The sequence below is a fragment of the Sphaerodactylus townsendi genome, linkage group LG03 (genome assembly GCF_021028975.2).
Source record: "Sphaerodactylus townsendi isolate TG3544 linkage group LG03, MPM_Stown_v2.3, whole genome shotgun sequence".
NCBI classification, from domain to species: domain Eukaryota; kingdom Metazoa; phylum Chordata; class Lepidosauria; order Squamata; family Sphaerodactylidae; genus Sphaerodactylus; species Sphaerodactylus townsendi.
In genome coordinates this window covers 120,746,375-120,815,456 of record NC_059427.1, presented here as the reverse complement: position 1 = coordinate 120,815,456, position 69,082 = coordinate 120,746,375, and the positions used below count along the sequence as shown (strand labels likewise).

General features: G+C 57.5%; 2 protein-coding genes across 3 annotated transcripts; one reads left to right on the top strand and one right to left on the bottom strand.

Annotated features, from left to right (window-relative positions):
* Nucleotides 1–17,715: 17,715 nt before the first annotated feature.
* On the bottom strand, nt 17,716–18,825 carry LOC125429461 (basic proline-rich protein-like; the record flags this gene model as incomplete). The annotated part of the gene is made up of 1 exon (XM_048490591.1): nt 17,716–18,825. A coding segment is annotated over one exon (1,110 nt), but the record flags the coding sequence as incomplete, so codon positions are not given.
* A 19,577-nt stretch (nt 18,826–38,402) lies between these two features.
* LLGL2 (LLGL scribble cell polarity complex component 2) lies at nt 38,403–65,456 on the top strand. 2 transcript variants are annotated; one of them, XM_048490590.1, is made up of 20 exons: nt 38,403–38,618; nt 39,459–39,591; nt 40,651–40,705; nt 42,161–42,315; nt 44,839–45,056; nt 47,175–47,242; nt 48,661–48,814; nt 48,938–49,042; nt 50,945–51,237; nt 51,807–51,945; nt 52,473–52,623; nt 53,408–53,524; nt 54,376–54,542; nt 56,472–56,733; nt 58,422–58,575; nt 59,526–59,566; nt 60,514–60,561; nt 61,896–61,938; nt 63,253–63,314; nt 64,752–65,456. In XM_048490590.1, exons 1-20 carry the CDS (start codon nt 38,409–38,411, stop codon nt 64,754–64,756), a joined length of 2,580 nt encoding a protein of 859 aa, XP_048346547.1. In that variant the 5' UTR covers nt 38,403–38,408; the 3' UTR covers nt 64,757–65,456. The 2 variants fall into 2 exon arrangements, with proteins under 2 accessions (XP_048346547.1, XP_048346546.1); XM_048490589.1 differs by having other exon boundaries at nt 64,749–65,456.
* The last annotated feature ends 3,626 nt before the right edge of the window (nt 65,457–69,082 follow it).

Sequence of the window (69,082 nt, the reverse complement as noted above, 5' to 3'; positions counted from 1 at the left end):
AGTTTCAGCTCCAGCTGGTAGACTTTGAAACTTGACTGATTTTGTGATCTAGCAAAACTGGTTTGGATTTTCTGTTGTCTGTTAGGGAAAAAGCCTTGTATGATGACACACCTTTCAACCCAAATTGAAGTAGTAAGTCTTATTGAGTGTACTGGAAATTACTTCTAATAAATGTGTTGAGATTGTAGCCTTACTTTTCTTTAACAGTAAACTGAAGCCATTTTTATTCTCTAGATCACAAATATGCCCCAGTAATATCATCGAGTCTTATTTTAAAATCCACTTCTCAAAAGCTGTACTCTATTAGAAACTTTCCCAATTCCACATATATAATGCATAACTGGGCTATGGTTTTCTTGGGTAGAATCCATGGGGGAGGAAAACTAAAGATGGGAACTCAGAAAGGTAGAATTTTGGGTGGGCTGTTTGGATAAGAGGCAGTAAACATGTAATTGAAATATTTAAGGAGGGCACAGGGGTTTGGAAGAGACTACTATGATAGTATACTGACTTTAGTTCTGGTCTGGTCTGAACTGGGGAGTCTTAAAACATGCAATGTTTAAGTACCTGCTTGATATCAGGGGATATCTGTGATACTATTCAAGATAGCACAAAACACTTCCCAACGGGAAGATCTTGAGTAATTCTCACTGGCAAATATAATATTGGGCAAAAGCTATGTTTAGCATTCTGTTGACTAGCCATTTATTTTATGGAAGAACTATAAAATTTTGATCTGTTAAGGGCAGGCAGTAGCGACTCCGTTCTCTTATCTAGACTTTTTTTTTTGCTGCTGATAGCAATTGGGTTGCTTTCTGTATAGATTGTGTGGGCCACAGGTGCAAGTGTAGGCCATGGCTCACTTGCTTGCCTTGAAAAGCAGCTGCTGAGGCCCTTATAAATTGCAGGAGTGGTGTTGAAAGGGAGGGACGAGTAGGCAACAATAGAGCAATTTTTGATCAGACAAATTACAGACATCAGATTACAGACATGGAGTAAGTAGCCCTTCCCTCTATACTTGCTCCCCAGCAATCTCTTATGTTGATTTTCAGGGAGCTTGGGAAATATGGTGTATACACATCTGTGAACAATATTTTCACTACAGGAAACCATAAAGGCTGGGACTAAATAAGTAGAACATCTTTTGCATTCACCTCATGATGTATTAAAGTATCTCATGTATTGATGAATTTATCTGAGAAAGTGATCTATTAGCAGACTTTAAAAACAGATTTGAAGTGGGGCTATTGTTCATTTCTCAGGAAGTCAAGGCTGGTTCATCCTATCTATTATAGAATTAGAAATCTATTAAATCACCATCGTTGATATTCTGAATCCCTATAATCAAAGTTATCTTCAAGTAACCTGTTAAGAGGTGTTGAAGAAAACACTTGACCATGCTTGTTCAATGATAGTGTAACTCTAGTACACCCATCTGAGTCAGCAATGTGAAATTATACATTTCTCATAATGAGTGGCTACTTCAGCTCTTCACTGGTATCAAGCAAGCACTCAGCATTTATATTGTACTTTAGATGCTCAAAATGTTTTGTACAAAATGTGAAGTTAAATGTTTTGTACAAACTGTGGAGTTTTCCTGTATTCTTCACTGTTCCTGCAGCCCCAGAAAAACCATTCTTATGGATGTGTGACCTGTGAAAAGGAATAACCCCACCTGTTGGGGTTCTGGAGTGAGGAAGGACAAGAAGTTGAAATTGTTGCCTCTTCCTCTTCTCCAAATACAGTACTGCCAAGGACAACGGTCATTTTCATAATCTTGGCCCTCTTCGGCCTACTGACCTGCACAACTCACAACCTCATGGGTCCTGCAATCCCAAGAAAGGGGTAATAGGAAAGAAGAGAAGTGTGGGAAAACTCCATATGCCTTCCATACATGGATTGTAGGAGTCATACCACTGTACAGATTACTACAAAGACATTCCTGTGATTTCTTGCTTTATGGGAGAAACTTGAGAAATGTAAAAATCAACCAGACTAGTGACTTAAAATATGCAGATTGCTAATTGGCATAGCTAGTTAAAAAATACAGCCTAATATAAATTCCAGAAGGTAGTCTGTTGGAGCACAAATAATTGTGACATACATTTTTGTGGGCCAGAGATAATTTTGTCAGATGTTTTATCAAGTGGTGGTTGGTCCATGATAGTATCATTTAGGCAACTTTTGCATTTAAGAACTTCCCATAAAACTGGCATACCTGTTAAAAAGAGGGTGGTGGTTTCCCTTTGTTCAGAGCTCTTTGATATTATGTAAATCTATCACTTGGCTTATGTTCCGCTTCAGGCAATAGGCAAGGATTATCTCATTGGTGTGAATATTCAAAAATATCAGCAGCATCAATTCAACTGCTCTCAATGCAGATTGAAGCAGCAACATCAATACAACTGTTACCAATGCAGATTAAAACTGCTCTAGTATCATATTAGCGTATCTCTAAATAATTGAAACCTTTTTGTTATGCATTCCTGACCTTGGTTCTTAAGAAGAAAAGGATGGCCAAAATATCTTGTGCAGTCCCCCAAAGGCAGGAGTATTGGCTTTCCATCTGTATCCCAGTTGCTTGACCAGCAATACAATGTAAGTTAACCATGACTTCAAATTGCAATTCAAAAGGAAAGCTTTTGACATTTTTCCAACCGATTGGTATTCGCAGTCATGAAGTAATTGTTTACTTGCTCTTCTTTGCTTCATAACAAATTTCAAAAGGTTAGCTAGCTGCCTTTGCAACAAGAACAGCAAAGAGTATGGTGGACTTAAGTTTATTGACATAAACTTCCTTGTCTAATGCATGAAGTGTTACCTACAGTTTGTAAAGACTTCTTTAAAGACTTGTAAAGACTTCTGTAAATAGCAGAACATGAGAAGGAGGATCTTATTGAAAAAATTAGTCCAGGGACCCCGCTAACCAGGTATATGTTGCAGAATTGCAGGGCTCAAATAAAACCAAGGTTCAGGAGAAGGAGACAAAGATCCAGTTGGCATGAGTATAGACTACCTCAAACTGTTAATTTGGGAGAATAAGGCAAATAGTGTAAATAAATGTCTAAAGAGCAGCCATTCACTTTCTATATTAAAAGTAACAAAGCCTTATGGCAGGCACCTAATAAATTAGATGAGCCGAAGCACTACATCAGATTCATGGAGTCTTTGTGTGGTGGACTACCTGCTCCTACATTCTATTGCAAGCACATGATTGTTTGAAATCTGCATGTGAATTTTAAATTTGGAATCCCCTCCTAGATTGGTTTTTTATGTCAGCTTTCAAGTTTGTGGGCTCTCATGGTGGAGTGGGTGGGTGTCGAGATGCTCTCCTGTTAACTGTTTTCATTTTTTAAAATTGTAATGTCTCACTTGTGCCCATTCTTTTGCATAGAAACAGTCTGATTTGTCCATTGTAAAGTGGCAGAAAGTCATTTCATAGCTTCTCATTAGAAGATGTACAAATATTAGCTGTCAACACTGAATACACTTGTGGAATAAATAGGAGGTAGTGAGTCCTTGTTCTTCCTGATGAATTTTGAGGGCTGCCAGGAGAGACACGGATCTCCACGGTGTGATTGGTCAAGGTGTGCTGGTCAAGACTAGCATTTTGAATTGTGCTATGAGACTACAGGAAGTAAAGAAAAGGGTGTATGACATTGGTCTAAACTTTTTTAAAATAATTTTTATACTACAGTGGATTTTTTTTGAAAATTGGTTTAAAATGAAATCTGAGTTGAATGTGAAAGTCTTAAAATTGGCTTATTAAAGAAAAGCAGCTTTTCTTAAGAATCATAGGGAACACATTTTAGTTATCTGGATGATTTTATTATTTAAAAGCTACCTGACCTCACCAATTGTCTTGATACTGTAATTAAGTATTGAACTCTCTCTGGCAAAGAACACGAACATTTAATTTCCATCATCTGGAGAAAAGCAGTCTGCGCAGTAGCTATTGCTAGTCTTAGCTCCTAGTTGAGATTGTAGGAAGGATCACTGTTGGGTAATTACCAGTATGACAATGACAAAAAGGATAGAATAAAACAGAAAGAAATACTGGAAAGATGAAGAAACTGCTAGGGTTGATTCCCACTAACACCCTAATCCCTGTCTATAAAAACCTGTCTAGTTATAAGAGATGCTGTTTGGAATCATGAATGTTAATATTACTGTAAACACTTAACTTACTACACATTTTTTAAAAACGCTAGGAGGTTGAATAATGGCTCTGTTTAAATCAGTGTTTTTATTGTTACAGCTGCATATTATGCTTTTAGAGTGGAAATTCTTTAATATAAAGCAATGGATTTAAATTGACTGCTTTTTTGGTGATCTCAACTATGATTTAAATTACTTTTTAAATTTGATTTGTTTTAAATTCATTCACACTTGTAAAATCAAGTCCATTGTGTCTCTTGAAATCCATATCACTTATGACATTATGAGCATTGCACTGCAGAAAATTGCATGTCATGTCTGGAATGTAGGTGTGTCTTATAAGCCAGGTGGAATTGAAAGAAAAATCAAGAGTAGCCACCTGCATGAGCATCAAGTTTCACAGTGGTTCTCTGTTTCACAAGATCAGTTTGGGGGCTCTTCCTGTGCTGGTTTAGTGGTGTGCTGGTTTTTTAAGCTAAGCACTACAAAGTTATAAATCTCATACTGCATTTAATACTTCCTTTTCTTGATTTTGTTTCTCTTGGAAGGGTTTCTGCGACAGATGCTGGGCACTTTTCCCTTCGCACCTGTTGTTGCTAAAAGAATTCCCTGAGGGCTCCTCACTCCATCAAGCTAATGCACCAAATAGCACCAATTTTTCTCTTTAGAGCGGATAAATTAATAGGAAAAGTCCAATTGTATAGCCAGAGTCTGATCAGTTACTGGTAATGTATCTTCCCCAATTCCAGCAACTGCAGTAAGGATTGCCTTTATGTTAGGCCGAGATCATTTAAGGCTTTAAAGCCTACTTGCTGCTGTATGTGCTAGTTAAGGGAACTTTGATTCTCCAAAGCTTATACCCCGAGATCTTGTTGGTTTCTGAGGTGCTACTGTATTCTTATATCTCTTCTGCATGCTAGTTCTGCTGTTGAAGCCCTTCTCTGTGTACCCCAACTTGAGGCAGGGTGGGTGACTTTTTCTGGTGGCACCTGGATTATTTGGTACCTTCCCTACAACCATTCTCCTGATCATTATGTTTTAGCCATTAGGTCAGAAAGCTTTATTCCTGCTGTGTTTTGCTTTTTTAAAATTGATTTTTAAATATAATAGAAGAAAAGAAAGAAGTGTTCACATTTAAAAAACCCAATACATAACATTCACAAAACACGAAAAGCAACAATGATACCTTATCAATCTTTCCACATAGACAATACATAATAGATCGGTTATTTCAGTATATACTGGTATTGGGATTACCAATGTATATTCATGTGGTGTTTTGATTTATTTTGTTGCACCTGTGTATTCTGTCTCTTCATTCCTTCTCTATTCCCTCGGTTCCTGAATTAATTTTTAAAATCTGGCTCAACTATCTAGTCACTGGTTCCTTTATTTATTTGTATTAGCTGGATTTTTGTTGGCCTCCTCCACTGAGAATGTCTTGCAGAGTCTCATGTGGAATCAGATGAAGTAGCAGGTGAAAAACAGTCATGAAGTGGGACCATACTCTTCCACTAGAACATTTCCAGATGGCTACATTGTTTCCATGAAGTTCTGTGCTTTTTGATGATGATGCATATAGTGAATCATTATTCCTAACAATTGATTGCCCTACTGGGAGTGGACTGAACTTTGTTCTGATGGCAGCGGCTAGCAAAATCAGCAAGGGTGGCACAGTATCAAAGCAGACACTACACTAAGTCTCAGTTCTAGGAGTACTTCCTTTGACGGCCTTCCTGTGTTGATAAACTGGTCACTGAAGGAGCTGCCCCACTGGAGTTCATTGTGTGAATTGTTTATAATGTGTTCCTGGCATTTAATTGGTTAAGTATGCAAGTGGCTATGCTACCTATTCAACTATTCTGTAATATTGGTGGCTAATGTCTCACTTGTGCTTATCGCAGGCTTTTTGTATAAGGAGTATTTAAGGTTTTCAAGCCCAAAGAGATGTGAATGTTGCACTTATTTTTCCATAAGTTAATGGTGTCACCCTCCAGGATTCAAATCTTCTAGAAGCTTCTCCTGAGAGTTGTTGCAACATTCTCACAGCTCCATAGCACTGCCCTTATAAAATAATTATTTGGGCAGATGAGGTGAATTACAGTTCACAGAGGAGAGCAGATTGCTGTTTAATTTGCACTTCAGCTAAATATGTATATACATTTTCATCTGACCTGTCAGCAAAGAAGGTAGAGAATATTGTTGATTCATTGGGTTTTATGAAAAAGCTGTTGGGGATGCTTAACAGGTGAGGGAGTTTCTTCATATAAAATAATATGCTGCTAAATGTAGAGAATTCTCAAGAAGTAAATTTGCTGAGTTAAGGCAAAATAAACACTTGTTTACTTCCACAGGTAACATACATGTTTGCTATATATTTCATTCAGTACCCTGAACTGGCCTGTGTAGAAACCAAGTCAGATGTGGTGTTACTACATGTTTTTGACAGAATACTACTACTAATTGATGATCTATGCCTTTTGTTGGCATAGTCCAAAAAATAGGAGGCATAGTTGTGTTTGCTGTAGGACAAACACTGAGGTAGTTGTAAAATTTTGTAAAAGACATGGGGTTTTTTCACTCTTTATTGGTACGGGGATAAGATCAATCTAGTTAGGTGTTCAACATTCTGACTTTGTCATTTGTGTTCCTTTAATTTGGTTAACTGTTCAGTCTCCTGTGGTGACTTGATAGGCAGTTTTAATAAACCCTCTACAGGAATAGTTTGATTTATGACATGCCATGTGGGTGATGACCTTATTACTGGCTGGAATGCAGAGAGAATGAGCCCACTTGTTTACATTGGCATAAAGTAATAGAACATCTCAGGCTTTTGAGACCCTTGCTGCAGTCCTGAAGTTTCATACCAAAGGGGTGTTTGTGTGGTCTTAAGTAGCTTGCAGGGGGCTTTTTGCTCTTGGGTCCCGTGATACAAAGAAACTGAGAATGCAGTGGTAGTCCATTTTAGGCTTAAACCACTATGGTGACTTTGCTTGCATCTGAACTACGTATCCAATTTGTCAGACTGTGCTCTTCATATTTGGTATAACATGTTTGCAGAGCATAGAAGTGTTTTTATTTGGAATTCTGTGTGTTGCTTGTTCTTATTGCCCATTATCTGAAGTAATCTAGAGACATTTGTTCAAATGTGCCTGTGGTGGTAAACCTGGTAACTTGTGTTCCACTGTAGACAAATCTGCTAACATCTTGTAAAAACCAGGGGCATATCTACAGAAAATGACATCCCAAGCAAGCATTGCAATTGCAGCCCATGCCCAAATCTTACTGGTCTTTCCCATATTGGAAGACCAGGTCTGCCCATTATTTTCAACCATGGATAAACTAGCTGTCCAGAGAACTAGTCCACCCACTGTTGAGAAGAACTGGTAGACCTGGCCTCCCATTGCTTTTTATCAGCAGAAAGACCAGCCTAGCAGGTGGCAGAAATTGGCAGGGCCCAGGGCTCACATCTGGCTTGTCCCACCCTAAATAGTCCAGTGGTAAAAATGCAGCCTTTTTAATGGCAAATCACTGTTTGAAAGATTTCAGCATTTAAATTCACTCCTACTGGATCCAAGTACATCTGTAATGTATACTCCAGCAAAATCAGAGTCATATGATGAGAAGGAACTGGCAACTGTTGACGGGTGGTTTTTGCAAACAAGTAGTCCATCTCCTTGATGTTTGTCCAGAAACTGTTGATTGTGGTCAGTTGCTGCTATCTAACAATGCATATCCATTTTCCCTCTGTCTAATAAAAAAGCACCAGATTTCAGAAGACATTTTAATGTATAGGTTAGATTCTTGGGGTAACTTGAGGACTAACACTTATTGTGACACATATTTTAGACGAGAGCCTGTTTCATTAGAAGCATGAGATGTATCCTCAGCTAGCAAAGGTGTTAAAACAAATTGTAAATAGTCCAAAGACCATACAGTGCAAGAGGCATAGTTTGTGATATTTCTGTGTAAAATTCATATGTTACAAGATATGAAACATAATATAGTAAAATTAGCAGCAAAGCCCATTGTGGGCGAGATGCAATGAGCCCTGGCAAAAGATAGAAGAGGAAGCATCTCCCCTGCAGTGGGCTTTACTGGGACTGTAGCCCCCCCCCTTCCTTACCTGTTTCTGGGTCTGTGGCTTGGGGGTGGGAGAGGTGTGGCTTGGGGTGGGAAGGAAGGTGAGGATAGGGGGAGGGTAGAGAGTAGTGGCTTGGGGTGGGGAGGGTGGCAAGGTGAGAGTTGGGGTGGCAGATTGGGGCAGGTAGGAATGGAGTGGCTTGGGGTGGAAGGAGGTCAGACATATGAGGGTTCTGGTGGGGGAGGGTGGCAAGGTAAGGCTTGGAGTGGGGGAGGGTTGGAAAGTGTGGCTATGGGTGGGGGAGGATTGGAAGGTGAGAATTAAGGTGGGGGAGGTGGCAAGGTGAGGGTGGGGGTGGCAAGATGAGGATTGGTATGGGGAGGTTTAAAAGATGAGGATTGGGATGGGGAAGATTAGAAGGTGCGGTATGGGATGAAGGAGGGGTTGGAAGGTGTGGTTTGGGGTGAAGGAAGGGTTGGAAGGTGTGGCTTAGGGTGGAGAGAGGATGGAATGTAGATGTCTGAGGTGGGTGGGGAAGTGAGAGGGATTTGCAGGGCCCAGCCTGAATGTTTGGAGGGTGGGGGGGATGTGGGAGGGCTTCTGGGGGCCCACAGAGCAGCAGTGCCTTGCTGGCAGGGGGAATCCAATGTCACTTTGTCAGTCCTTCTCCTCCATTGGTGGTGGATTCATCATTGCAACATTGTTTAGGATAGAGCTTCAGAGACTACCAATAACACAGTGCCTCCCCCAGTAGTGGGATACCCATCAGTTACATGGGCTACCCTCTGTAAGTTTTAGTTTGGCACTTTTTCCTGCGGATAGGCTTTAATTTTCTATCACTTGCATTGTGAGCCTTAGCAGCCCTACAAACAAACAGCATACGATTTCTTCATACAAATAGCCAAGAATGTGAGTGGCAAGAATGTGTGCCTGCTTGTCTGCAAGTGACTTTGGGGGGCGGGGGGGCAGCAGTCTCCTTCCCATCTGTGGGCTGGAGCCCCTGAGAGGGTCAGGTGGGAAAGCAGAGACCACCCAACTTACATCCCACAATGCTGCAATGTTGCGTCGGGCTGTGTAGCCAACTTGCAGGTTGTTTAGGATTTTCCTAAAATGGTGACATCAGTTCCAATTATAATGTTAGAAGCGGCACTGCAAGGCCACCTGTTTTTCCTCTTCCGCCTTATCGTAGGGCGGTTGGGGACCGAGAGCAGGGTGCTGCCTGCCAGACTGGACAGTCTGCCTACCCTGCAGCCTATATACGCAGAGCTTGAAGATTTCCTTCATTTCATCTTATTAGTTTTGTATGCTGCCCTCCCCCTTCTGGATCTTAATGTCTTTCCTGTTTCAGTATCACTTTCAGTATCACAAATTGTGCCCATGCTCTTTAGGCTTAGGATTAAAGATTCCTCAAACCTCTTAAACTATTATTCGTTCTGTGTCATAATATTTCCTTAACTTGCTCTGTGAGTGAAATGGCCTGTATTCTAGGCTCAGTATACTAGTGCCCCACATACTATTGTTAGTCCAGTAGATCAAGGCTATTTATTTCTCTGTACAATCTCTTATTGGCTTTTGTGAAAGTGTGAATCACTCAGGGATAGGAAGAGGTGCAAAGAGCCATGTAGGCTGCAGGTCCTTCTGTTTTCAAGAAGGTTGTCACTTTCTCCATGCTATCTGCTTTAAGCAGAGGTGTTCATTCTACAAGTTCTACAGAAAACAGGTTAATCATTAACCCACTCTATATACTAAGGTTGCATCCAACTCCTTAACTGCTTTCTCAGCTTAGAATCCATAAATGCAGCACATGAAGAAGAATCACATGACCCTTAAGAGGAACAAATGGATCGCAGCAGAAACTTTCCTCGTCTTGAGCCCACTTCGTCAGATACTTATGAAACAAAAAAAAGTTCTCTGTACGTTGCAATTGCTGTAGGGGATGCTTGTATAATATGTGGAGCTGCCCAGATTTGCATATAAGCTGTATACTGCCCAGAATAAGTAGATCATTTCATTTCCTGATAACATTTTTTCATTTGCTATTTCAATTCGTTTCAATCCTGTATCTTGCATGCAGCGGTAGGTGACTGCAATGTAATTTAAGTGCCTGAAACTGAGCGAAGTGGTGGTGGTGGGGGAGGGGGAGGAGGGGAAGGAGGAGGGGAAGGAGTTGGATTTATATCCCCTTTTTCTCTCCTGTAAGGAGACTCAAAGGGGCTGACAAACTCCTTTTCCTTCCCCCGCCCACAGCAAACCCCCTGTGTGGTAGGTGGGGCTGAGAGAGTTCACTGTGACTAGCCGAAGGTCACCCAGATGGTTTGTGTGTGTTGGAGTGTACAGGCTAATCTGAATTCCCCAGATAAGCCTCCACAGCTCAGGAGGCAGAGCGGGGAGTCAAACCCGGTTCCTCCAGATTAGAGTATACTTGCTCTTAACCACTATGCCACTGCTGCCAAATCTTGTAGGATATTATAGTTGCTAGATTTTCAAGTTTACTTTGTTGGTTTAGCAAGCAGAGGTTCCAGTGGTCAGTAGGCGTATTCTGTCTCCTGAGCAGAAGCTCGTTTCTTGCTAGGGCCTCATTTCTCTGATGTTGCCCTGATTACCACCTCCTACCTCTTTTTAACCGGCCAAGTTAGCTCTAACATTCTACCAACTGTGACCGTGACGACGACAATGTACTCTGACTTGAATGCGTAAAATAAAAATAAGCAACTTGGCATAGTTTGTATAAATTATTTGGGGGGGGCATTTTCGAATTCATGTAATAGGAATGTTTAGACTGTCGTTATTGGGAGAAAGGCAGGCTTACGAATGTTTTAAATAAATCCATCAGTATAGATGCAGGAGTGATAAAAGGTGGGTGGCTTGATATTCACCTTTCCAATCCTGGTTAGTGGTTTTGTGGAACCAAAGTGAGTCTCTTCAAAACAGAGCAGCAGTCTTGTGCCATCTTTTCCTGTTACACGTTTAGAAGTCCTTCAGATCGTTGAGTCTGTGGGCACTTTTGGAAGTTTGCAAATGGAGAAAGGGCGCCAACTCAAAATGGCCTGGGAGGAGCTGGGGCCAATTGCAAAATGTTGTGTGGCTGAAAGCCAAGCCATTCTCCCTGTGATGGAGGTGATTGTAAGTGACTGGATGCTTTCTTCTGGAGCATCTGTTGCTCCAGTGACATGAGGAAAGCTAGGCAGCTTTGGGGAAGCGGTACCTTGTCAAAGAAGTGTCTTTGGGTGTCATACTGAGGATTGCTATAGAGTTGCTAGATCCCTCTGGCAAGGGATGGGGGCGGAGTAGATCTAGCAGATCCAGGGTAGAAACTGATTAAAGATTTGGGGATGGAGCCTGGAAATCAGGGACCTCAGTGAGGTAGAATTCCAATAGAGTTCACCCTCCACACTGTCAGGTGAACTAATCTGGAGATGAGCTGTAATTCCGGGGAATCCCCCATTTCCACCTAGAGCAGTGGTTCTCAACCTGGGAGTCAGGACCCCTTTGGGGGTCGAACGACCCTTTCTCAGGGGTCGTCTAAGACTCTCTGCATCAGTGTTCTCCATCTGTAAAATGGATAAATGTTAGGATTGGGGTTCACCACAACATGAGGAACTGTATTAAAGGGAAGGCATTAGGAAGGTTGAGAACCTAGATCACTATGTTCTGTTGATGGATACCTGGCTTCTAGTGCACATGCTGCTGTTCATAGGAACGAACCCAAAGTACAAGCTGCAAATCTCCTCTAAATTTTATGTGCGTCTAAAATGCTCTAGGTATGTTGAATAATTGTGATATTGAAATCCACTTTATTATTCATTAGGTTTTGGTGCCAAGTGATTAAAGCAGGAAATGAGAAGGTTTTTGAGACCTGGACATGACCCAGTCAGAGAGAGGCTCAAGCGTGACCTTTTCCAGTTCAACAAGGTATGTGGTCCAAGAAGCAAGCAAAAAATGTTTAAACAGCAGCCTTTGCAGGCAAGCATGGGAAGCGTGGGAAGGAATGGGATTGTTTAACTGTGCAATGGGAGAACTACATTCAGCAGGAATGATTTTACTCTGTTTTTAAATGAGCACAGGCTAGGAAACGAAACAAATATTTGATACGCTAGTGCTGGGTTTACTTGGCCACATCACAGAGTGTTTACATTTGCTTCTCTTAAGCTAGCAGGCTGCTTCCTGACTTCCGGATGGGCACTCAGATCTGATAGCTTCCTTTATTTTTAGCAGCAGAACACCTTTGTGCAACATTGTCACTTTGATGAGGCAAATGAGCTATTTTTGGTTTAGTTATGGTATCTCTGTCAGATAGACTTGAGATGATCATAAACAGCCAATAAGGGACTTACACATTGAAATCCTTATATTCAGACAAAGGACTGAGAGTTTTTTCATTAAAAAAACTTTCTGAGAAGTAAGCTGTTAATTCAGAATGAAAACAGAGACAAGCTGCTATACTCTAGTTGCAGGGCTGAAGGTGTCACTTCCTCTGACCTCAGTGCACAAGCCAACACCTTTGAACAACCGCAATAAGTGTAAATGAATCTTGGAAGCTCCCTTCCTGAATATGCTATTTCTAATTCCATGTTGCATATAGAAGAGCTGGCCACTGGGAAGTAATGAAGTGGCTAGAATATAAATAGATAAAAAGGTAAAGGTGCAAGCACTGGGTCATTATGACCATGAAGTGATGTCTTATCACGACCTTTACTAGGCAGACTATGTTTGCCGGGTGGTTTGCTATTGCCTTCCCCAGTTGTCTACACTTTAACCCCAACAAGCTGGATACTCATTTTATTGACCTCAGAAGGATGGAAGGCTGATTCAACCTTGAGCCGGCTATCTGAAACGGACTTCTGTCAGGATCAGTTGTGAATACACCTTGGATTGCAATACTGCTGCTTACTACTCTACACCATAAATTGCTGTGCATATTGCAATATTGCTGCTTACCACTCTACACCATAAATTGCTATCCATATTGTGCCAGGAAGTGATTGTGTTAGTCTGCTATCGGCAATATGGAAGTCTTGTAGTACCTTAAAAGGTTCATGAGAGCTGGTTTGATGCCTAAGAGTTACAAACACCCCCCTGGTGTTCCAAATCAGTATGGACTGTATGGCAGATTCTGCTCTTTAATTATGCAAGCTGTACTTTATATTGGTATTCATGGAAGTGAAGGTGAACTGAAGATGGGGAAGAGACAAGGGAAGTAAATCTTGGTTGGACATTCTGTTGTGACTATTACAGCTAGAACTTAAAATCTATTTTCTGCCTCTGCTTGAAGAAATAATGGGTGTTTGTAACTTGACGCTTTGAGGCCTACTCAGTTAGCAACCTGATCAGGCCTTCCTCTCATGTTCTGTGTTGCCAAATGTAGTTGAATAGAACCAAGCCTTATTCTTTGTATAGGGAACAAGAACAAAGTGTTATTGGGGGAGGGAAGCTTCTTGACTTCCTAAAAGTTTCTTTGTTACACATAATAAGTTCTGCATGTATCAGAACCAAGATACACATATGTGTGATTTGAGCTGAGTCACGGGTTCCCACCCCAACTCCCAGTCACACGTTCATATGGGATTAAATACCTCTCAGTTGCTCTGTATGACTCCAAACACTGCGTGAGGGGGAAGGAGAGGCTTAATGCTGATCTCTTGCACTACCTTTGTCAGCAAAATGGCCACTGGGCTGTTTACCTTTTCTTTGGGCTCCATGCATCCATCCTAGGGGCATGGGCATCCCAAGAAAGGGGCAACCTTTCTTGCCTCAGGGCCCCTCGTGGTTGTTTCCACAGGCAAAAATTGTGTGGGAAGGAAGCCTTAAACCCCTCTTTCCTTGCAGTCTTTGGAAGTGTGCATGGCAATGGAAAGTTTTTTAAAGGCTAGACCCCGTGTGAACATGCCGCTGAGAATTTGGCTGGGCAGTCATAAGTAAGCTTGCCACACATAACATATGTTTTGGCTTTTAGTTACATTCATTCACAGTATAAACATGGTTTCTAAGCTATGTGATGTCCAAATTGTTGGCTGTTCCATGAGGTATGCTCTATATGAGGACCAGAATCAACACGCAGATAATACTACTGTGTTCCTATCTGAAACTGCAGTACACCTGGTTTTTACCCTTTCATTTCTTGCTGTAGCATGAACCAAAATGTAGGAAATGACTTTGGTAATGTAAAATATTTTAAAAATAAATTTTTGTATTTGGGCATGTAATTCTTAGTTTTAAGAATATTTAGGTTTAGGGAATAGATGTCCTTATCTTTACTGATGCTAATCAGAGATAGCATAATTACAGCATAACAAATAATGATATCAGAGAGCGCAGCAGTGGTGTAGTGGTTGAGAACAGGTGCACTCTGATCTGGAGGAACCTTGTGTGACTCCCCACTCTGCCACCTTAGCTGTGGAGTCTTATCTGGGGAATTCAGATTAGCTTCTGCATTCCAACACACACCAGCTGGGTGACCTTGGGTTAGTCACAACTGTTCGGAGCTCTCTCAGCCCCACCCACCTCACAGGGTGTTTGTTGTGAGGGGGGAAGGGGAAGGAGATTGTAAACCCCTTTGAGTCTCCTACAGGAGAGAAAGGGGGGATATAAATCCAAACTCTTCTTCTTCTAATCAGAACCATGTGCTTGTTGTGGCCCAGATCTTTCTATACAGCGATGCAGAGTCTCTGGGTAGCCAGAGCTTGGTGCTGTTCTCTCTTTAGAAGTGGTTCACAGACATCTCTCTATTCTTCTGTTGACAAGTGGGGTTATTAGAACTTTAATATGAGAAAAATGAGTTAATTTAGCAGGGGGGGTTGTTAGTCAGTGTCGCCTCTCATCTTCCCCTTGGCCCATCTGTGCACAGGAGGTCCAGCTGGCTGATCTCCACCATCATCCCCTGATGCCAGGCAGACCTATCATTTAATTGGGGGTGGGTGGGATTTTTGCTGGGACCAGATACAGTGCCCTACCCTTAATAACCATGGTATCAGGTACAGCCTGGCCTCATAGAACAGAACAAGGGTAAGATGGATGCCAATTTTGAGTCAGGAATTAAACAAGAGTTTGAGATCAAAAGGGTCCGCCTAACACATAGGTGTCAAACTTGCGGCCCTCCAGATGTTATGGACTACAGCTCCCATTATCCCCTGCCAGCATCATACTGGCATAGTATGTTGATGCCAGCATCAACATATTATTATTATTATTATTTTATTAGATTTTTAGACCGCCCCATCCCCGGAGGGCTCTGGGCGGTGTACAACATGTAGGCAATACAGTTGAATAACAATTAAAATAACATATAAAAACAGCAATAAAATCTCCTAGTACATTTATCAAATACAGACCTAAGTCAAAATTAAATTAAAATTCAAGATATAAATTAGTTAGTTGGCGTCCAGCGTCTCGATCAAATAAAATCCCTCCCTCCCTACGATAAAGGGAGGCATGGTGAGTCACAGTGATGGATTTGCGGCCCGGATGTTAGGGGCCGATATCGGGGGCACTATTGGCGGCTGGATCCTCCGAAGGCCCGGCGGAACAGCTCCGTCTTGCAGGCCCCGCGGAACTCTGCAAGGTCCCGCAGGGCCCGGACAGCTGGAGGAAGAGCGTTCCACCAGGCCGGGGCCAGGGCTGTGAAGGACCTGGCCCGTGTGGAGGCCAGCCGCATTGTCGAGGGGCCAGGGACCACCAGTAAATTGGCCTCCGCCGATCGGAGAGGCCGCCTAGGGACATATGGGGTGACGCGGTCTCGAAGATACGATGGCCCCAGGCCGCGAATGGCCTTAAAGGTCAACACCAACACCTTGAAAATGATCCGGAACTCTACTGGAAGCCAATGCAGCTGCCGCAGCACAGGCTGGGGGGGGGGGGGGGCGGGGGGGGGGGGGGGGGGGGGGGGGGGGGGGGGGGGGGGGGGGGGGGGGGGGGGGGGGGGGGGTGGGGGGGGGGGGGGGTGGGGGGGGGGGGGGGTGGGGGGGGGGGGGGGTGGGGGGGGGGGGGGGTGGGGGGGGGGGGGGGTGGGGGGGGGGGGGGGTGGGGGGGGGGGGGGGTGGGGGGGGGGGGGGGTGGGGGGGGGGGGGGGTGGGGGGGGGGGGGGGTGGGGGGGGGGGGGGGTGGGGGGGGGGGGGGGTGGGGGGGGGGGGGGGTGGGGGGGGGGGGGGGTGGGGGGGGGGGGGGGTGGGGGGGGGGGGGGGTGGGGGGGGGGGGGGGTGGGGGGGGGGGGGGGTGGGGGGGGGGGGGGGTGGGGGGGGGGGGGGGTGGGGGGGGGGGGGGGTGGGGGGGGGGGGGGGTGGGGGGGGGGGGGGGTGGGGGGGGGGGGGGGTGGGGGGGGGGGGGGGTGGGGGGGGGGGGGGGTGGGGGGGGGGGGGGGTGGGGGGGGGGGGGGGTGGGGGGGGGGGGGGGTGGGGGGGGGGGGGGGTGGGGGGGGGGGGGGGTGGGGGGGGGGGGGGGTGGGGGGGGGGGGGGGTGGGGGGGGGGGGGGGTGGGGGGGGGGGGGGGTGGGGGGGGGGGGGGGTGGGGGGGGGGGGGGGTGGGGGGGGGGGGGGGTGGGGGGGGGGGGGGGTGGGGGGGGGGGGGGGTGGGGGGGGGGGGGGGTGGGGGGGGGGGGGGGTGGGGGGGGGGGGGGGTGGGGGGGGGGGGGGGTGGGGGGGGGGGGGGGTGGGGGGGGGGGGGGGTGGGGGGGGGGGGGGGTGGGGGGGGGGGGGGGTGGGGGGGGGGGGGGGTGGGGGGGGGGGGGGGTGGGGGGGGGGGGGGGTGGGGGGGGGGGGGGGTGGGGGGGGGGGGGGGTGGGGGGGGGGGGGGGTGGGGGGGGGGGGGGGTGGGGGGGGGGGGGGGTGGGGGGGGGGGGGGGTGGGGGGGGGGGGGGGTGGGGGGGGGGGGGGGTGGGGGGGGGGGGGGGTGGGGGGGGGGGGGGGTGGGGGGGGGGGGGGGTGGGGGGGGGGGGGGGTGGGGGGGGGGGGGGGTGGGGGGGGGGGGGGGTGGGGGGGGGGGGGGGTGGGGGGGGGGGGGGGTGGGGGGGGGGGGGGGTGGGGGGGGGGGGGGGTGGGGGGGGGGGGGGGTGGGGGGGGGGGGGGGTGGGGGGGGGGGGGGGTGGGGGGGGGGGGGGGTGGGGGGGGGGGGGGGTGGGGGGGGGGGGGGGTGGGGGGGGGGGGGGGTGGGGGGGGGGGGGGGTGGGGGGGGGGGGGGGTGGGGGGGGGGGGGGGTGGGGGGGGGGGGGGGTGGGGGGGGGGGGGGGTGGGGGGGGGGGGGGGTGGGGGGGGGGGGGGGTGGGGGGGGGGGGGGGTGGGGGGGGGGGGGGGTGGGGGGGGGGGGGGGTGGGGGGGGGGGGGGGTGGGGGGGGGGGGGGGTGGGGGGGGGGGGGGGTGGGGGGGGGGGGGGGTGGGGGGGGGGGGGGGTGGGGGGGGGGGGGGGTGGGGGGGGGGGGGGGTGGGGGGGGGGGGGGGTGGGGGGGGGGGGGGGTGGGGGGGGGGGGGGGTGGGGGGGGGGGGGGGTGGGGGGGGGGGGGGGTGGGGGGGGGGGGGGGTGGGGGGGGGGGGGGGTGGGGGGGGGGGGGGGTGGGGGGGGGGGGGGGTGGGGGGGGGGGGGGGTGGGGGGGGGGGGGGGTGGGGGGGGGGGGGGGTGGGGGGGGGGGGGGGTGGGGGGGGGGGGGGGTGGGGGGGGGGGGGGGTGGGGGGGGGGGGGGGTGGGGGGGGGGGGGGGTGGGGGGGGGGGGGGGTGGGGGGGGGGGGGGGTGGGGGGGGGGGGGGGTGGGGGGGGGGGGGGGTGGGGGGGGGGGGGGGTGGGGGGGGGGGGGGGTGGGGGGGGGGGGGGGTGGGGGGGGGGGGGGGTGGGGGGGGGGGGGGGTGGGGGGGGGGGGGGGTGGGGGGGGGGGGGGGTGGGGGGGGGGGGGGGTGGGGGGGGGGGGGGGTGGGGGGGGGGGGGGGTGGGGGGGGGGGGGGGTGGGGGGGGGGGGGGGTGGGGGGGGGGGGGGGTGGGGGGGGGGGGGGGTGGGGGGGGGGGGGGGTGGGGGGGGGGGGGGGTGGGGGGGGGGGGGGGTGGGGGGGGGGGGGGGTGGGGGGGGGGGGGGGTGGGGGGGGGGGGGGGTGGGGGGGGGGGGGGGTGGGGGGGGGGGGGGGTGGGGGGGGGGGGGGGTGGGGGGGGGGGGGGGTGGGGGGGGGGGGGGGTGGGGGGGGGGGGGGGTGGGGGGGGGGGGGGGTGGGGGGGGGGGGGGGTGGGGGGGGGGGGGGGTGGGGGGGGGGGGGGGTGGGGGGGGGGGGGGGTGGGGGGGGGGGGGGGTGGGGGGGGGGGGGGGTGGGGGGGGGGGGGGGTGGGGGGGGGGGGGGGTGGGGGGGGGGGGGGGTGGGGGGGGGGGGGGGTGGGGGGGGGGGGGGGTGGGGGGGGGGGGGGGTGGGGGGGGGGGGGGGTGGGGGGGGGGGGGGGTGGGGGGGGGGGGGGGTGGGGGGGGGGGGGGGTGGGGGGGGGGGGGGGTGGGGGGGGGGGGGGGTGGGGGGGGGGGGGGGTGGGGGGGGGGGGGGGTGGGGGGGGGGGGGGGTGGGGGGGGGGGGGGGTGGGGGGGGGGGGGGGTGGGGGGGGGGGGGGGTGGGGGGGGGGGGGGGTGGGGGGGGGGGGGGGTGGGGGGGGGGGGGGGTGGGGGGGGGGGGGGGTGGGGGGGGGGGGGGGTGGGGGGGGGGGGGGGTGGGGGGGGGGGGGGGTGGGGGGGGGGGGGGGTGGGGGGGGGGGGGGGTGGGGGGGGGGGGGGGTGGGGGGGGGGGGGGGTGGGGGGGGGGGGGGGTGGGGGGGGGGGGGGGTGGGGGGGGGGGGGGGTGGGGGGGGGGGGGGGTGGGGGGGGGGGGGGGTGGGGGGGGGGGGGGGTGGGGGGGGGGGGGGGTGGGGGGGGGGGGGGGTGGGGGGGGGGGGGGGTGGGGGGGGGGGGGGGTGGGGGGGGGGGGGGGTGGGGGGGGGGGGGGGTGGGGGGGGGGGGGGGTGGGGGGGGGGGGGGGTGGGGGGGGGGGGGGGTGGGGGGGGGGGGGGGTGGGGGGGGGGGGGGGTGGGGGGGGGGGGGGGTGGGGGGGGGGGGGGGTGGGGGGGGGGGGGGGTGGGGGGGGGGGGGGGTGGGGGGGGGGGGGGGTGGGGGGGGGGGGGGGTGGGGGGGGGGGGGGGTGGGGGGGGGGGGGGGTGGGGGGGGGGGGGGGTGGGGGGGGGGGGGGGTGGGGGGGGGGGGGGGTGGGGGGGGGGGGGGGTGGGGGGGGGGGGGGGTGGGGGGGGGGGGGGGTGGGGGGGGGGGGGGGTGGGGGGGGGGGGGGGTGGGGGGGGGGGGGGGTGGGGGGGGGGGGGGGTGGGGGGGGGGGGGGGTGGGGGGGGGGGGGGGTGGGGGGGGGGGGGGGTGGGGGGGGGGGGGGGTGGGGGGGGGGGGGGGTGGGGGGGGGGGGGGGTGGGGGGGGGGGGGGGTGGGGGGGGGGGGGGGTGGGGGGGGGGGGGGGTGGGGGGGGGGGGGGGTGGGGGGGGGGGGGGGTGGGGGGGGGGGGGGGTGGGGGGGGGGGGGGGTGGGGGGGGGGGGGGGTGGGGGGGGGGGGGGGTGGGGGGGGGGGGGGGTGGGGGGGGGGGGGGGTGGGGGGGGGGGGGGGTGGGGGGGGGGGGGGGTGGGGGGGGGGGGGGGTGGGGGGGGGGGGGGGTGGGGGGGGGGGGGGGTGGGGGGGGGGGGGGGTGGGGGGGGGGGGGGGTGGGGGGGGGGGGGGGTGGGGGGGGGGGGGGGTGGGGGGGGGGGGGGGTGGGGGGGGGGGGGGGTGGGGGGGGGGGGGGGTGGGGGGGGGGGGGGGTGGGGGGGGGGGGGGGTGGGGGGGGGGGGGGGTGGGGGGGGGGGGGGGTGGGGGGGGGGGGGGGTGGGGGGGGGGGGGGGTGGGGGGGGGGGGGGGTGGGGGGGGGGGGGGGTGGGGGGGGGGGGGGGTGGGGGGGGGGGGGGGTGGGGGGGGGGGGGGGTGGGGGGGGGGGGGGGTGGGGGGGGGGGGGGGTGGGGGGGGGGGGGGGTGGGGGGGGGGGGGGGTGGGGGGGGGGGGGGGTGGGGGGGGGGGGGGGTGGGGGGGGGGGGGGGTGGGGGGGGGGGGGGGTGGGGGGGGGGGGGGGTGGGGGGGGGGGGGGGTGGGGGGGGGGGGGGGTGGGGGGGGGGGGGGGTGGGGGGGGGGGGGGGTGGGGGGGGGGGGGGGTGGGGGGGGGGGGGGGTGGGGGGGGGGGGGGGTGGGGGGGGGGGGGGGTGGGGGGGGGGGGGGGTGGGGGGGGGGGGGGGTGGGGGGGGGGGGGGGTGGGGGGGGGGGGGGGTGGGGGGGGGGGGGGGTGGGGGGGGGGGGGGGTGGGGGGGGGGGGGGGTGGGGGGGGGGGGGGGTGGGGGGGGGGGGGGGTGGGGGGGGGGGGGGGTGGGGGGGGGGGGGGGTGGGGGGGGGGGGGGGTGGGGGGGGGGGGGGGTGGGGGGGGGGGGGGGTGGGGGGGGGGGGGGGTGGGGGGGGGGGGGGGTGGGGGGGGGGGGGGGTGGGGGGGGGGGGGGGTGGGGGGGGGGGGGGGTGGGGGGGGGGGGGGGTGGGGGGGGGGGGGGGTGGGGGGGGGGGGGGGTGGGGGGGGGGGGGGGTGGGGGGGGGGGGGGGTGGGGGGGGGGGGGGGTGGGGGGGGGGGGGGGTGGGGGGGGGGGGGGGTGGGGGGGGGGGGGGGTGGGGGGGGGGGGGGGTGGGGGGGGGGGGGGGTGGGGGGGGGGGGGGGTGGGGGGGGGGGGGGGTGGGGGGGGGGGGGGGTGGGGGGGGGGGGGGGTGGGGGGGGGGGGGGGTGGGGGGGGGGGGGGGTGGGGGGGGGGGGGGGTGGGGGGGGGGGGGGGTGGGGGGGGGGGGGGGTGGGGGGGGGGGGGGGTGGGGGGGGGGGGGGGTGGGGGGGGGGGGGGGTGGGGGGGGGGGGGGGTGGGGGGGGGGGGGGGTGGGGGGGGGGGGGGGTGGGGGGGGGGGGGGGTGGGGGGGGGGGGGGGTGGGGGGGGGGGGGGGTGGGGGGGGGGGGGGGTGGGGGGGGGGGGGGGTGGGGGGGGGGGGGGGTGGGGGGGGGGGGGGGTGGGGGGGGGGGGGGGTGGGGGGGGGGGGGGGTGGGGGGGGGGGGGGGTGGGGGGGGGGGGGGGTGGGGGGGGGGGGGGGTGGGGGGGGGGGGGGGTGGGGGGGGGGGGGGGTGGGGGGGGGGGGGGGTGGGGGGGGGGGGGGGTGGGGGGGGGGGGGGGTGGGGGGGGGGGGGGGTGGGGGGGGGGGGGGGTGGGGGGGGGGGGGGGTGGGGGGGGGGGGGGGTGGGGGGGGGGGGGGGTGGGGGGGGGGGGGGGTGGGGGGGGGGGGGGGTGGGGGGGGGGGGGGGTGGGGGGGGGGGGGGGTGGGGGGGGGGGGGGGTGGGGGGGGGGGGGGGTGGGGGGGGGGGGGGGTGGGGGGGGGGGGGGGTGGGGGGGGGGGGGGGTGGGGGGGGGGGGGGGTGGGGGGGGGGGGGGGTGGGGGGGGGGGGGGGTGGGGGGGGGGGGGGGTGGGGGGGGGGGGGGGTGGGGGGGGGGGGGGGTGGGGGGGGGGGGGGGTGGGGGGGGGGGGGGGTGGGGGGGGGGGGGGGTGGGGGGGGGGGGGGGTGGGGGGGGGGGGGGGTGGGGGGGGGGGGGGGTGGGGGGGGGGGGGGGTGGGGGGGGGGGGGGGTGGGGGGGGGGGGGGGTGGGGGGGGGGGGGGGTGGGGGGGGGGGGGGGTGGGGGGGGGGGGGGGTGGGGGGGGGGGGGGGTGGGGGGGGGGGGGGGTGGGGGGGGGGGGGGGTGGGGGGGGGGGGGGGTGGGGGGGGGGGGGGGTGGGGGGGGGGGGGGGTGGGGGGGGGGGGGGGTGGGGGGGGGGGGGGGTGGGGGGGGGGGGGGGTGGGGGGGGGGGGGGGTGGGGGGGGGGGGGGGTGGGGGGGGGGGGGGGTGGGGGGGGGGGGGGGTGGGGGGGGGGGGGGGTGGGGGGGGGGGGGGGTGGGGGGGGGGGGGGGTGGGGGGGGGGGGGGGTGGGGGGGGGGGGGGGTGGGGGGGGGGGGGGGTGGGGGGGGGGGGGGGTGGGGGGGGGGGGGGGTGGGGGGGGGGGGGGGTGGGGGGGGGGGGGGGTGGGGGGGGGGGGGGGTGGGGGGGGGGGGGGGTGGGGGGGGGGGGGGGTGGGGGGGGGGGGGGGTGGGGGGGGGGGGGGGTGGGGGGGGGGGGGGGTGGGGGGGGGGGGGGGTGGGGGGGGGGGGGGGTGGGGGGGGGGGGGGGTGGGGGGGGGGGGGGGTGGGGGGGGGGGGGGGTGGGGGGGGGGGGGGGTGGGGGGGGGGGGGGGTGGGGGGGGGGGGGGGTGGGGGGGGGGGGGGGTGGGGGGGGGGGGGGGTGGGGGGGGGGGGGGGTGGGGGGGGGGGGGGGTGGGGGGGGGGGGGGGTGGGGGGGGGGGGGGGTGGGGGGGGGGGGGGGTGGGGGGGGGGGGGGGTGGGGGGGGGGGGGGGTGGGGGGGGGGGGGGGTGGGGGGGGGGGGGGGTGGGGGGGGGGGGGGGTGGGGGGGGGGGGGGGTGGGGGGGGGGGGGGGTGGGGGGGGGGGGGGGTGGGGGGGGGGGGGGGTGGGGGGGGGGGGGGGTGGGGGGGGGGGGGGGTGGGGGGGGGGGGGGGTGGGGGGGGGGGGGGGTGGGGGGGGGGGGGGGTGGGGGGGGGGGGGGGTGGGGGGGGGGGGGGGTGGGGGGGGGGGGGGGTGGGGGGGGGGGGGGGTGGGGGGGGGGGGGGGTGGGGGGGGGGGGGGGTGGGGGGGGGGGGGGGTGGGGGGGGGGGGGGGTGGGGGGGGGGGGGGGTGGGGGGGGGGGGGGGTGGGGGGGGGGGGGGGTGGGGGGGGGGGGGGGTGGGGGGGGGGGGGGGTGGGGGGGGGGGGGGGTGGGGGGGGGGGGGGGTGGGGGGGGGGGGGGGTGGGGGGGGGGGGGGGTGGGGGGGGGGGGGGGTGGGGGGGGGGGGGGGTGGGGGGGGGGGGGGGTGGGGGGGGGGGGGGGTGGGGGGGGGGGGGGGTGGGGGGGGGGGGGGGTGGGGGGGGGGGGGGGTGGGGGGGGGGGGGGGTGGGGGGGGGGGGGGGTGGGGGGGGGGGGGGGTGGGGGGGGGGGGGGGTGGGGGGGGGGGGGGGTGGGGGGGGGGGGGGGTGGGGGGGGGGGGGGGTGGGGGGGGGGGGGGGTGGGGGGGGGGGGGGGTGGGGGGGGGGGGGGGTGGGGGGGGGGGGGGGTGGGGGGGGGGGGGGGTGGGGGGGGGGGGGGGTGGGGGGGGGGGGGGGTGGGGGGGGGGGGGGGTGGGGGGGGGGGGGGGTGGGGGGGGGGGGGGGTGGGGGGGGGGGGGGGTGGGGGGGGGGGGGGGTGGGGGGGGGGGGGGGTGGGGGGGGGGGGGGGTGGGGGGGGGGGGGGGTGGGGGGGGGGGGGGGTGGGGGGGGGGGGGGGTGGGGGGGGGGGGGGGTGGGGGGGGGGGGGGGTGGGGGGGGGGGGGGGTGGGGGGGGGGGGGGGTGGGGGGGGGGGGGGGTGGGGGGGGGGGGGGGTGGGGGGGGGGGGGGGTGGGGGGGGGGGGGGGTGGGGGGGGGGGGGGGTGGGGGGGGGGGGGGGTGGGGGGGGGGGGGGGTGGGGGGGGGGGGGGGTGGGGGGGGGGGGGGGTGGGGGGGGGGGGGGGTGGGGGGGGGGGGGGGTGGGGGGGGGGGGGGGTGGGGGGGGGGGGGGGTGGGGGGGGGGGGGGGTGGGGGGGGGGGGGGGTGGGGGGGGGGGGGGGTGGGGGGGGGGGGGGGTGGGGGGGGGGGGGGGTGGGGGGGGGGGGGGGTGGGGGGGGGGGGGGGTGGGGGGGGGGGGGGGTGGGGGGGGGGGGGGGTGGGGGGGGGGGGGGGTGGGGGGGGGGGGGGGTGGGGGGGGGGGGGGGTGGGGGGGGGGGGGGGTGGGGGGGGGGGGGGGTGGGGGGGGGGGGGGGTGGGGGGGGGGGGGGGTGGGGGGGGGGGGGGGTGGGGGGGGGGGGGGGTGGGGGGGGGGGGGGGTGGGGGGGGGGGGGGGTGGGGGGGGGGGGGGGTGGGGGGGGGGGGGGGTGGGGGGGGGGGGGGGTGGGGGGGGGGGGGGGTGGGGGGGGGGGGGGGTGGGGGGGGGGGGGGGTGGGGGGGGGGGGGGGTGGGGGGGGGGGGGGGTGGGGGGGGGGGGGGGTGGGGGGGGGGGGGGGTGGGGGGGGGGGGGGGTGGGGGGGGGGGGGGGTGGGGGGGGGGGGGGGTGGGGGGGGGGGGGGGTGGGGGGGGGGGGGGGTGGGGGGGGGGGGGGGTGGGGGGGGGGGGGGGTGGGGGGGGGGGGGGGTGGGGGGGGGGGGGGGTGGGGGGGGGGGGGGGTGGGGGGGGGGGGGGGTGGGGGGGGGGGGGGGTGGGGGGGGGGGGGGGTGGGGGGGGGGGGGGGTGGGGGGGGGGGGGGGTGGGGGGGGGGGGGGGTGGGGGGGGGGGGGGGTGGGGGGGGGGGGGGGTGGGGGGGGGGGGGGGTGGGGGGGGGGGGGGGTGGGGGGGGGGGGGGGTGGGGGGGGGGGGGGGTGGGGGGGGGGGGGGGTGGGGGGGGGGGGGGGTGGGGGGGGGGGGGGGTGGGGGGGGGGGGGGGTGGGGGGGGGGGGGGGTGGGGGGGGGGGGGGGTGGGGGGGGGGGGGGGTGGGGGGGGGGGGGGGTGGGGGGGGGGGGGGGTGGGGGGGGGGGGGGGTGGGGGGGGGGGGGGGTGGGGGGGGGGGGGGGTGGGGGGGGGGGGGGGTGGGGGGGGGGGGGGGTGGGGGGGGGGGGGGGTGGGGGGGGGGGGGGGTGGGGGGGGGGGGGGGTGGGGGGGGGGGGGGGTGGGGGGGGGGGGGGGTGGGGGGGGGGGGGGGTGGGGGGGGGGGGGGGTGGGGGGGGGGGGGGGTGGGGGGGGGGGGGGGTGGGGGGGGGGGGGGGTGGGGGGGGGGGGGGGTGGGGGGGGGGGGGGGTGGGGGGGGGGGGGGGTGGGGGGGGGGGGGGGTGGGGGGGGGGGGGGGTGGGGGGGGGGGGGGGTGGGGGGGGGGGGGGGTGGGGGGGGGGGGGGGTGGGGGGGGGGGGGGGTGGGGGGGGGGGGGGGTGGGGGGGGGGGGGGGTGGGGGGGGGGGGGGGTGGGGGGGGGGGGGGGTGGGGGGGGGGGGGGGTGGGGGGGGGGGGGGGTGGGGGGGGGGGGGGGTGGGGGGGGGGGGGGGTGGGGGGGGGGGGGGGTGGGGGGGGGGGGGGGTGGGGGGGGGGGGGGGTGGGGGGGGGGGGGGGTGGGGGGGGGGGGGGGTGGGGGGGGGGGGGGGTGGGGGGGGGGGGGGGTGGGGGGGGGGGGGGGTGGGGGGGGGGGGGGGTGGGGGGGGGGGGGGGTGGGGGGGGGGGGGGGTGGGGGGGGGGGGGGGTGGGGGGGGGGGGGGGTGGGGGGGGGGGGGGGTGGGGGGGGGGGGGGGTGGGGGGGGGGGGGGGTGGGGGGGGGGGGGGGTGGGGGGGGGGGGGGGTGGGGGGGGGGGGGGGTGGGGGGGGGGGGGGGTGGGGGGGGGGGGGGGTGGGGGGGGGGGGGGGTGGGGGGGGGGGGGGGTGGGGGGGGGGGGGGGTGGGGGGGGGGGGGGGTGGGGGGGGGGGGGGGTGGGGGGGGGGGGGGGTGGGGGGGGGGGGGGGTGGGGGGGGGGGGGGGTGGGGGGGGGGGGGGGTGGGGGGGGGGGGGGGTGGGGGGGGGGGGGGGTGGGGGGGGGGGGGGGTGGGGGGGGGGGGGGGTGGGGGGGGGGGGGGGTGGGGGGGGGGGGGGGTGGGGGGGGGGGGGGGTGGGGGGGGGGGGGGGTGGGGGGGGGGGGGGGTGGGGGGGGGGGGGGGTGGGGGGGGGGGGGGGTGGGGGGGGGGGGGGGTGGGGGGGGGGGGGGGTGGGGGGGGGGGGGGGTGGGGGGGGGGGGGGGTGGGGGGGGGGGGGGGTGGGGGGGGGGGGGGGTGGGGGGGGGGGGGGGTGGGGGGGGGGGGGGGTGGGGGGGGGGGGGGGTGGGGGGGGGGGGGGGTGGGGGGGGGGGGGGGTGGGGGGGGGGGGGGGTGGGGGGGGGGGGGGGTGGGGGGGGGGGGGGGTGGGGGGGGGGGGGGGTGGGGGGGGGGGGGGGTGGGGGGGGGGGGGGGTGGGGGGGGGGGGGGGTGGGGGGGGGGGGGGGTGGGGGGGGGGGGGGGTGGGGGGGGGGGGGGGTGGGGGGGGGGGGGGGTGGGGGGGGGGGGGGGTGGGGGGGGGGGGGGGTGGGGGGGGGGGGGGGTGGGGGGGGGGGGGGGTGGGGGGGGGGGGGGGTGGGGGGGGGGGGGGGTGGGGGGGGGGGGGGGTGGGGGGGGGGGGGGGTGGGGGGGGGGGGGGGTGGGGGGGGGGGGGGGTGGGGGGGGGGGGGGGTGGGGGGGGGGGGGGGTGGGGGGGGGGGGGGGTGGGGGGGGGGGGGGGTGGGGGGGGGGGGGGGTGGGGGGGGGGGGGGGTGGGGGGGGGGGGGGGTGGGGGGGGGGGGGGGTGGGGGGGGGGGGGGGTGGGGGGGGGGGGGGGTGGGGGGGGGGGGGGGTGGGGGGGGGGGGGGGTGGGGGGGGGGGGGGGTGGGGGGGGGGGGGGGTGGGGGGGGGGGGGGGTGGGGGGGGGGGGGGGTGGGGGGGGGGGGGGGTGGGGGGGGGGGGGGGTGGGGGGGGGGGGGGGTGGGGGGGGGGGGGGGTGGGGGGGGGGGGGGGTGGGGGGGGGGGGGGGTGGGGGGGGGGGGGGGTGGGGGGGGGGGGGGGTGGGGGGGGGGGGGGGTGGGGGGGGGGGGGGGTGGGGGGGGGGGGGGGTGGGGGGGGGGGGGGGTGGGGGGGGGGGGGGGTGGGGGGGGGGGGGGGTGGGGGGGGGGGGGGGTGGGGGGGGGGGGGGGTGGGGGGGGGGGGGGGTGGGGGGGGGGGGGGGTGGGGGGGGGGGGGGGTGGGGGGGGGGGGGGGTGGGGGGGGGGGGGGGTGGGGGGGGGGGGGGGTGGGGGGGGGGGGGGGTGGGGGGGGGGGGGGGTGGGGGGGGGGGGGGGTGGGGGGGGGGGGGGGTGGGGGGGGGGGGGGGTGGGGGGGGGGGGGGGTGGGGGGGGGGGGGGGTGGGGGGGGGGGGGGGTGGGGGGGGGGGGGGGTGGGGGGGGGGGGGGGTGGGGGGGGGGGGGGGTGGGGGGGGGGGGGGGTGGGGGGGGGGGGGGGTGGGGGGGGGGGGGGGTGGGGGGGGGGGGGGGTGGGGGGGGGGGGGGGTGGGGGGGGGGGGGGGTGGGGGGGGGGGGGGGTGGGGGGGGGGGGGGGTGGGGGGGGGGGGGGGTGGGGGGGGGGGGGGGTGGGGGGGGGGGGGGGTGGGGGGGGGGGGGGGTGGGGGGGGGGGGGGGTGGGGGGGGGGGGGGGTGGGGGGGGGGGGGGGTGGGGGGGGGGGGGGGTGGGGGGGGGGGGGGGTGGGGGGGGGGGGGGGTGGGGGGGGGGGGGGGTGGGGGGGGGGGGGGGTGGGGGGGGGGGGGGGTGGGGGGGGGGGGGGGTGGGGGGGGGGGGGGGTGGGGGGGGGGGGGGGTGGGGGGGGGGGGGGGTGGGGGGGGGGGGGGGTGGGGGGGGGGGGGGGTGGGGGGGGGGGGGGGTGGGGGGGGGGGGGGGTGGGGGGGGGGGGGGGTGGGGGGGGGGGGGGGTGGGGGGGGGGGGGGGTGGGGGGGGGGGGGGGTGGGGGGGGGGGGGGGTGGGGGGGGGGGGGGGTGGGGGGGGGGGGGGGTGGGGGGGGGGGGGGGTGGGGGGGGGGGGGGGTGGGGGGGGGGGGGGGTGGGGGGGGGGGGGGGTGGGGGGGGGGGGGGGTGGGGGGGGGGGGGGGTGGGGGGGGGGGGGGGTGGGGGGGGGGGGGGGTGGGGGGGGGGGGGGGTGGGGGGGGGGGGGGGTGGGGGGGGGGGGGGGTGGGGGGGGGGGGGGGTGGGGGGGGGGGGGGGTGGGGGGGGGGGGGGGTGGGGGGGGGGGGGGGTGGGGGGGGGGGGGGGTGGGGGGGGGGGGGGGTGGGGGGGGGGGGGGGTGGGGGGGGGGGGGGGTGGGGGGGGGGGGGGGTGGGGGGGGGGGGGGGTGGGGGGGGGGGGGGGTGGGGGGGGGGGGGGGTGGGGGGGGGGGGGGGTGGGGGGGGGGGGGGGTGGGGGGGGGGGGGGGTGGGGGGGGGGGGGGGTGGGGGGGGGGGGGGGTGGGGGGGGGGGGGGGTGGGGGGGGGGGGGGGTGGGGGGGGGGGGGGGTGGGGGGGGGGGGGGGTGGGGGGGGGGGGGGGTGGGGGGGGGGGGGGGTGGGGGGGGGGGGGGGTGGGGGGGGGGGGGGGTGGGGGGGGGGGGGGGTGGGGGGGGGGGGGGGTGGGGGGGGGGGGGGGTGGGGGGGGGGGGGGGTGGGGGGGGGGGGGGGTGGGGGGGGGGGGGGGTGGGGGGGGGGGGGGGTGGGGGGGGGGGGGGGTGGGGGGGGGGGGGGGTGGGGGGGGGGGGGGGTGGGGGGGGGGGGGGGTGGGGGGGGGGGGGGGTGGGGGGGGGGGGGGGTGGGGGGGGGGGGGGGTGGGGGGGGGGGGGGGTGGGGGGGGGGGGGGGTGGGGGGGGGGGGGGGTGGGGGGGGGGGGGGGTGGGGGGGGGGGGGGGTGGGGGGGGGGGGGGGTGGGGGGGGGGGGGGGTGGGGGGGGGGGGGGGTGGGGGGGGGGGGGGGTGGGGGGGGGGGGGGGTGGGGGGGGGGGGGGGTGGGGGGGGGGGGGGGTGGGGGGGGGGGGGGGTGGGGGGGGGGGGGGGTGGGGGGGGGGGGGGGTGGGGGGGGGGGGGGGTGGGGGGGGGGGGGGGTGGGGGGGGGGGGGGGTGGGGGGGGGGGGGGGTGGGGGGGGGGGGGGGTGGGGGGGGGGGGGGGTGGGGGGGGGGGGGGGTGGGGGGGGGGGGGGGTGGGGGGGGGGGGGGGTGGGGGGGGGGGGGGGTGGGGGGGGGGGGGGGTGGGGGGGGGGGGGGGTGGGGGGGGGGGGGGGTGGGGGGGGGGGGGGGTGGGGGGGGGGGGGGGTGGGGGGGGGGGGGGGTGGGGGGGGGGGGGGGTGGGGGGGGGGGGGGGTGGGGGGGGGGGGGGGTGGGGGGGGGGGGGGGTGGGGGGGGGGGGGGGTGGGGGGGGGGGGGGGTGGGGGGGGGGGGGGGTGGGGGGGGGGGGGGGTGGGGGGGGGGGGGGGTGGGGGGGGGGGGGGGTGGGGGGGGGGGGGGGTGGGGGGGGGGGGGGGTGGGGGGGGGGGGGGGTGGGGGGGGGGGGGGGTGGGGGGGGGGGGGGGTGGGGGGGGGGGGGGGTGGGGGGGGGGGGGGGTGGGGGGGGGGGGGGGTGGGGGGGGGGGGGGGTGGGGGGGGGGGGGGGTGGGGGGGGGGGGGGGTGGGGGGGGGGGGGGGTGGGGGGGGGGGGGGGTGGGGGGGGGGGGGGGTGGGGGGGGGGGGGGGTGGGGGGGGGGGGGGGTGGGGGGGGGGGGGGGTGGGGGGGGGGGGGGGTGGGGGGGGGGGGGGGTGGGGGGGGGGGGGGGTGGGGGGGGGGGGGGGTGGGGGGGGGGGGGGGTGGGGGGGGGGGGGGGTGGGGGGGGGGGGGGGTGGGGGGGGGGGGGGGTGGGGGGGGGGGGGGGTGGGGGGGGGGGGGGGTGGGGGGGGGGGGGGGTGGGGGGGGGGGGGGGTGGGGGGGGGGGGGGGTGGGGGGGGGGGGGGGTGGGGGGGGGGGGGGGTGGGGGGGGGGGGGGGTGGGGGGGGGGGGGGGTGGGGGGGGGGGGGGGTGGGGGGGGGGGGGGGTGGGGGGGGGGGGGGGTGGGGGGGGGGGGGGGTGGGGGGGGGGGGGGGTGGGGGGGGGGGGGGGTGGGGGGGGGGGGGGGTGGGGGGGGGGGGGGGTGGGGGGGGGGGGGGGTGGGGGGGGGGGGGGGTGGGGGGGGGGGGGGGTGGGGGGGGGGGGGGGTGGGGGGGGGGGGGGGTGGGGGGGGGGGGGGGTGGGGGGGGGGGGGGGTGGGGGGGGGGGGGGGTGGGGGGGGGGGGGGGTGGGGGGGGGGGGGGGTGGGGGGGGGGGGGGGTGGGGGGGGGGGGGGGTGGGGGGGGGGGGGGGTGGGGGGGGGGGGGGGTGGGGGGGGGGGGGGGTGGGGGGGGGGGGGGGTGGGGGGGGGGGGGGGTGGGGGGGGGGGGGGGTGGGGGGGGGGGGGGGTGGGGGGGGGGGGGGGTGGGGGGGGGGGGGGGTGGGGGGGGGGGGGGGTGGGGGGGGGGGGGGGTGGGGGGGGGGGGGGGTGGGGGGGGGGGGGGGTGGGGGGGGGGGGGGGTGGGGGGGGGGGGGGGTGGGGGGGGGGGGGGGTGGGGGGGGGGGGGGGTGGGGGGGGGGGGGGGTGGGGGGGGGGGGGGGTGGGGGGGGGGGGGGGTGGGGGGGGGGGGGGGTGGGGGGGGGGGGGGGTGGGGGGGGGGGGGGGTGGGGGGGGGGGGGGGTGGGGGGGGGGGGGGGTGGGGGGGGGGGGGGGTGGGGGGGGGGGGGGGTGGGGGGGGGGGGGGGTGGGGGGGGGGGGGGGTGGGGGGGGGGGGGGGTGGGGGGGGGGGGGGGTGGGGGGGGGGGGGGGTGGGGGGGGGGGGGGGTGGGGGGGGGGGGGGGTGGGGGGGGGGGGGGGTGGGGGGGGGGGGGGGTGGGGGGGGGGGGGGGTGGGGGGGGGGGGGGGTGGGGGGGGGGGGGGGTGGGGGGGGGGGGGGGTGGGGGGGGGGGGGGGTGGGGGGGGGGGGGGGTGGGGGGGGGGGGGGGTGGGGGGGGGGGGGGGTGGGGGGGGGGGGGGGTGGGGGGGGGGGGGGGTGGGGGGGGGGGGGGGTGGGGGGGGGGGGGGGTGGGGGGGGGGGGGGGTGGGGGGGGGGGGGGGTGGGGGGGGGGGGGGGTGGGGGGGGGGGGGGGTGGGGGGGGGGGGGGGTGGGGGGGGGGGGGGGTGGGGGGGGGGGGGGGTGGGGGGGGGGGGGGGTGGGGGGGGGGGGGGGTGGGGGGGGGGGGGGGTGGGGGGGGGGGGGGGTGGGGGGGGGGGGGGGTGGGGGGGGGGGGGGGTGGGGGGGGGGGGGGGTGGGGGGGGGGGGGGGTGGGGGGGGGGGGGGGTGGGGGGGGGGGGGGGTGGGGGGGGGGGGGGGTGGGGGGGGGGGGGGGTGGGGGGGGGGGGGGGTGGGGGGGGGGGGGGGTGGGGGGGGGGGGGGGTGGGGGGGGGGGGGGGTGGGGGGGGGGGGGGGTGGGGGGGGGGGGGGGTGGGGGGGGGGGGGGGTGGGGGGGGGGGGGGGTGGGGGGGGGGGGGGGTGGGGGGGGGGGGGGGTGGGGGGGGGGGGGGGTGGGGGGGGGGGGGGGTGGGGGGGGGGGGGGGTGGGGGGGGGGGGGGGTGGGGGGGGGGGGGGGTGGGGGGGGGGGGGGGTGGGGGGGGGGGGGGGTGGGGGGGGGGGGGGGTGGGGGGGGGGGGGGGTGGGGGGGGGGGGGGGTGGGGGGGGGGGGGGGTGGGGGGGGGGGGGGGTGGGGGGGGGGGGGGGTGGGGGGGGGGGGGGGTGGGGGGGGGGGGGGGTGGGGGGGGGGGGGGGTGGGGGGGGGGGGGGGTGGGGGGGGGGGGGGGTGGGGGGGGGGGGGGGTGGGGGGGGGGGGGGGTGGGGGGGGGGGGGGGTGGGGGGGGGGGGGGGTGGGGGGGGGGGGGGGTGGGGGGGGGGGGGGGTGGGGGGGGGGGGGGGTGGGGGGGGGGGGGGGTGGGGGGGGGGGGGGGTGGGGGGGGGGGGGGGTGGGGGGGGGGGGGGGTGGGGGGGGGGGGGGGTGGGGGGGGGGGGGGGTGGGGGGGGGGGGGGGTGGGGGGGGGGGGGGGTGGGGGGGGGGGGGGGTGGGGGGGGGGGGGGGTGGGGGGGGGGGGGGGTGGGGGGGGGGGGGGGTGGGGGGGGGGGGGGGTGGGGGGGGGGGGGGGTGGGGGGGGGGGGGGGTGGGGGGGGGGGGGGGTGGGGGGGGGGGGGGGTGGGGGGGGGGGGGGGTGGGGGGGGGGGGGGGTGGGGGGGGGGGGGGGTGGGGGGGGGGGGGGGTGGGGGGGGGGGGGGGTGGGGGGGGGGGGGGGTGGGGGGGGGGGGGGGTGGGGGGGGGGGGGGGTGGGGGGGGGGGGGGGTGGGGGGGGGGGGGGGTGGGGGGGGGGGGGGGTGGGGGGGGGGGGGGGTGGGGGGGGGGGGGGGTGGGGGGGGGGGGGGGTGGGGGGGGGGGGGGGTGGGGGGGGGGGGGGGTGGGGGGGGGGGGGGGTGGGGGGGGGGGGGGGTGGGGGGGGGGGGGGGTGGGGGGGGGGGGGGGTGGGGGGGGGGGGGGGTGGGGGGGGGGGGGGGTGGGGGGGGGGGGGGGTGGGGGGGGGGGGGGGTGGGGGGGGGGGGGGGTGGGGGGGGGGGGGGGTGGGGGGGGGGGGGGGTGGGGGGGGGGGGGGGTGGGGGGGGGGGGGGGTGGGGGGGGGGGGGGGTGGGGGGGGGGGGGGGTGGGGGGGGGGGGGGGTGGGGGGGGGGGGGGGTGGGGGGGGGGGGGGGTGGGGGGGGGGGGGGGTGGGGGGGGGGGGGGGTGGGGGGGGGGGGGGGTGGGGGGGGGGGGGGGTGGGGGGGGGGGGGGGTGGGGGGGGGGGGGGGTGGGGGGGGGGGGGGGTGGGGGGGGGGGGGGGTGGGGGGGGGGGGGGGTGGGGGGGGGGGGGGGTGGGGGGGGGGGGGGGTGGGGGGGGGGGGGGGTGGGGGGGGGGGGGGGTGGGGGGGGGGGGGGGTGGGGGGGGGGGGGGGTGGGGGGGGGGGGGGGTGGGGGGGGGGGGGGGTGGGGGGGGGGGGGGGTGGGGGGGGGGGGGGGTGGGGGGGGGGGGGGGTGGGGGGGGGGGGGGGTGGGGGGGGGGGGGGGTGGGGGGGGGGGGGGGTGGGGGGGGGGGGGGGTGGGGGGGGGGGGGGGTGGGGGGGGGGGGGGGTGGGGGGGGGGGGGGGTGGGGGGGGGGGGGGGTGGGGGGGGGGGGGGGTGGGGGGGGGGGGGGGTGGGGGGGGGGGGGGGTGGGGGGGGGGGGGGGTGGGGGGGGGGGGGGGTGGGGGGGGGGGGGGGTGGGGGGGGGGGGGGGTGGGGGGGGGGGGGGGTGGGGGGGGGGGGGGGTGGGGGGGGGGGGGGGTGGGGGGGGGGGGGGGTGGGGGGGGGGGGGGGTGGGGGGGGGGGGGGGTGGGGGGGGGGGGGGGTGGGGGGGGGGGGGGGTGGGGGGGGGGGGGGGTGGGGGGGGGGGGGGGTGGGGGGGGGGGGGGGTGGGGGGGGGGGGGGGTGGGGGGGGGGGGGGGTGGGGGGGGGGGGGGGTGGGGGGGGGGGGGGGTGGGGGGGGGGGGGGGTGGGGGGGGGGGGGGGTGGGGGGGGGGGGGGGTGGGGGGGGGGGGGGGTGGGGGGGGGGGGGGGTGGGGGGGGGGGGGGGTGGGGGGGGGGGGGGGTGGGGGGGGGGGGGGGTGGGGGGGGGGGGGGGTGGGGGGGGGGGGGGGTGGGGGGGGGGGGGGGTGGGGGGGGGGGGGGGTGGGGGGGGGGGGGGGTGGGGGGGGGGGGGGGTGGGGGGGGGGGGGGGTGGGGGGGGGGGGGGGTGGGGGGGGGGGGGGGTGGGGGGGGGGGGGGGTGGGGGGGGGGGGGGGTGGGGGGGGGGGGGGGTGGGGGGGGGGGGGGGTGGGGGGGGGGGGGGGTGGGGGGGGGGGGGGGTGGGGGGGGGGGGGGGTGGGGGGGGGGGGGGGTGGGGGGGGGGGGGGGTGGGGGGGGGGGGGGGTGGGGGGGGGGGGGGGTGGGGGGGGGGGGGGGTGGGGGGGGGGGGGGGTGGGGGGGGGGGGGGGTGGGGGGGGGGGGGGGTGGGGGGGGGGGGGGGTGGGGGGGGGGGGGGGTGGGGGGGGGGGGGGGTGGGGGGGGGGGGGGGTGGGGGGGGGGGGGGGTGGGGGGGGGGGGGGGTGGGGGGGGGGGGGGGTGGGGGGGGGGGGGGGTGGGGGGGGGGGGGGGTGGGGGGGGGGGGGGGTGGGGGGGGGGGGGGGTGGGGGGGGGGGGGGGTGGGGGGGGGGGGGGGTGGGGGGGGGGGGGGGTGGGGGGGGGGGGGGGTGGGGGGGGGGGGGGGTGGGGGGGGGGGGGGGTGGGGGGGGGGGGGGGTGGGGGGGGGGGGGGGTGGGGGGGGGGGGGGGTGGGGGGGGGGGGGGGTGGGGGGGGGGGGGGGTGGGGGGGGGGGGGGGTGGGGGGGGGGGGGGGTGGGGGGGGGGGGGGGTGGGGGGGGGGGGGGGTGGGGGGGGGGGGGGGTGGGGGGGGGGGGGGGTGGGGGGGGGGGGGGGTGGGGGGGGGGGGGGGTGGGGGGGGGGGGGGGTGGGGGGGGGGGGGGGTGGGGGGGGGGGGGGGTGGGGGGGGGGGGGGGTGGGGGGGGGGGGGGGTGGGGGGGGGGGGGGGTGGGGGGGGGGGGGGGTGGGGGGGGGGGGGGGTGGGGGGGGGGGGGGGTGGGGGGGGGGGGGGGTGGGGGGGGGGGGGGGTGGGGGGGGGGGGGGGTGGGGGGGGGGGGGGGTGGGGGGGGGGGGGGGTGGGGGGGGGGGGGGGTGGGGGGGGGGGGGGGTGGGGGGGGGGGGGGGTGGGGGGGGGGGGGGGTGGGGGGGGGGGGGGGTGGGGGGGGGGGGGGGTGGGGGGGGGGGGGGGTGGGGGGGGGGGGGGGTGGGGGGGGGGGGGGGTGGGGGGGGGGGGGGGTGGGGGGGGGGGGGGGTGGGGGGGGGGGGGGGTGGGGGGGGGGGGGGGTGGGGGGGGGGGGGGGTGGGGGGGGGGGGGGGTGGGGGGGGGGGGGGGTGGGGGGGGGGGGGGGTGGGGGGGGGGGGGGGTGGGGGGGGGGGGGGGTGGGGGGGGGGGGGGGTGGGGGGGGGGGGGGGTGGGGGGGGGGGGGGGTGGGGGGGGGGGGGGGTGGGGGGGGGGGGGGGTGGGGGGGGGGGGGGGTGGGGGGGGGGGGGGGTGGGGGGGGGGGGGGGTGGGGGGGGGGGGGGGTGGGGGGGGGGGGGGGTGGGGGGGGGGGGGGGTGGGGGGGGGGGGGGGTGGGGGGGGGGGGGGGTGGGGGGGGGGGGGGGTGGGGGGGGGGGGGGGTGGGGGGGGGGGGGGGTGGGGGGGGGGGGGGGTGGGGGGGGGGGGGGGTGGGGGGGGGGGGGGGTGGGGGGGGGGGGGGGTGGGGGGGGGGGGGGGTGGGGGGGGGGGGGGGTGGGGGGGGGGGGGGGTGGGGGGGGGGGGGGGTGGGGGGGGGGGGGGGTGGGGGGGGGGGGGGGTGGGGGGGGGGGGGGGTGGGGGGGGGGGGGGGTGGGGGGGGGGGGGGGTGGGGGGGGGGGGGGGTGGGGGGGGGGGGGGGTGGGGGGGGGGGGGGGTGGGGGGGGGGGGGGGTGGGGGGGGGGGGGGGTGGGGGGGGGGGGGGGTGGGGGGGGGGGGGGGTGGGGGGGGGGGGGGGTGGGGGGGGGGGGGGGTGGGGGGGGGGGGGGGTGGGGGGGGGGGGGGGTGGGGGGGGGGGGGGGTGGGGGGGGGGGGGGGTGGGGGGGGGGGGGGGTGGGGGGGGGGGGGGGTGGGGGGGGGGGGGGGTGGGGGGGGGGGGGGGTGGGGGGGGGGGGGGGTGGGGGGGGGGGGGGGTGGGGGGGGGGGGGGGTGGGGGGGGGGGGGGGTGGGGGGGGGGGGGGGTGGGGGGGGGGGGGGGTGGGGGGGGGGGGGGGTGGGGGGGGGGGGGGGGGGGGTGGGGGGGGGTGGGGGGGGGGGGGGGGGGGGGGGGGGGGGGGGGGGGGGGGGGGGGGGGGGGGGGGGGGGGGGAGGGGGGGGGGGGGGTGGGGGGGGGGGGGGGGGGGGGGGGGAGGGGGGGGGGGGGGGGGGGGGGGGGGGGGGGGGGGGGGGGGGGGGGGTGGGGGGGGGGGGGGGAAGTGCTCATATCGATATATTGATATCTTGATACGATAACAGAACAGTCTTTTCCAAGGCACAGTACAAGCAGCACCTCTTTTTGACTCTACCTCCCCTGTTCTAATTTCGCCCTCCCCGATGATTAGGAGGGCTTTTTAAAACTTTATTTCACACAAGCCTCTATTCTAAACGCAGCTACTCCCTATGACACAGAGAGAGAGAGTGTAGGGGTAGGGGTGGGGGAAGAGGGAGAGGGAGAGGGAGAGAACATGGTCCCCCTTCTCGGCAGCATGTGGTTCAAGGAATTGCTTGGCCTCTTTTATTTGGGTGGGTTGAATTATTTTGGGGGAGGGCTACAATATTGCTATAATTTGCTTTAACAAAGACAGCAATCTTGATCTGTGCCTTTAAGGCTAACTTGGTAGGTGGAGTTAAGAGAGCCAGGGAAAGGAGAGGCCCAGCAGACTTTAGCAAGCAGCTGTGGGACAGGCACTGGGCTGCTGCCTTGTGTGTAAACAGAGAAACACGAGGAGACCACGCTGTATCCCCACTGCACAGTTAAGAGCCCCAAGGTAAGCATTCCATGTATTTTGACCCATGCCACCATGGGGTGGCATCGTATCACATAGTTTATTAGGCAGACTTTGTTTGAGGGGTAGTTTGCCATTGCCTTCCCCAGTCATCTACACTTTACCCTCAGAAAGCCAGATATTGGGATAGACATTCAGTAAACCTGAACCAGAGAAAAACCTGTTGGTGTTTGTTGTGTTTTTTTCCACTCCTTCCTCCCCAAAAAAGAGATATCAGAAATGAGCAAACAAATTGGATCCCAAATAATGCTGATTTTTTTGGGCATTTCTTGGGCCCATTCAGCCTGCTGTGTTAAAAAAAGAAGAAAAAGAAAATCCCTCTCCCCTCCCTCCCCCAAATCCTTCACTTACCTGTAGCCTGGCCAAGCCCAGCATTCAACTGCAGGTTTCACCTCTGAAGTTCATGTAGACTTCAGAGGTGGCTTGCACAATTGAATGCTGGACCCAGTCAAGCCAAGTTCGCAGTTCATTGGACCCTGAGAGGTGAAACCCACAGTAGAAAGCTGGACCCTGCCGAGCTGAGCCCGTAGCTGAACTCTGGGCTCTGACTGGCCAGGTCGAGCTTTAAACTGCAGGCTTTGGAGGCAGAGTCAGCAGTATAAAACTGCAGTAGAACACTGGACTTGGCCTGGCCAGGTCCAGCATTCAATTCTGCACCTGACTCTGAAGGCAGCAGGCAGCTGGTGGGGGTGTTGAAAATTTCTGGCCTTGCAGGGATGGGAGGCTGAGTCAACCTTGAGCCAGCTACCTGGAACAGACTTCTGCCAGGATTGAACTCAAGTAGTGAGCAGAGCTTTGCACTGCAGCTTACCACTTTGCACCCCAGGACTGCTCAAGCATTTTACTCATTTAGAACAGAAAATATTTCATCGGAGTTTCATTTTATGACTCTCTCAAAATTTTAATTTTATTTTATGACTCCCTCAAAATTTTCAATGTTTTCATTGGAGAATTTGGAAAAACATATTTCCCCAGTTTTTCTGTCTGTTTCCCACTGTGGGTGGGGGGTGGGAGGTTTTATGTCTGTAGGAAGCCAAAACCCAGAGGCGTAGGAAGGGGAACCAGAGCCCTGGGCAAAATGGCACCCAGGCCTGCCTGCAGCACCCCCTGCAAGGCAGTGCCCCTACGAGGCCACGCCCCCCTGCCTGGCCGAGCCTGGCACGAGTGCCTCAGAAGGCCAGGCTACACAGAGCCACACTCTGTGACCAGCAGTTAACAACTAACAATTTGCATATTTACCAAAGGCTCATGGGTATGCTGTTAAAAAAAAATTACCGGTAATTCATTTTTAGTTTTAGTTTTATACCCTGACAATCCCAGAAGGACTCAGGGCGGCAACAACATGTTAAACCTACATTATAGTTAAAATCATTATTTAAAAAATGCTCGCCATAACTTAAAAGATAGCCCAAAGGCAGGACCATGCCTGCTAAAAAAACAATCTTTGTCAACGTGCAGAGCCAGTGTGGCTCTGTGTAGCCTGGTCTTCTGAGGCACTCGTGCTTGGCCTGGTGTGGGGTGTGGCCTTGTGGGTGGCCATTTTGCGCCCCCACGTGACCTACAATGATGGCACCTGGGGCAAATGTCCCCAGTGTAGCTACGTCACTGCCAAAAGCTGAGCACATTGGTGGCTTAGGAGCATCTTTTTGGGGAGAGGGTTACAGGAAAGATTTAAATCACCGCCCAGAGCCCCTAGAGGATGGGGCGGTATAAAAGTTTAATAAAAAAAAAAAAAGGTTTAAGAGTCTGATTTTCTAATGTAATGGGTAGCATGACATTGATGTTTAGTTACCCTCCACTTTCTCACAGGGTGCCAGAAGATTATCGAACTAGACGGTCACTTGAATTGGTAGAATCCTTAAAGGAACATCCCCAGAATCCCAACCAGATCTTGATTGGATACAATAGAGGCCTGATTGTTCTCTGGGACTTGAAAAGCAACAAAGCAATGCACCATTTTCTTGGAAATCAGGTATGCATGTGTTCTAAGGAGCAGGGTTTAGAAAATAACCTGTTAGAATGTTTTGAGTATGGTTTGCTATGGTGGAAATGAAGGTAAGTTTTGAGTTAGTGAAGGCAAGGAAACAAGATCCTTGCAAGAAAAGGGGACAAATTGTTTTGCAGGGTACTGAAAATCTTGTCAATCTTTTGTTGGGCACAGCACAAGCATCTTCTTCACAGCCATAATGGCTAGAAACCAACTGAGGTTTCTCAAACCATTCTTGGCATACCAGATTCTATGACTGATAGATCCACAGAGTTCTTGGTAAGATATAAGTGAACTAGGAGTATAGCTAGGAGTGTACTACATAGGAGTCTATAGTAAAGATTACAGCAGGCTCTAGACAGGGTGGGGCATGTGAGGGCAGGCGGGGAACTGGGCAGGCAGGAAAAGTGGCAGGAGGTGGCAGAGGTGGTGGCAGGTAGGCAAGCTGCTTGGGGGGCACGCGGTGAAGGAGGACAGGTAGGTCCCCCCGATTGGTTTTGAGGGAGGGAGGGAGGGAGGGAGGGAGAAAGAGCAGGGGACTGGCCCAGCTTGGCCTTTGGGGGGTGGGAGAAGGTAGGTGGGTGGGTGGGCGGGCGGGCGGACGGACGGACGGATGGACGGACGGACGGATGGATGGATGGGGGAAGGCAGTTGGAATGTGAGGGACTCACTTCCATCCAATGGACACGCAGGACTCACTTCATGAGTTGTGTGCCCATTAGTTGAAAGTGAGTCATCAACTCATTCCAGCTCTTAGGCAATTATGTAAAATGCTTCTGTGGCCACTTTGGACTTTGATGTTTTTTTTCCCCTCCTTATCTTTAGCAACTGGAAAACCTCTTTTGGCAGAAGAACGGCCATCAAATCGTCAGCTGCCATTCTGATGGGAGTTATATTCAGTGGCCAGTTTCAAGTGATGATAGGCAGCCTGAGCCACTGGAAAGTAAAATGCCTTATGGTTAGTATGTTTACAGCCGGGCATGCATTTCTTTTGTGACATGCTTGATTTGGTGTGTATTTATGAAGGCTTGAGCAACTTGTAACATGCAAAGCAGAAGGTAACTTGTCAGCATCCAGCAGAAGGATAGTATCTCTTCTTACTCCCTGCCTGAGAGTGCAAAGACAGGGAAGTTATCAGGCTGGTCACAATATGTAAGTGGTAGGCTGCTCCTGGCTTGGTGCTTCTAAAGTCATATAGGTTATGGTAAGTCTTGACACTTGTGATGGGAAATGTTTTGTGAATGAGATGGTAACTCCTGCAGCTCTGAGGACTTGAAAACTGTAAAGGAGGAATCTAGGCAGTATTCTGTTGGAAATCTTAGGGAGAGCTTAAGTGTAGGTTTACATGTACCAATAAACCATGGCTTCCCACTATATAAATGGACTAGGGTGGTGGTGGTGAGGTTCCTTTGGGTACCATGCACTCTCTGTTACACCGCCCTGTACAGCAATCTACTTTCTGCTTTCGTGGCAAATGGGTTTGCCATTTTATCTAAACAAACTACGGTCTGTGTTTTCCTTACAAACCAATATTGCAAATGGACGGTTTTATAGTTGAAGCACAAAATGTGATTTCATTGGATTAAATGGCAAATGGTGGGTTTGTTGCAAAAATGCTCATTTCTAATTATGAACTTGTGCGCGGGGAGGAGGAAACACTCAAGTCGAAGGACCCACTGCTCTCATTCACTTAGCAATAAACCATGATTGCCATTGTCGCTGAACCAGGCCTGAGTATTCCTGCCTTATCCTGCAGGTCCCAGTATCTTCTAGAGAAGGTAACCTCCATTACATGTATTTTGACGGTGCTTCTGATTGCAGTGTCTGTGTGGTTTGTGTGGTGGAGTTGTCTAGATATATAAATTATGATTCTATTCTCCCATGCATCAGGAAGTCAAGCTTTTTGTATTAGTGTAACAACATGAAACCGGATGTATTCCAGCCATTTCTCATAGTTGTGTGAACTTTCAACTACAGTGTATTTAAAGCAGATAATCTTATAAATTTGTCCTTCTAGGTCCTTTTCCTTGCAAGGCCATCACCAAGATCTACTGGCAAATAGCAAAAAATGGGTAGGTACTTTGGGGATGACTGTTTTTTCCTGCCATTGCCCATAAGTGCCAGAGTAACCTTTAGTAATCAGAGATGCCGCTGGCTAGACAGCTGCAGCCAGCTGAACATCCCTAAAATACCCTGTGTGTCAATAGTGTGACCCGAATAAAACCTCAATCTGGATAGCCCAGGCTAGCTCAAGCTTGTCAGAAGCTAAAAAGAGTCAGACCTGGCTAGCGTTTGGATGAAAAACCTTTAAGGAATACCTGGGCTGGGTTGTGGAGCCAACAGCAAACCACCTCCAAATGTTTCTTGCCTTGAAAAACCTATCGGGTCACCATACGTCAGCTGTAACTTGATGGCCCTTTCCACCACCACCTATAAAACACCCGAGTGCTTAAAATGTTCTTTTAAGCAGCAGTGGCATAGTGGTTAAGAGCAGGTGTACTCTGATCTGGAGGAACCAGGTTTGATTCCCCACTCTGCTGCTTGAGCTGTGGAAGCTTATCTGGGGAATTCAGATTAGCCTGTACGCTCCAACACATGCCAGCTGGGTGACCTTGGGCTAGTCACAGTTCTTTAAAGCTCTCTCAGCCCCACCTACCTCACAGGGTGTTTGTTGTGAGTGGGGAAGGGAAAGGAGTTTGTAGCCCCTTTGAGTCTCCTTGCAGGAGAGAAAGGGGGGATATAAATCCAACTCTTCTTCTTAAACTTCTGGTTTGTGATTCATTCTGAAGTCTGCTTATTCTGATGGTTTGATTGTGTTTAAAGATGATGTTATAGAAGTTCAGGAGTTGCACTATAGCTGTTTTCAGAAGGAAGAACAAGTAGATTTGAGTCCTGTGGCATCTTAGAGACCAACAAGAGTTTTGGAGTGTGAGCTTTTGAGCTCACTTTATCAGATACCCCTGACAAAGATGTCACAAAAGGAAGAAGATGCTCTTGTCACTAGAACGGCTTACCTCACTCCTGGTTAAAAACAAATGAACAAATAATTGGTGTAGTGGGGGAAAAAATCAAGCACAATCAAAGATAGACTTGCTCCACCTCAGCTACAAAATATGATGCTTATAAATCCCAAACGTGCATATTTGATATTAAATATGCATGTTTTGGATTTACCGTGTTTCCCCAAAAATAAAACAGGGTCTTATATTAATTTTTGCACCAAAAGATGCATTAGGGCTTATTTTCGGGGGATGTTTTATATTCGGGGAAATATGGTACCTTCACAATTCATTAAGGCAGGCTCTGGCAGCCCCGTTTCTTCCCCGTCACGTGTGATGCAAGCTGCATCCTCATTGGCAGGGAGCACCCTGCTGGATCACACCATCCTGATCTGTAACTACCAGTAGGGCTTATTTTTGGAGTAGGGCTTATATTTCAAGCATCCTCCAAAAATCCTGAAAAATCAGGGAAACACTTCTGACCATGAAGTACCGTAATTCACATGTGCCTAAACCTCATTCCCCCAGGCTTCCTTACATTATATTTCAAGGAGGGATGCCACGAGCAAGTTTCGGTGATCGACACAGCATTTCTGTTATTCACGGCAATCAGCAAATAGCCTTTGACTTCACATCACGAGTGATAGACTTCTTTGTCATTGCCAGTCCTGATCCACTTGCAGGTATGTGGAAGACAGTCGGCTTTTAACTTCTGAAGAATAAAATTCAGTTAGATCAACTTTGGGAGTACTGAAATGCCAGATGTGCAGATTATCGACCACTTTCAGATCAGTGTGGAATACTAGCTAAGTCTGATCAATTCTTGTGATGGAACAGAGACATATTTGAAGAATCTTATGTGGTGGACTGAAAGTATAAGATTATAAAAGTTGGGAGAGGCTAAATAGCTATTGTTTTAAGATGTGAAAAATGCTGAAACAACACTGTGTTCATAATGATAGAGCCTCGTTTTATAACTTCTATCAGCAATATGGTCCTTAATTACTGTTTGGATTTTCACTGACACTGAGCCTGAACCATTAGTATTTACATTAGTATTGTAAACAAGCGGCTGTGTTGGCAAGACAGAAGTCAGACTGTTCTGCTGGTATACAATTGTTGTCTCTTATTCTGGCAAAATAGATCAAAAGATTAAAAGAGCAAGAGTGTACACTCTGCAGTTATGAGAAATCTTGTAGCTTTGCAACTACAGACTTATGTTTTTTGAGAACTAGTGTAGTGTACTGAATAGAACATCCAGCCTGCCCTAAATCTGATAGGTCTGTCATCATCCTTCAGCCTGTACACAGCATTTGTGTCAGGATAAAATAGGCATGGATGCTGCCATGAGATGAAGAGTGGGATAAATGTAATGCCTGTGAATCTAAAGGATAAGGCAGTTTCATACAAAGCCCTTGACCCTTCTTCCATTTTTACCCCCATCTTTAATTACCCAATGTTGATGTCAGCATATGCTGAGATAGTGCAACTACCAGGCCTTCTGGCAGGACCCACTAACACAGACCCTTTGACTGCATGCCTGCCCAACCGTCCACCAGTGTGCGCTTCCCCCCAGCTTTATTTAGCACTCCACCAGACCTGCTTCCTGCCACGTGCACCACCATTGGGGAAGATTGTCACAGAGAGGAAGCACATTTGGTGGCAACAGCAGTTGCAATCCCAGCCACACCCTGCCAGGTGCCAATGGAGGGAGGACATGCATACAGGTGTGGAAAAGGAGGTGCAAGTATGGGGACCTCACGGAGGGCAGAGGAGATGAGAGGGTCCTGGGTGCACTCTGATCTGCCATCTAAACCTGTGAGGATCACCAGACAAGAGGCAGTAAATAATACAATCACATTCTTGTGTGTGGAGGAAAATGATGTGTCTCCCACTGGGTGGGTCTGTTATCAAGTTACAGGCGGCATCCCACTGTATCCTTTAGTGGAAGCCACAACTGTGGATGACACAAGTGGAATTCCTGCAAGTCTCTTTCTGTGGCTGACGTTCTCAATTTTCCAGCTGTTAACAGTGCCCTTCTTACAGTACACACATGAATGCATGAACTGATGGAGGAAGTTGTAGCTGTTCCATGGTTAATTCAGGAAGCTGTTCAGTCATTTGAGGTTTCTGTGGCTGGCCAGCTTCCCTGTAACCAGTTGCCTAAGCCTAGTGGGAATCTGCCTTGGTTCACCTCATATGCTCCTTAGAGACACTTCTCAGCTGGCTGAAGGAGTAGGTCACTCTGTATACCAAATCCACTTATGTTAATGTGCAGTGCTTATGCAATTGCACTTGTATTGTTAGGAAGCCTTTATTAAACTTTCATGGTCTGGACAGGACGTTTCCAGTACCAGTTATTTGGATTTGCATCTTACAGTATACAGTGTATCTAGACACATTACAAACAACTTCTAGCCATCTGCGATCTACATAACGCCCTGCCAAGAGTACAGTTTGGGTACAGTAACATTCTTTTATATAATGCAGTGTTCAACATGCCAAGTTGTTTTAATTTGATATCCAGAGGGGACAGATTTGTTTGCATGTCTTCTCTGTCAGCTGTTCCGTGATACTTCAGGTATTGCAGTAGTTTGAATTCTGGATTGCTGCATTGCCTTCAGAGTAGGTTGGGATTCCAGCCACAAGTAAAATGTTTCTGCAAACACAGTGGGGAATGGTGCTGGTATCATTTGCACTTCTCTTCTAGGTACAGGAAGAATCTAACTGCGATCCATTCAGGTTGAAATTCCAGTATGCATGAGCAATGCCACAAGGTTGTTAATGGCACTGGAGGCAGTCCATAGATTTGGGGGTGAGGGTGGGGGTGGGGGGTGCTTGCTTACATAAACTTCTTTGACATTTGAGAAACTGGTTGGCCAGAGAAACTGGTTGGCCACTGTGTGAGCTAGGATGCTGGCCTAAATGGACTAATGCTCTGATCCAGCAGGTGTTCTTATGTTCCATGTGGGTGCTTTCTCATTTTTCTACTACTGAGAGGACCTCACAAAGGGTCCTGTAAAGCAGTCCTTAATACAAGAACTGACTCTGTTTTTGCCGTGCCCGCAGCTGAGAGTACCATGAGGTTCCCTAATGCACTTGATGGAATCTGACACATATTTAAATCACTGGCCTTCTCCTAATATTTATTACTGAATGCACTCTTGCTTTCCTGCATGAAGTCTTTGAGTATCTTCTTCCTGCAGAGTTTGATGACCCATCTGCAATGTTGGTGCTAGCAGAGGAAGAGCTGGTGGTAATAGACCTCAAGTCTCCAGGATGGCCTTCCGTCCCACCCCCGTATCTTGCATCCCTTCACTGCTCAGCTATTACCTGTTCCCATCATGTCTCCAATATTCCACTGAAGCTGTGGGAAAGGATAATCAGCGCAGGGAACAAACAGAACTCTCACTTCTCCAACATGGTATGACAGGCACTTGTTTGGTAGAGCTGGAATTAATTTAAAATCAACATATTGTCGGAGGCTTTCATGGCCGGATTCAACAAATGGTTGTTGTGGGTTTTCCGTACTGTGTGGCCATGGTCTGGAAGGTCTTGTTCCTAATGTTTTGCCTGCATCTGTGACTGGCATCTTCAGCGGTGTATCACAGAGAGAAGACTAGACACAGTGTGTAACAGACTTCTCTCTGTGATACACCCAGTGGTGGGATTCAGCAGGTTCGCATCACTTTGGCAGAACTGGTTGTTAAAATGGTGCTTGTATACAACCAATTGTTAAATAATTTGAATCCCACCACTGGATACATCTCTGAAGATGCCAGCCACAGATGTAAGCAAAACGTTAGGAACAAGAGCTACCAGACCACACACAGCCTGGAAAACCCACAACAACCAGTTAAAATCTACAGTTGCTGTGAATTTTTCAAATTAACCATCTTAGATTGTATCTCGGTTTTTAAAAAACATTTTTGCTTTTTAATGGAGGAAGGAATCTGTAACATTTAAATCTTAAATTCAGTCTCAAACACGTGTAGGTAATTCATTCCCAGTCCATAATCCAATTAACTGTTAACACTGCTGGGAAAATTTGGAATACCTTCTGTAACACAGAATGAAGTACCTGCCCAAAAACCTGTGTAAATCTTGATTTATAGAGTAATTGTTGCTACTGCTTGATTGAGTGAAAGGGAAAGAAACCTTATGGGGAAGTTTTAGATCCACAAATAGTCAAGGAGGATGTGCACTCTTAAAGTAGTAGTTTGGATGGGAGTATAGATCAGAAAGTTAAATCGGAAGCTTGCTCAACAACAAGGTTTTGCCCCCATGGGGTTACAGAAATATGAATAATACCCAATGCAGATTAAAACCTCAGAAAAACATTGCCCTGCAGTCCTTGGAACTGTAACAAATCTTGGTATAATGCAAAGAATGTCAGGTTGCTCACTGGATGTTCTGTGCATTGGGATTCAGTCAGATGAACACTCTGAAAGAGGTGGAAGAGTCTGATTCAGTGACCAGTCTGAATAAATTTGATCTAAATCCGTTGTTCCTTGTGGCCTCTTCCACACATGCAGAATAATGCACATTCAATCCACTTTCACAATTGTTTGAAAGTGGATTTTGCTATTCCGCACTGTGGAATCCAGCTTCAAAGTGCATTGAAAGGGGCCTGTGTGAGCACTGGATGGATTTGACTTGAAAACTGTCCCTTCTGCTTTGCTTTCCACGTCTTTTTAAAGCATTCTTCCTCTTCCACTAAAGAAATAACCAAATTATGCATCTTGAATATGACTTGCATGGTACTTTGCTAAGAGGCAGCATAGTGTAGTGATTAAGAGCAGGTGGACTGTAATCTGAAGAACCAGGTTTGATTTCCCACTCCTCCACATCAGTAGGTGCACTCTTATCTGGTTAACTCAGTCTGTTTCCTTGCTCCTACATGATGCCTGGTGGGTGACCTTGGACTAATCACAGTTCTCTGAGGACTCTTACAGCCCCACTCACATCTCAAGGTGTCTGTTGTGGGGAGGGGAAGGGAAGGGGTCTGTAAGCTGCTTTGAGACTCCTTACAGGAGAGAAAAACATGGTATAAATCCAAACCCTCCTCCTTCCTCTCTGCTGTAACTTCACCCGCATTACTGATTGCAGAATGTGTGGATTAATGTGGATTTTTAAAGCTTTTGATTGTTATGCCATCTTGCACTGTGTGCATTTAGATACAGATAATTAATACATGGCAGACTCAAATGATCAGTTGTTAGAACTCTTGAAGGTGGCAGGAATGTTCTCTGGCCTTACTGGTGCACAGTAAAAATGGACTGCATCTCAAGAGTGTTTCCTGCTTCTGTTGACAGAGAATGTAGCTTAATGCATTCCTTCCCACCTTTACTATTAAGTCTTAGCAAGAAGACATTGGCTAGTAAAACCTTTTGGAACTGATCTCTAACCTTAATCCAACAAGGACTAATCTGGATAGATTTGCTGTTGAATGATTTCTCCTTCCCTTTCCTCTTTCTGCATATGTGTATTTACTGTTTTTAAAGCTGTATTCTTTGTGCCCCATCCCAATATGTTTCCTTAGCCATGGCCAATTGATGGAGGTACCAGCTTAGCTCCTGATCCTCCCCAAAGGGACTTGCTGCTTACTGGGTAAGTAAAGAAACAGAGGACTTCCTTCAGGTTACTTTTATGAAGGCAGAGTGGAGACTCTTGGCAGAGATAACTGACTTTTGACTGACAGTCAGATAGTGTAATGTGAGGGTCCTAAGACTGAAAGGGAAATTAAAATATTGACCATTTTGAAGACTGCCCAGTCTGTAGTGCGTTGATAATGATTGGTGACATTTTCTGAAGGGGCCAGGCCAGGCCTCTCACTGAAAAAAATGAACGGACTTGTGAGGTACAAGAGAGCAATGGTGCCAGTAGTTGTTTGCTTGTGTGTATGTGTTTGTCTCTTCCTCTCCGCATTCTAACTTTATTACTGTTTTTCATCTAGAACATAGGTGTCAAACTCACAGCCCTCCAGATGTTATGGACTACAGTCCCCATTATCCCCTGCCAGCACATTGCATCTAGATACATTGCTGGCAGGGGATGATGGGGACTGTAGTCCATAACATCTGGAGGGCCGTGAGTTTGACACCTATGATGTAGAACATTGAAAACTATTTAAAACTGTGCAAAAATCTGCAGAGGATTCCTGACCAGATTTCTGATAAAAATTGTCCCACTGAAAGGTCTAGGCATCCTGCCACTGTGCTCCCCAAGTACAGGAGCATGTAGGAGATGCAGTGTTTGATATTCTTGAGAATCATGTGCCCTGATTTTGGGTAGAGATGACCAAATTTGACATCCTTTCACTAGACTTCATAAATCCTCATGGGATACAAACTAACTTCAGAAATCTCCGTTAGGCTATTCATCAGGTTAGCCTTTTCTGTTCCCTTGCTGAGTATAACAAGCAGACCCATGGTGTCTCAGATAGAGCCACATGAAGTTTTGCATGCAATTAATTGCCATGTAAATCTGCCAATTGTGCTTCTCCAAACTCCTTTGTACGAATCTTGCTTGTTCATAGGAGTCCTCTCTAATTCATGTGGAATTCTCCTTGTAGTTTTGTCCCTTAATTAAGTTGTCGGACAATGTAACAAAAGCTTTCTAGAGCTGTCATTACCATGGACAAAAATTCCCTCCAGCCAGATCAAAGAGTTGCTGAAGAATATGTGGAAATAAATACAGAAAGGAGTTTTCCCCAGTGGTTTTCAGACCCTGTTCTGAGGATCCCTGGGGTTCATCAGTCAAATGGCAAAGCAGGCAAGCGTTCGTAAAAGCAACTCCTGACTTTTTCCTTGCTGGGAATGATGAGGCTGTCTTGTATGAATGCAGACTCTTGTGCTCGGCAATGATTAATGTGCATCAAATAGGCCTGTGATCAGTGTTCCATCTGACTGCTCATCCTGGTATATGTCTCAACACTCCTCTAAACCCTGCAGGGTTGTTGTGGCCTGGGTAGTTGGCAGTGACATTGGTACGAACTGCTTGTCTTTTTCTTGATTCTTTTCCATCAGGCACGAGGATGGGACAGTGCGGTTCTGGAACGCATCCGGTGTCTGTTTGAGCCTCTTGTATAAGTTGAGTACCGTGAGAGTGTTCCTCACAGATGCTGACCCCAATGACAATATGAACCAAATGGGGGACGATGAGTGGCCTCCACTGCGCAAGGTGAGATGTCCATAATGTGGGCAAGGTCTGCTGCAGCGTACCTGCAAAAGAACCAGTCTGTTGTATCAGTTCTTGCTTCACGCTGAGGCGGTCTCTTTGTTTCTTCCCTCCCTGCCATACTAGGTTGGCTCCTTCGACCCTTACAGTGATGACCCCAGGCTTGGAATCCAGAAGATCTTCCTATGCAAGTACAGTGGCTACTTGGCTGTAGCAGGAACAGCTGGGCAGGTATTAAAATGTACTAGCCAGATTTTGGTGGGTGGTTTGAGGCATGCTCTTCCACTGGCCAGATGGTCTCACGAGGGTTCCGCATAAATGCTGCTCTCCTCCTGGGTGATTTTATTTTTGTTCCAAGTGAAAGATGAAGGAACAGGCTGCCTAAATGACCTGGAAAGTTTATAATACTAGGGGTTGAGGGAGCAGATGCTTTCTATACACTTTCTATGTGGTGCACAGCCAAGCATTGTTTTATATATTCTTGAATTGAACTTTGGTTTAAACAGGTTTTGGGAACGAAGTCCTCATTAATCAGACTCTAATACCCACTCCAGAGGAAGGGGGGGGAAGTTATCACTAACACTAGCAAATCAGCTCTCTGTATGTCTGTTCACAGTATTCATTGTGCATCTTCTATTCTGACATCTCTGCATCTTTGGTACGGATATATCTGCCACTCAGCCAGCCAAATTGCAATTAAGGCTACTTCAGCCTAATCATGTTCAGTATGCTGGTCTTTTTGAATTCATCTCTTTTCTGAATTCTTGTTTCGTTTTAGTCACCTGGCTATTAATAGCAACTCTGCTTGAATACAGTTATCAGTTTAATGGAGCAAACTGGGAAGGAAGCTTCCATTATCTAGTGTGCTATGTGAGAAACTTCCGGATTGGCTTGCTGGCTGCTGCTTTGTCCACAACGTTTTCTTCATTTCCCTATCAAGCAACATAAATGAAGAACGTTAGTCTTGAAAGGCTAAGAGCAACAGTGGCGTAGGAGGTTAAGAGCGCGTGTATCTAATCTGGAGGAACCGGGTTTCATTCCCAGCTCTGCCGCCTGTGCTGTGGAGGCTTATCTGAGGAATTCAGATTAGCCTGTGCACTCCCACACACGCCAGCTGGGTGACCTTGGGCTAGTCACAGTTTCTCGGAGCTCTCTCAGCCTCACCTACCTCACAGGGTGTTTGTTGTGAGGGGGGAAGGGCAAGGAGATTGTAAGCCCCTTTGAGTCTCCTGCAGGAGAGAAAGGGGGGATATAAATCCAAACTCCTCCTCCTCCTCCTCCTCCTCCTCCTCCTCCTCCTCCTCCTCCTCCTCCTCCTCCTCTTCTTCTTCTTCTTCTTCTTCTTCTTCTTATTATTATTATTATTATTATTATTATTATTATTATTATTATTATTATTATTATTATTATTATGTGGGGCAGAGTTGCACTTTCCATGTAATTGAAATTTAATTGAAATTTAATTGAAAAGGTCCCTGTCACAGGACCCATTGATCTGTTGAGATACCTCTGTTGCTGCATCAGCTATGGAAGGTCAGTGCATACACATGGTTCGATATATTTGGGTCACTGATACTGGATAGGAAAGACCAACCAGGATTCAACAAATGGCACATGCACAGGCATATAAACATCCATTGTGAATTTCATAGAGTATGGCATGAGTTTTTAAAACTAAAAAAGGTTCCACCACCAAACTGGAAAGGTGGCCAGTGCAGCTAATGAGCAAAGTCAGGGAAGTCTTAACAGGCAAGAAAGCTTGCTTTAAAAAGTTAAAGTCTTGCCCAAACAAGGTAGGCAAGAAGAAACTTGCCAAAAATTGTGACAAAAATTGACAATATAATATCAAGAGCGTTTTGCTAAAAATATTAGTACAAGGAACATAAATTTCTTTAAATAGGTCAGAATTTAGGGACTGCCTGGGGATGCAGTGGACCCTTAGATGTCCACTGATTGTCAGATGTCCATAGATTGTGCATAGGTTTTTTTAAACAACTTTCATTGTTTATTTAGTGCAATATTGAACTGTTGTGGAAGACAGATGAACTAATAACTCCAAGCATCCTAACCAATAGTGTGTAATAATTTGCAGTGCTGAGAGCGGTCCTGAGTGAACTTTTTTGTCCCCACTAGGTACTTGTGATGGAACTAAATGACGAAGAAGCAGAGCAAGTGATCGACCATGCAGAAGCAGACCTTCTCCAGGATCAAGAGGGCTATAGGTGGAAAGGCCATGAACGGCTTAAAGCCAGAGAAGGGCCTGTTCGGTTTGAGCCTGGCTTTCAGCCTTTTGTCTTGGTTCAGTGTCAACCACCAGCAGTGGTTACATCACTAGCTCTTCACTCTGAATGGAAGCTGGTGGCCTTTGGTACGAGCCACGGCTTTGGGCTTTTTGATCATCAGCAGAAGCGTCTGGTCTTTGTTAAGTAAGTGTTTCCTGAAAACATACAAAATCACTCCCAACTCTAAATCTTGCTGGTTTTGGTGGGTTTTCCGGGCTGTGTGGCCGTGGTCTGGTGGATCTTGTTCCTAACGTTTCGCCTCATCTGTGGCTGGCATCTTCAGAGGTGTATCGCAGTGGGAAGTCTGTTACACACTGTGTAAGTCTGTTACACACTGTGTAAGTCTGTAAGTCCCACACAGAGGGAAGTCTGTTACACACTGTGTAACAGACTCTGACCATGCCAGCCACAGATGCAGGCGAAACGTTAGGAGCAAGATCCACCAGACCACGCCACACAGCCCGAAAAACCCACCACAACCAGTTGAATCCGGCCGTGAAAGCCTTCAACAATACATCTAACAATACAGATTTCATTCAATCCCATAGGGCTTGTAAGATGGAGATATTCCACTCGCCCTGTGGTTGAAGCAGCAAGTGCCCCTTGTTGCCTTACAAAGGCCTCCATGTTTTAAAATATTGTACGCATGATTTCTGCTTTACTGGTGGCTGATCAGAATATGTAAGTGACCCATTCTGTTGGTTTCATCGTAGGTGCACCCTGCATCCAAGTGACCAGCTGGCCTTGGAGGGCCCTCTTTCCAGGGTGAAATCCTTAAAGAAGTCCCTCCGTCAATCCTTCCGAAGGATGCGAAGGAGTAGGGTGTCCAATAGAAAGCGGCGAACTGCTGAGGTAAAGCAATACCTTGCTTGGCTTCACATGCCTAATTAATTTGTTGTTTTGAAGGCAGATTAATTCATGGCAGTGTTATATTTTGCTTTTTCCCTTTGAAGCCCTGGTATTTTTCAGGAGGAGATTCCAGCAGTTGGATATGTCCTTGAAGCAAATTTGTGCTGACTTCCTTGAAGGAGTGCTGGCAAAATGCCTGTGTTGTCTTTTAGTGTGTTTGCAGTTGTTTTATACCTGCTGTTGTAGAGGTGTGAATGAATCTTAGCGAGAGGTAGTATGCAGCATTTAAAGCATTCTCTTTTAAAAGGTTTGTTTGTTGTATCAGGCATCCAAATGTTGAGCATTAATCACACAGTAAGTAGCTGGCACTGTAAGAGAAAGCTGCCTTGGAAGTTGCTTAACAATATTTCTATTCCCAGGCAATATTCATGGTGTATTTTTTAATAGTTGCATTACAATAACTGCCTGCTTGAGAGAGGCTACACTGATGAAGCTTTATTTGCTTGTTATCCATTTTGTGTTGTGGAAAGGTGCAAGAGGGAATTCCCAGGTATGACCAAGATGCATTACAAGAGATAGAACTAGCTCCAGTCCAGCGGAAGATTGAAGCACGGTCTGCAGAAGATTCCTTCACTGGTTTTGTTCGCACTTTGTACTTTGCTGACACCTTCTTAAGAGACAGTGAGTGCGATGGGCATCTCCCTTTTGACTTGCATGTGCTCCTGTATTGGAAGCTGTGAGAATGGGGATTTGATGAGTCAGCTGGGCTGTGTGACCTCCTGCATTAAGCTCTTTGGCTAATGTAAAACAGGGCCTTGCTGATTCATGCAGAGGAATTCAGTCTAGAGGGAACTGCTTTAAGGAAGGGAAAGGAGCTTGTAAGCCACCTTGAGTCTCCTTACAGGAGAGAAAGGTGGGGTATAAATCCAAACTCTTCTTCTTTAACTGTTCTAGTAATTTTTTTAAAAAAAGCTATAGCCTCCCAACAAATATCACCAATTATTCTTTATATTTATGTTTCCCACATACTTTACTGAAACTTCTTTTTGTGGGCTAAACCAGACAGCAGATCTGTGAACAGATAACCCTGTGTCTTTAAAAAGTGTAAACATAAGTTCGAGGGTAGATTCAGGTTGGACATGGGGGGGCGGGGGGGTTACCCTGTCTTCAACATTCTAAGAGCTGCTACTTGGCCTCTGGGGGTAAAATCTAGGGTCTCACGTGGTGTCTGTATCTTTTCCTTCATGGGAGAAGTTGCATGGAGGGTTTTTTAAAGTTTGTATCAGGAAAACCAGAAAGGGTTTATCCTTGCAAACATGTTAGAGCTTGATCTGAAGTGTGGCTGCTGTGTACACATCCTTCCCTCTATAACTTTTAGCTTGACCCTGTTCATGCGTCTATAGATTTGCTTTGCTTCAGTTGCAGTACACAAACATGAGCATTCTGCTCATGGCTTCTGTTTCAGGTTCTCGACACTGTCCCTCCTTGTGGGCTGGCACCAATGGCGGCACCGTGTATGCCTTCTCTCTGCGTGTACCTCCAGCTGAGAGGAGAATGGATGAGCCAGTCAAGGCAGAGCAGGGTGAGTGAGCCATGCAAATTTAGTTAAATGGCTGTCTCCACCATTAGGGCCCAACATCTGTACTTTCCATCCTAAAATTTAGAATTTAGCCTCCAGCAAAGAGACTTCTCCTGGAACCCTGAGGCTTCTTGAGCAATGTGTTTTGTTTCAAAAGCAATGTGTGTGTTCTGTAAGAAATAATCCAAAAGATTTTAATATAGAAATCTAGGATTCTGAACCTGTCCAATTTCAGTAGGGCATCTGTATTATTTGCTGCAGCAAACAAAAGTCCCATGGCACTGTTAAGGCTATCCAATTTATCGTAGCCCGGAACTTGGAACCTATTTTATCAGACGCAAGCTCTTGAGTATTGTAGGTCCTAGCGTTCCTGACCACTTACGATAATGCACGTAAAGGCTTTTGTAAAATTACTCTTGTCTCCATCTTTGTATTCTTTTTGTCTTGCCCAAACTCCAGAAAATTTTCCTCTACAATAGAATTATTATCAAGGGGTCTTGAAGATCATCTAACCAAGTCCCTGAGACTGCAACTATATCTGAATGTCTGTAGGATATTTACCTTCCTGTTCAGAAATTTGAGTGCCTATGTGACAAAGCATGTGGGCAAATAGAAGAACAAATCCCAAATTATTAAATATTTTTAAAATGTTCCATTAAAAGTTTCCACTTCCAGGACAAGAACCTGGAATGCTTTGGCAGACTGAACATTACAAATAAATATATTGGCTGTTTTGGAATCCAGCAAATCCAGTTGAAGGTGGAAGTGTGCATTGTAGAGTGGTTTACTTCTTGGCGTTTTTGGGTGAAGCCTTGTGTATATCTGATGTATAGTTCTGTTTGCATCATTCACAGCCAAAGAGATCCAACTCATGCACAGAGCACCTGTTGTGGGGATTCTTGTGCTGGACGGTCGCAGCACTCCTCTCCCAGAGCCTCTGGAAGTAGCACATGACCTTTCCAAGAGCCCTGATATGCAGGGCAGCCACCAGCTTCTCGTGGTGTCTGAAGAACAGCTCAAGGTAGGTATGGTGTGTCTACCCATATGCATGTGCATGTATTTCACTGAAATGCCACAGCCAAGAAACTTGGAGGAATTAATTTCTTCTTGACCGCCTTAAACTGGATCTTGCTGGATGCTGAGGTCAGTTACGCCCTCTGTAGAAAGCCATCTCTGGAGTGGAAAAGAGCATCCATTTAGATTAAGACAACAGGGTTTTTTAGCTTCCTCTGTCCAGTTCTTTTTTTTTTTTCAGTGCACCTAATCTGATAATTGTACTTCACATAACAAAGGGAAAAGTCTAGCTACTTGGTTGATCTTGAAGGTAATCTAGCTGTTTACTGCAATCTAGAGAGGTGGGTTGTGCTGGAAACTGTGAGAACTGGAGATGGTAGAATTCCATCCCAATATTGTAGTTTTGCTACTTGTGAAGTACTCTGCATCCTGCCATGAGAGGTGACAAAAGCAAGCCACTTGCTTGCTGCTTGTGGAAAGCTACACTATTCCCTATTGACAGAAAGAGAGACTCAAGGTGGTTTACAAACTCCTTTTCCTTCTCCTCCCCACAACAGACACCTTGTGAGATAGGTGGTGCTAAGAGAGTTCTGAGAGAACTGTGACTGGCCCAAGGTCAGCAGGCTTCCTGTGTAGGAGTGGGGAAACAAATTCAATTCACCAGATAAGAGTCTGCCACTCTTAACCACTACACTGTGCTGGCTCTCCAAGAAACTACTCCTACCTCCACCCGGGATGGTCGTCCTCCCCCACCGAGCGCGCAGCCTCGGGAGGGACGCACATGGAGCGGCGAGGGAGGCAGGGGACACCCGCCCAGCCAGCCAGATCAGCCGAATCAACCCTGGCGATCAATGGGGTGACAGATGTCGCAGCCAGATCGCCCTCACATCCACTACTCCTACCCCAGCAACTATTATATGGAGTCCCACTTTGGATAGGCTCCTGGTCCAACACAGCTGAGCGAGTACAATCTCGCTTCTTATTTAAACTTTTGGGCATGCCTCACTGCGTTACTTATACATACCTATTAACGCGCGAGCGGGCAGCATCTCACCAGAGAACCAAGAGCATGCCTTGAAGCGCCGCGCATAATAATGCATGCGCGAAAATGCATGACCAGCGATACGGCCTCGCTTGTCATATAAAAGCCCTCAAGACTTCGCTTGTCACTTTCGGAATGGGTAGGGCGATATAGAAACAAAAATCAACAAATTAGGCTACTCTTTGGATTATCTGGCCATGCTACCTTCTAAAGAGACTTTCCAGCTACTGAGGAGAAGGTTGACGACCGAGGAGCGTCGAACCCTATTGAAAAAAGCTTCCAGGACTTACTCTCCCGCCCCAAAAGCTCGAGGCATATCCTACACTGGTAATAAAGGGGCTCAATGCCTACGCGAAATAACCGTGCCCAGACTCAATGAAACGTAATTAACAATGACGCTGGCCCGTTGCAATGCCCTTCCATAACGCCCGTACTCGGCAGGGAAATTGGTTAAAACCGCTTACCACCTAAGGCTATGCCGCAATGGGAACTGTAACCCAGACTCACCATAGATCATATTCTACTTTATTATCCACCGGACCCTGGACCTAGAGTCGCACCTGTCACCTCTGCTGCTCAAAAAAGAGTATGCATCTGAAGCTTGCAAAAGATCGCCTTTCTGTTGGACTGGCTCCAGTAGTGATGCTATTTGATGCAGTCACCAAATTTTTGGACCTGTATATAAAACAACGCTTTAGGAGCAGATCCTGAACATCAGCCTTCTCTACCTGTCCATTTATTTTAGCTTCCCTCTATTGGGTTAAGTGGATCTATGTATATAATGTTGTAATGCCATTAAAGGTTCTTTGTTTGTTTGTTGTACTCCTACCTTTTCTACACATGGAAGTTTGTATTATGGTGGATGAATATAACATTGCTTACTTGTGTTGGCAGATTTTCACATTGCCAAAGGTCAGCTCCAAACTGAAGCTCAAGTTGACCGCCTTGGAAGGCTGTCGGGTGCGGAAGGTGACAGTTGCCAACTTTGCTAGCAATAAGGATGAATATAGTGAGAACAACCTGGCTGTTCTGACCAACTTAGGAGACATTCACATCATTTCCTTGCCTGTCCTCAAAATACAAGTGCGAAATCCCTGCATCCGCAAGGAGGATGTAAGTGGCATTGCCTCCTGTGTGTTCACCAGATATGGACAAGGTAACACTATGATCATCCACAAGTTCTGCTGATGTTGTGACTGCTTTGGAAACATTTTATTCTGAGATGTGGACAATGACCTATTTTTCAGCTATGCACAATACCTAGGAAATTGAAGATGTATGTCAGTGGGTAGAAAGAACCAACAACAGAAATTCGGACCAAATGACTCAGCACAAGCTTTTGCAGCAAAACAAATATTCAAATGGAAGTGACTTTCATAATAAATTGTGGCATGACCTTAGTGCTGCTTTCTCTGGAATGCTTCTGCTTACTTAAAGCCAGCTTTTAAGGAGGATGGGGTTTGCCTGCCAACATGGCCATCCATGTTATAAGCCAGTGGTTCTCAACCTGGGGGTCAAACGACCCTTTCACAGGGGTCACCTGAGACTCTCTGCATCAGTGTTCTTCATCTGTAAAATGGATAAATGTTAGGGTTGGGGGTCACCACAACACGAGGAACTGTATTAAAGCAGGTTGAGAACCACTGTTATAAGCCTTGATAAGAATCGGAGGTTTCTTAGGAAAAAGGAATGTCAACTCAATGCATGGCAGCTGTGAAAAAGGCAAACTCTATGCTGGGGATAATTAGGAAAGGAATTGATAATGCAACTGCAAAGACTGTCATGCCCTTATATAAAGCAGTGGTGCGACCGCACTTGGAGTACTGTGTTCAGTTCTGGTCGCCACATCTCAAAAAGGATATCGAAGAGATAGAAAAAGTGCAGAGAAGGGCAACAAGGTTGATTGAAGGATTGGAGCATCTTCCTTATGAGGAGAGGCTGCAGCGTTTGGGACTATACAGTTTTGGAGAGGAGACGGCTGACTGAGGGATATGATGGAAGTCCTATGCTGTGAATTATGCATGGGGTAGAAAATGTAGTAACAGAGAGAAATTTTCTCTGCTTTCTCACAATACTAGAACCAGGGGGGACATACATACCGAAAATGCAGGGGGGAAGAATTCTGGTTATGCAAAGGAAACATTTATTCACGCTAATGCGTGATTGAGTGTTTGGAATATGCTGCCACAGGAGGTGGTGATAGCCACTGCTTGGATAGCTTTAAAAAGAGGGGAAACCTGGATAGATTTATGGAGAGAGAAGTCGATCTACATGGCGCCGCAATCTTGATCCTCCAATCTCGAATTTCGCAAATGCCTTAACAGTCCAGGTGCTCAGGAGCAACAGAAGGCCATTGCTTTCACATCCTGCACGTGAGCTCCCAAAGACACCTGGTGGGCCACTGCGAGTAGCAGAGTGCTGGACTAGATGGACTCTGGTCTGATCCAGCAGGTTTGTTCTTATGCTTACAATCCATCCAGGATTAATAATTTCTAAATCTCTCTGCCATCCACCATATTCTCTTTCTCAAAAGCAAATCTAAAATTCCATAACAGCTTGCTGCAGCATAAAATTTCAATGCCAGATTTACTCTGAAGATAATCTTACTTTCTTCAAGGGAACTTGCTTCCAAGTAAATTTTAAGGGTAATGGAAATGAAAAACTTCCCATTCCCTGTCGCACATAAGCTTTTAGACAAGCTTCCGCATAAGCGTACAGCATTAGTCTGGGTGGGAATAATGCAAATACACCTTTTCGGAAATCCCAGTTCTTCCATATACTGGTGTTCTGTGGGTGTGCCTAAATGCATAGCTTGCATTTTTTTTTCTTCTTCTGTCTTTGCAGGGTTCTACCTCATCTCCCCATCGGAATTTGAGAGGTTTTCCCTTTCCACAAAGTGGCTAGTTGAACCACGCTGTCTGGTAGAAGCACCTGAAAACACAAGCAATAACTATGCACACAACATGCCTGGCATGGAAAAGGCTTCAAAGAAATCAAAGTACGAATGCTTGCAGTGTTTCCAAGTGACCTAACCGGTAGTTCACTGGCACTGAAGGGGTGCCTTCTGGCATGGCAACAGTCCGCTCACCCTTAAAGCAGGAGAAAGTTGCAGCCAAGGAGCTTCATGCTCACCGTGGGCAAGGATATGCCTCTGCTCATCTTGCAACCTGTTTGCAAGGCCGCACTTGTTTGTCATCCTGTTACATTATTCTTTTTCAAAAGAGAAGTCGTTTCAGAAATGTTCAGTGTCATGTCCCCATCTGTAACTTATTCAGAGATTTCTGCAGCTGCACAAGAAAATGCCACAAAACAAAGCCCCATAAACCAGGTAGAAAATGGTCACCTGGTTATGTGTCTGCCCTATCTGTGATAAAAAGCGATCAAAAACTGAGGACACTGTGGCTCATTGTTTACTGGGGTAGAAAACCTTTGTGCTACATTGCTGCAGGTCGCAGGGCAGGGAGGTTGCATTATTGATCGTTTCTCTATCCAAAACTAACGTTCCCCTCTATGAAATAAATCTCTCCGCATAGAAATTGTATACAAGGGAGGAGGCTAGGCTAAAACGTTGGTCCTTGATTTGCTAGATTTCTGTGAGCCATGAATTTGCTTCATATGGAGGGGGAATTCATCCTGTGAATCTGTAGTCCAAAGTAGGATAGGCAAGACACAAGCTTTATGACCTACAGGGCTTGAAAACCAAGGCTCTGCTAAACGGTTCTGTGTGTTTTGGGGGTATTAAGTTGTTAAAGGTCACAGATAGCTTTCAAAGCAGCGCAATGTGAACCGGTCGTACATAACTTTACAAGTTGCTCACATCAACGTCCAGGTAATTTTTCTAGGTTCTATAGGCCAGCCCAGGGTGAGCTCATTTCTGACTGGTCAGGTCTTGGCAGGGAATCTTTTGTGGCCATTTGTCTCATTGTCTACTTTTCCTGTCTTCTACAGCAGAGAATCAGGACGGGGCTCTAGTGAACAGGGTGGAGATGGTAAGCAAGACATGAATGCACGAAGTTGAATTTCTGCTTAGTGTCCCGCATGTTGTTTATTTAAAAAGTGGGAAATAGATGTCAATGTAGGTGACTACTTCCACATGAGGGTTTTGCTCCAGCTTGACATCTAAGCCAAGGTGTATAGGGGGGAGAGGGTTGAACAACCATATTCAATATCCCTGATCATCCATCTTCCATGTCCCTTCTCCCTTTCCTGCAGTCTTTCGATCCTTTTGCAAAGATTGCACGTATGCATGTTGCGTGGATGTTTCTTTCCCCCTGCGAGTGTCTTTATATTTGAGGTGGGAATGGGAGCTACACAGAGAATAACTGCTGTACTGGCAGTAGGCTCAGTGAGCTAGAAAGCTTGAGTTGGTGCCAGCAATCTTGACATGAATAAATCAGATGGCAAGCCAAGGCTAGTGGCAACATTGTGCAACTATGGTACTGAATTTTGACAGTGCAATGTGTCAAGTAGTGTGTTTTGGCTGGCTAGGTTGCATGAAGAGGGTTCCCACCAGTTTAACTGGCTGTGCTCCTCAGGTGGCCAGATGTTGGGACATGCCTCCAAACAAGCATTTTTAAAAAGCTGATCTCTGTGTCATTGCTAAAGCTATTGAGTTTGCTGTTGGCTTTCTTAACTACAGAAACCTAGAAAAAATTATATGGAAGTCGGCCTTCTGTGGCTCAAAGGCACTGGAGGTAAAAACAACGAAATGTGGGCTGTTATCCAAATACCCGCATCGTGACCTTCAATCCTTTTGAGGATAAGAGACGGTCAAAGGGGAGTAGCAGGACTAGCTTTTATCAAATTCTGGAGATAAGCTTAACCTATTTTTCTTCTTGGGTGGATAAGCTGGAATGACTGTTTTTGGCTTCTGAATTTTTATATGTTGCACTATGGGAATTTACTGTCTTCTAACTTTCTACATGTTCTTTTTCAGAGAGGAAGCCTGGAAAGTTGATGGAATGTGCCCTGCTCAATGATGAGAGTAAGGAAAATATTACTTCCTTTGTGGGGTCAGGTTTTCTTTTGGGATTGGCCTGAAATGGGTCCACTTGGTTCCAGGCCAATCCCAATTTTTTCACTCCAGTAGAAGAAGAGTTGGATTTATATCTCCCCTTTCTCTCCTGTAGGAGACTCAAAGGGGCTTACAAACTCCTTTCCCTTCCCCCCTCACAACAAACACCCTGTGAGGCAGGTGGGGCTGAGAGAGCTCAGAAGAACTGTGACTAGCCCAAGGTCACCCAGCTGGCATGTGTTGGCGTGCACAGGCTAATCTGAATTCCCCACATAAGCCTCCACAGCTCAAGCAGCAGAGCAGGGAATCAAACCCGGTTCTTTCAGATTAGCCTACACCTGTTCTTAACCACATGTAATGATATAAAAGTGGGTATCCGCAGGAAGTCTGATGGTTTACTTTAAAGGGGGTTGCTAAAAATGCAGTTCAAGGGACAAATATTTATATAATTTGAGCAGAACTTCCTGTTGGCATGTGAATTATTCCTCAGGTAGCTTTGGTAGCATCAGTCTCCAGCAGCACCTGTTGAGTGATACTGAGGCTCCTTCTGCACATGCAGAATAATGCACTTTCAAACTGCTTTCAGTGCTCTTTGAAACTGTGCGGAATGTTAAAATCCACTTGCAAACAGTTGTGAAAGTGGTTTGATAACGCATTATTTTGCGTGTGCTGAAGGCGCCATATATTCTTGAAAGAAATGTGTCTTTAATGGCTTCTGTTTTATACTTTAGTTTTTAATTGTAAGTTGCCTCAAGCTGGAATCAGCGAAGCTTCCAGCAACAGTATGTTCTAAAAATATACAATCTGAGTAAAAAACAATTTATAAATCCCATTTTCCTTAAAAGATGGCGTTTTAATTACAACCCACTAGATAGATTCTACTTTTAAAATTTTTATTTCAAGAAGGAAATGTGTTCAAAACACAGTCAACATGGCAAAAGAAAATTCCTTGTTATGGGTAAAATCTCTGAACTTTGCCAAGGATTCTTAGATCCGAAAAATAAACCCAAAGGAACGGCACCTCAGTCAGCAAAACAGACAGGCACCCAAAGTTGTAATAACAACATTGGATGCTGAAATGTGAAAGGGCGTTATCATCAAGTACAATCACAACTGAAAATGCAATAACTGTCAAATCTAAATCAGATGTGAGTATAACACAACCACAGGTAGATACACTCTGCAGACACGAAAAGCTTGCAGGAACCTTAGAGACCATGAGTAGTTTTCAAACCAATAATACTGGAGCCGTTTGCAGACTTTCATTTATTTCCTGTGACTGGTTTGTTTTTGTCTTCATTTAGAAGTTCTGAAGGAAATACAGAGCACTCTGGAAGGTGGAAGAGGGTGAGTGTTTTCCTTGGTGGTATCTGTTCAGATGACAGAAAGGAGAAGGCACAGAGACCTGAATGGACGTTTTAGCAGACTTGGATTGCCTAACAGTTCCTGTCCTTCAGGGGGTTTTCCTTGGCACGTTCTCAAACGTGATCTCATGAGGGGAAAATACTCTCCCCTGAATTTTTACGAAAGGCTTTTCTCCCAGAGTGGGTTTGAGAGGTGTGCTATCCCAATCTTGTGAATAATGGGTACTTAGGTCAAGAAATCCTTTGTTTTTAAGAGACCAGGAAAAATATGCAGTTTTAGGTACAATGAAAAGTCCACTGGAATAGAGGGGGAAAAACTGAGCTGGGAGGGTCTCAAGGCTCCCGGCTCCCTGCCTGTCTCCTGTCCGTGAGTTCCTTTTTTTTTAACCCGCACACAAAACCATATTTAAAAAATATTAAAAGTTTATTAAAACAAACAAAAGGAAAAACAAAGGCAGGCATAATACAGTGGCATATGGTGCAGCAGATTAATGAAAAAGGTAAAAAGAAGCAAATATTATCAATAATAGTCTGGTCTTTATAATCTGCGTGGCATATTAGGGTAGCTTTAGTTCTGAGGAGCAAGCAAAGTCTTTGAATACCTCCGATAAATTAAAGTCAGTACAGACTGATAAGCAAAAGCCAAAAGACTCAGGACAGTATCGAGATCAGAATAAGAATGAATTCTTGATGGCAACATAAGGTAAAGTTATAAAGAAATGGCTCTCACATCAGATAATTTACCCAGTGCCAATCAGGATCTCAATTGGGCAGACCTCACCAGAATTCAGTTATCTTTTTATTCCCAAACTTTGAAAGATGACTTCACCAGTTGGGAATCATGGCCAATTAAGAGGGTCTATAATCGTCAAGGACATATCATCCTTCGAATTGTGAAGGCCATTCCCCTTATAAACATCAGCTGCAAGCACTAAACCTGTACAGCAGTCAATGAACCTTTGAGGTGTCATAGAGGCCAGTATTTTTTTAAAAAAACTTCAGTAAGGCTTAGTAGATTTTTAAGTAAACATTATACACAACTCCTTGACAGAGATGATAAAAGGGAATATGATGTTCCCAACAGTTCCTTTTTGTGGCACTGGATCTTCATTTCTTTTTTCACGAAAGGAGAATTCTGACTCGGTGACCTTTTAATTGTATAAAATATGGTTATGTAGCTACTCTAGGACTGGGAGTATTTGCTATCGGACAAGGCAGTGGTACATAGGAATAGAAGAGCATTGGGTGTCTGCCACATCATGACTTTGTTAGGGTAACAATTTTGTTGTCTCTGTAGGAGCTACGGTGACAGAATTTCAAAACGAATGCAATTAGGACACAGACTAAGCAATGGAGGAGGTAAGGGAACTTTCCTCAATATTGTCTGTGCATTCTAACACGATAGTATTCTCTCAAGCCAAATCCCAGGCTGTGATCTCCTATAAGAAAGATCACTGTAAATTCTCAAAGTATTGATTAAGCTTTTGGACAATTAAGTATAGGGAGGAACAACTTGTCAGTATGAATTGCATATCCTTGTTTCATAGTAACGGACTTCAGAATAAACATTACTGCACTAACCCAGAGCATCTTGAGCATCCTGAAATGATGTGATTCATTGTTAGATGCAATTTCCACAGTTTATGGCTGCTCTAGATTATAGTGCATTTGTGCCAGCATCTATGTGAGCTGGAGCACTTATGTCATGTGTGAGGGAGAAAGAGGCATGTGTCTTAAGAAAGCTGGGGGAGGCATGCAGGCTTTTTAATGCTTCACATTAGGAAACATAGCCTAATGGAGAGCTGTTAGGGAAAGACAGGTGCACTGAAATGGGGGTAAATGACTGCTGGCAATCTGATCACTTGGCCATTTGGGTGGTTACATATACCTATCCCAGGGGTAGGGAACCTGCGGCTCTCCAGATGTTCAGGAACTACAATTCCCATCAGCCTCTGTCAGCATGGCCAATTGGCCATGCTGGTAGGGGCTGATGGGAATTGTAGTTCCTGAACATCTGGAGAGCCGCAGGTTCCCTACCCCTGACCTATCCCAAAATAGTTGTAAGAAAAACAAGGTGTTTGCTCATCTTCAGCTGTTTTTGTTACCTTAATGCAATCCTGAGATGCTTCCTGAGATAACAGCAGCCAATAAGGCTTTTTAGAGTCTTTCCATGTCGGTTCACCACTGCCAAAAACATCTGGTAAAGAGCCGAGAAGGAAGATTTTTATCCCCATGCTCCTCCCGTATTCTGCAGTTCTCTTTTTAAGGCAGGCTGCAGCTGAGAATCCAGCCAGAGTTCAATATATGCTTAATAAACATGCTGCCTGATCTGGAGGTCCAGGGGATAGTGAGGATGAGGCCTCTCTCTGGCCTCCTGGAATTCTGCAGCAATTTCTGCTAACAGAATAGGGCCTTCAAGTTGGCTCTTATGATTTGTCAAAGGATATTGAAACAGTTTTGCCAGGGAAAAGTGGAGCTGGGCTTGAATTTGCTATTACTCAGCATACTGGTGGCAAATTTCCCCACCCCCAATCTGTACCAGCGAGTAGAATTTATTGTGAAAGCTTCAGGGTTATTATATAGGATGTTCCTCTGGCAGCAGCCACCAAAAACATAAGAGCAGCCACGTTTGTGGAAATATATATAATGGGCCAAATTTGTGCTAGGGGCTCCTAGCGTGTAGCAAAGATTATTGTTTTCCCAATTCGTATTTGAGTCTCATGAGGCTTTATGTACTTCTTGTGTTAGATTCTGTTAATGGCATGGAACAACGATGTAATTTTTTCTCCCTAGCAGAATGAGTGTGTTCTGGTGGTGTCACTGTGACGTCTGGCATTTTGGAAAGAGTGCCATAATATTACTGCCTGCCATCCCTGGGGAGATGCATCCACTGATCATGGCCTTGAATTAACTTGCAAGACTGAACCTTAGTTGGACACTGACCTCTTTCTCTTCTTCTGCGCTGTGCCTCACTTGAAGCTCTCTCTTCCTTGTTAGTCTTGCACACAGGCTGGAATGATTATCTTGTGCTCCTTTTCCCATCATGCCTCTTCATATGTTTTTACAGTTCTTCAAATGTTTGCACAGTTCTTTTCTTTTTTAAAAAAAAATTCTACTGGAATGGGTTTTAAATTATAATTTTTGCTGTGTTGGGCACAGAGTTTTCAATATACTTTTACCTCTGATTAAGATTGTTTTGTACATTTTTAAAAAATCATAATGGGTGTTTTTGTTTAATAGAGACCTATTTTAGAAGTGTGCTTTTTTTAAAAAAAACTGAATGGAATAATATATCACTTAGGTTACTGTAGCTGCTGGAAACTTTTAAAATAAGGAAATTGAAAAGGTTTTTTTTGTCATGTTACGGTACTGTTAAATGGATTGGCAGACTTGGTAGAATCTATTTTTGTAGCTGTTCTGTTCAAATCAGAAAATTAATCAAGCGTTTTGTGTCTGAACACTACATTGATCTTTCTTGAAATAAACCAATATATTTACATACATTGTTGTGATCAATGTGTACTCAAGTTATTTTGCCTTGTTTTGACATAACGCTGAAGTCTGGAATTGGGGAGCTCATAATGGAGAACGAGTTGCCCCTCCCAAACTACGACCAGTGAGTGATCCAGTTCAAAAATAGTTTGCTGATGCCATCATCAAGGTGGCTTTTCATTGAGGGAATAGCTTGTGTGGCTTCCCCTTTGCTGGTTAGGCTGTAGGTAAAGCACAACAGTAGTGTGGCAGGTTGCCCAGCCCTAGACTTCTGGGTGCAGCCCCCCCCCCCCCCCGGCTTTGGCAGTTTTTTAATTGGCACTTGAATGTCATTATATCAATATACTATTGTAGTGTTGGCATACAGACCCATAGCAAAACAAGGGGGCCAGTTTCTAAAATGCCCTTCCAGTCATATCTTGGTATCATATACAGTTTTTAGACAAACATGAATGCAATCTTAATTCTAGGACTTTGGTACTAAGAGGACTCTCCCCCTCCTAATCAAATATGCATAGCAGCAAACAATACCTTCCCTAAAGGCTCAGCAGCCCAGATTTAGATAACAAGAGTGCAGCCTCCAGTAGACACTCCCATCCTCTGTCCCACAAAGACATGCAAATGCTCCATACCCCGACTCAATCGGCTCACACAGTTCTCTTTCTTTCTAACACTAATTTAATTCTAAACCTCCTGTTCAGTTATCACAGAACCATTCCGCCTTCTGGAATCCCTTTATTATGTCAGTTCAGACTCACCCTGACTCGGAATGCCCCTGGCACTGATTTCATCAATGTAGTCCAGATCTCATCAGGATTTGGGTGCTCCTAGGTTTTCACCTAATCATCCCATTCAACTAAATAAAATAAAGACAGCAATCAAATCTAGAAGTCAAGCTGCTGTAAAATATCACTGATCTGTTTAATAATGTATTGTCACGCAAGATAATAATAACGGTGGACAAAATTAGTCACATGATACAGCCTGCATCTTATATTAGCGGAGTTATTGTATATTGCTTGCCCCTCAGTATGTATTCAACAGAATCTGGTGCTTCTATTTCAGAAGTGAGAGAATCCACTTGAAAAATTATAGTTTAGTGGGAAGTGTTGAACTAAAATTAGCTAGAGCCAAGTTCAGATCTCCCCTATGCAATTCAGTTTGATTGGTGACATCTTGGACCACTTGCCTTCCTCAAGCTGAGCAACTAGATTTGAATCCAGCAGCACCTTGGAGATAAACAAGATTTGGGGGATATAAGTTTCCAAAAGTTAAAGATCCCTTCATCAGACAGGGAAATTTTTGTTGGTCTCTAAGGTTCTATTGGACCCGAATTGAGCGATTCTGTTGCAGACCAATATAGCTACTCTAAAACTACGTAAAAGCTGTTGTGAAGACAAGGCTATATACACTCCTTACAGACTGGGCAGGATAAAAAATATATTTGGTTTATTGCACTAAAACAATAAGCAAAATCCTTGCCTTCCTAATTAAAATATTCTGTTATGTAATGTTTACCCACAATACAGTGCAACGTCACGCAGTAGTACCAGTTGACCAATGTGGTACACTGAAAGCAATCCAATTGCACCATGTTTAAGTTAGATGTACTACCTATTAGGACTTTGCTGAACATTAATTTAATTCATTACTTTTACTAATAACATGTAGTCCCCATAATTGGAGAAACACTTGGACCTAAGATCAAATAAACAGACAATGTGGTTTTTGGCTCTTAATGAGCCAAGATATGACTTTCCCTTTTTACAATAGGATACAGAACATGACTCACATAAGAGAACAAAAAGAGAACAAAACATTATTTACAATCAATGCCAGACAATAAAAGTTAGGTGGGGGGCAGTATGTGTGTGTGAAATTCTCAACTATGTTAACTGTAGTTGCCTTAAGTTTCTTTTTTCTATTTTCATGTCCCTCCACTTCACAATGAAGATCAGGAAATGAGGATGGAAAGTCCCATTCTGATGAACCCTAACAAGATGGAAACTCTGCTCACAAACTAAGTCGTACTTTTCCTGGTGAAGGGAGAGACAGGAGATGAATCCATATGGTTCCTAAATGTTTCCCACTATCAGGCCAATGGCACCAATCTAATTCTTTGAGATTACAATAGAGGGGGAAAGGCATAATCTTTTCTCTTTTCCCCACTCAACTTTTCAAATGTTCACTTCTGTGTGTCAACGGATGTATTATATGGGGAAAACACAGAATTGCCTTAAGCGATCAGTTCCCTTTTCTACTACTGGAGGGAATAAATGTGTTTATAGCACCATTGCAATACTTCTTGTTGCTGAGTGGTGTGCCCGGAGACTTCCCATGCACCCCTATCACTTGAATGGATCCTGTGACTAGTTAGCAAGCATGTATTACACTGCCTGCTTTATTTTCATACTTTATGGTACCAGTGTAAAACTCCAAAGCGAACCAGTCTCTTAATCTTGCCATTTGCCTTTGAAGAGAGGACCTGTGAACTTCATCAGATTTTAGCTTCGACATAAATATTGTAGTCCCTGTGCTATTTTCTCCCATGCAGTAGACCAAGTCTCTTTCACATCATCACTGCTTGCTATGTGCAACACATGGAAAGTACTAGAGCAATACAGAGCATTGGTCAGGCTATTTGGGTGGCCTCACTTACTTGTGTTCGCCCTACAACATGCTGTTTTCCTAAGGCAAAAGATCAGTCATGGTTGTTTCCTTTCCATAGATGAATCCCTGCTAAGCCTCCAAGAACTCTCCATCTCTGGGGGGAGAAGGTGGAGACTAAATGGTGACCTTTTGCTACTAGAAGAGATAGTGGAGAAATGTAAGAAAAACTTACTTAGATAAATTTTTCAAAATTAAATTGACTGAAGCATGGTGTAATGGTTAAGAACAGGTAGACTTTAATCTGGAGAACAGGATTTGATTCTCCACTCCTCCACATGAGCAGCAGACTCTTACCTGGTGAACTGGATTTGTTTTCCCACTCCTACACATGAAGCCTGATGGGTGACCTTGGGCTAGTCACAATTCTTCAGAACTCTCTCAACCCCACCTATCTCACAAGGTGTTGGTTGTGAGGAGAGGAAATATTAAATTTACAACCTGCCAAACTTTAAGGAAAACTGGTACAAGATGTTTTATAGTTAGTACACCACTTCAAAAGATATAGTGAAGATAACCAAAAATTAGAAAGCAACCTGTTGGAAAAGCAAAGAAGAAAACAGCATTTTACCAAATGTGATGGACTTGTGAAAAAAATTGGAAAGAAATACATGCAAAAATAAAAAAATACTGATAATCAAGTTACAAATAGACACAAAGAGTATTCTATTGAGAATTCCACCAAAGAATTTGCCAGGAAAACTGCAAGAACTATTCTTATATTTATTAACTGCAGCCAGAGTGGTATTGGGATACAGATGGAAAGCAGATACTTGTCCTGACGGAGAAATGTGGGAAGAGAAGATGAGAGAATGTGCCACAATGGCAAAACTCACTATAATACCTTACAATCTTGTAAACAGACGTTCAAAATGGAAATTACATTTATTGCATTGTACTGATATGTCTAAATAAGGTTTTGGAAAAGTAAGAAAGGCAACTGCATTATGATATTAATGTTCAAAAAC

Bases quoted from the DNA above. Each gene is read 5' to 3' on its own strand.
- LLGL2 (XM_048490589.1), top strand. From the start codon at position 38,409: ATGGGTAGCATGACATTGATGTTTAGTTACCCTCCACTTTCTCACAGG. The intron at 51,238-51,806 runs GTAAGTGTTTCC...GTTTCATCGTAG, and splicing joins AAGCGTCTGGTCTTTGTTAA to GTGCACCCTGCATCCAAGTG. The intron at 54,543-56,471 runs GTAGGTATGGTG...TTGTGTTGGCAG, and splicing joins TGTCTGAAGAACAGCTCAAG to ATTTTCACATTGCCAAAGGT.